At 32.7% G+C, this 72,089-nt stretch overlaps 3 protein-coding genes and 1 long non-coding RNA gene across 5 annotated transcripts in view; 3 read left to right on the forward strand and 1 right to left on the reverse strand.

The window, feature by feature from the left end:
* Positions 1 to 4,400: 4,400 nt before the first annotated feature.
* On the reverse strand, positions 4,401 to 4,839 carry LOC129804390 (uncharacterized). Its single transcript, XR_008751980.1, has 2 exons — positions 4,692 to 4,839; positions 4,401 to 4,630 (listed from the first exon to the last, which is right to left on the reverse strand). It is a non-coding gene; the product is annotated as an uncharacterized LOC129804390 (long non-coding RNA).
* Positions 4,840 to 11,800: 6,961 nt separating this feature from the next.
* LOC129804316 (monocarboxylate transporter 14) lies at positions 11,801 to 37,238 on the forward strand. Of its 2 annotated transcripts, none has more exons than XM_055851502.1 (7): positions 11,801 to 12,362; positions 24,583 to 25,819; positions 29,897 to 31,077; positions 31,134 to 31,243; positions 31,300 to 31,481; positions 31,548 to 31,788; positions 36,642 to 37,238. In XM_055851502.1, exons 2-7 carry the CDS (start codon positions 25,273 to 25,275, stop codon positions 36,757 to 36,759), a joined length of 2,379 nt encoding a protein of 792 aa, XP_055707477.1. In that variant the 5' UTR covers positions 11,801 to 12,362; positions 24,583 to 25,272; the 3' UTR covers positions 36,760 to 37,238. The 2 variants fall into 2 exon arrangements, with proteins under 2 accessions (XP_055707477.1, XP_055707478.1); XM_055851503.1 differs by lacking the exon at positions 11,801 to 12,362 and adding an exon at positions 24,362 to 24,424.
* Positions 37,239 to 40,837: 3,599 nt separating this feature from the next.
* On the forward strand, positions 40,838 to 42,256 carry LOC129804349 (ras-related GTP-binding protein C). The gene is made up of 2 exons (XM_055851592.1): positions 40,838 to 40,996; positions 41,071 to 42,256. Exons 1-2 carry the CDS (start codon positions 40,994 to 40,996, stop codon positions 42,178 to 42,180), a joined length of 1,113 nt encoding a protein of 370 aa, XP_055707567.1. The 5' UTR covers positions 40,838 to 40,993; the 3' UTR covers positions 42,181 to 42,256.
* A 20,796-nt stretch (positions 42,257 to 63,052) lies between these two features.
* LOC129801036 (phosphatidate phosphatase LPIN1) overlaps positions 63,053 to 72,089 on the forward strand; it is a 22,027-nt gene continuing 12,990 nt past the window's right edge. Inside the window, exons 1-4 of the mRNA XM_055845794.1 lie at positions 63,053 to 63,565; positions 67,087 to 67,439; positions 71,352 to 71,530; positions 71,624 to 72,089. The exon at positions 71,624 to 72,089 is cut by the window's right edge and continues 746 nt beyond it. Of these exons, the coding sequence (XP_055701769.1) occupies positions 67,260 to 67,439; positions 71,352 to 71,530; positions 71,624 to 72,089 (825 nt within the window). The 5' untranslated portion in view covers positions 63,053 to 63,565; positions 67,087 to 67,259. The remainder of the gene's footprint in view (positions 63,566 to 67,086; positions 67,440 to 71,351; positions 71,531 to 71,623) is intronic.

Genomic DNA, 72,089 nt, shown 5'->3' on the forward strand with positions numbered 1-72,089 from the left:
AAGTGGTAAAATATATCACACTTTGAGCGCTGAAGCATAAGAATATCAAATAAATAGCACCCTTTATTAACATTTCTATCCACCACCAAAACTTTATCCATCCAAAGCTTACAACTTCGTTTAAATTCTTCTGCATCAAATCATCCAAATCACTAATCAATAGAATTGGCTCAATGTACCGAGACGGTTTCAGGATAAAAGCCAAAGATATAAGGTTGTAGGAAAAGATTACACAAAAAACTACAGTTACAAGTGTAACATAATTCACCGACCATTGTATGTTAATTTTCGGATAATTTTCCGTTGGAAATTGTGTTAAAATAAAAATAACATTTACAATAATAATGCGGATAGCAATTGATGCAATTGTGAAACGGTTGAAGCAAATTTTTCCACTATTTACTACAAATGGACAGATTCCCATAAAAGCAAATATATTTAGGATGTCACCATGAGCTTTCAAGAAGCCCATTTTTGATAAACTGAGCGCATAGTCACAAACTTTCGTTAAATTATCTACGGGTAGCTTACATAATTAATTCATCGTTTGATGACGTATCTCATTAAAATTTCGAAACATTTGGGCAAACATCAATAAACCGTCCGAAAGGGAATGTAATAATTAGGGGAGAATCACATTGGTCGTCATACTTTTCACCGTCAAAGCCACACATTCTGATAACCTAGATTAAAAGTTCCCTAATGAGCGTATCATAATAATAAAGAGTAATAGTGTTGATAATAACGTACAGAAACTAGGTTTTCCCGTATGCGGAATTTCAAGAAATGCATTATTACACAGGAATAAGGCTGTCAGTCCTATTTTCATGACTCCTGAAATAAAGTGCAATAAATCTCACTGAATGCAATTCGAACACCTTTTACGCCAGAAAAATTCCAGGTGACCTAAATTTGATTCGATCCCGAAACAATTACATCATAGAGCGAGTACCCAAATTGACCCATTGAGTGCCAATATGAGTGTTAAGTTTATTGAGTTTATTGTAAGTAATTAGGTGTGATTCTTTCTAATCACACCTATTGTAATCCTCAGATTTTCTCAAAGTGCTCAGATCGAGCAGAAGTTCACAGGGTATAAGTTTTGAACATCCATGATGCCGAAAATCAAAAGCCGGCAATTTCGGGTCCGACCGTCCGTAGTATGCAATATCTCTGTTTTGGAAACAGATATCTTCATAATTTTTTTTAAATATATCTACTCCCGCGTACGACGATTTCTGTGCTTGAAAATTTTATGTTTATGTTGTAGCCCAGAAAATTTAAACCAATTAAAAAAAATAAGACATTCGTTGAACAGTTCTCCAGATATTTCACTTTAAAAATTTCAATTTTAAGAAAATTTGCGCGTATTTTTTCGCTTACTTTCGCGGGGCGCGAATTTTATCGCGGATTTTCTCGGGGCGCGAATTTTTTCGTGGTTTTTCTCATAGGTCGCTGAGAAAGTTCAAAACGGATGTGAAGTTGAGGCCTCCATCTCTCATAGTTTCCGAGATAATCGATTTTAAAAATTTTTAGACTATGCATTTCTCATCCAATTTTTTTCATTTTAAAGTGAGATTTCGCATATATCAAGCCTGAAAGAGGTTCTAAATGGATGTAAAGTTTGAGGCTACTATCTCTCATAGTTTCTGAGATAATCTACTTTAAAGATTTTCAGACACTTTTACGCATTTCTCATTTAATTTTCCTCATTAATAACAATAATATCGACGGCTCCATTCCATACTATTCGTCGACTTAGAATTGTATTACTCCGAGAGATATGTTATTCCTGGGACCGAGATCTACAACTGGTGAAAATTTGGTGGTCATCTGGCATTCGGGTAACGAGATATTGAATTTTTCGAAAAAAAATTACACAGGGAGCATAGGAAATCGCCAACTTCAAATGGCTCTCCTGAAATGTTGTCATTCTGAGATAGAATAGTATGGAATGGAACCATCGATATGTTTCATACACTTTACGAGCTGTAAGAATTATTAAACAAAATTTGCATTATTTATGTATGAACATCGTTCGGGTTTGTCACAATCCAAATTTGCAATGAAGGAATCGCACCTTTATAAGCTGATCTAGGCTTATCACTGGCTTTCTTATGTTTATAATTGTAAAGTAGAAGGTTGAAGGAATCTAGGATATTTTTTGTAAGTCACCAGTTATTTGCTGTATAGTAAATTTGAAAATTGATTTTAATTATTTTTTATACTTCCAGTCTTTTTTTAAACAAAACCGCTTTAGAAAAAGAAACTACAATAACTCAAACATAATATTTTTCATTAGAATGAAAATTATAAGTTATTGGTATTGTCAGAAAAATTACTTAAAATTTTTTGCTAAGGTCGAAAATTTGTGTCCATATTCCACTATTCCATGTGATTCTAATGTGATTCTATTGTGATTCCAGTGATTCTAATTGTGTGATTCTCTTAATGATTCAATTCGGTATTCCGTGATTCTCAATTATTCCAATTTGTGATTCAGTTTATTCCGATGTTCAAATTTCTCGTATTTGAGAATAATTTTTAATATTGCTATGTAAGATTAATTTTGTTTGTTATTTTTGGCTATTGAAGTCCCATTGGGTTCTGTAGACGGAACCGAAAAGTCAAAAAATATTGCAAGTTGCGTTTCGACAAGTGACTTTCACTCTGAAAAAGTCTAATCAAGTAATTTCGTCATGTATCTTTTAGATTTCTGTAGAGAATATCTACAACTCTGCCGAAAATCTGCCGATAAATCTATAGATATTCCTGCGAATTTCATTTAGACCTGGAACAAAAGTCAGAAAGTTTCTGCAGATTCTCTGACGAATCCCAGTGCATACTCTGACGAATTCTTGCCAATAATTTGCCGATTATTTATGGATTTTTTTTTAAATTTTATATATGACCATTATAGTAGCCGTACTCACTATGGCGCTGTTATCTTGTAATATCGTTATTTCGTTATCTCGTTATGTTCTCGTAATGTATTTTATAAATGAAAAATTATAACAAGATAACAGATTACGGAGATTACGAGATAACAACGCCATAGTGAGTACGGCTAGTTTCTTTTCCCAAAAACGGGTTTTCTTAAAAAAACTAGAAGTGTAAAAATAATTAAAATCAATTATTAACATGAGAATTTAAAAATTTGTCATTTTTAGTTTAAATATTTATTATATAACAAATATCTGAAGACTAGCATAAAATATCCTAAATTCCTTCAATCTTCTACTTCTATTACATACAAACATCAGAAAAACTATAGCTTTAGGTAGTCAGGAAAAATTATTTTCTTTATGGGACACCGGTGTTCCAATCGTCCTTAAAAAGTTATGGACGAGATGCTTTTCAGTGACCGAAAATCAACAATAATAATGAAATAAGAGCAATGAAATGTCTTACATATGGCCTTTGAAAATCCAACAGATAAGGACAAAAAAGTTATTATAAAAATATTATTCATATTCCCAAAAAAAGGATCTTGATTGAAAAAGGCAAGCAATAATCAGAAGAACTTGGATTTGTGATTTATCGAGGTAAAGGGAATCCCTTGCAGCGTTATAGCTTAATTTTGATGTAGGAATCTAAGATATATTTTTTAAAAGTTCCTAGATATTTGTTGTACAATAAAGATTTCAGATCAAAAGTAAAAATAAATTCAATTTTTCACAATAATGATCGAATTTTTATATTTCTATTTTTACTGCTCGAACTCAAAAAGAGAGCACTGATATATCTTTTTATGCAAAAACTTTTTGGAACAAAAAGCTACATAATTTCAAGAAAGTAAAAGTTATCATTAATCGATATTTTCAGGAAGACTTCTTAAATTTCATGGATCATATTGTCAAAATTGACTGCAATCGTAAATGAAGGATTCTGTGATTCCATTTGATTCCAGTGATTCCAATTGATTCTAGTGATTCTGTATGGATTCTACTTGAGATTCTATGTATCAGAATCTTATGAGTGATTCCATGGATTCTAGCAAAAAAATGTGTCGGTATTCCATATTTGAGTAACCCCTTATTTTTGTCCTTATATCGTTCATAGAATAAAAGAATACACCAAATTAGACTCTGTTGGCTTTTCGAAGGTTAGATGCAAGACGTTGGAGAAGTTTTCTTAATCGGTTTCATTTTTATTGGTGATTTTCGGTCAGCGAAAACTGTCTCGTCGTTAAAGGGTTAAAGGAAGAAATAACTAAATTGCAAATTATGTTTTAGTTTATTATTTTATTAGATTATTTAATAATTGTAACATGTTCATTAAGATTGCAATAAATATAAAACCCTAATTCAATTTCTCATTGTTTACAACGTTTTATCTCTAGATTTGATCTTTTATACAAGTATTTTATACAGAAGATATTAAAAAATACACTAATATTATCGGAGAAAATAGTATTTTCTTATAATATGAATTTTCAACCAATCTTTTTTTTATAATATATTAAATTTCTATTTGTTTTTTATTAAACATGGTATTGATTCAATATTAGTTGAATGAATTTTTAAATTTCGTAATGTGAATACTCGTTACCGCTTAAAAATATCAGTTGAATTTCCTGAATGCTAAATTGCAGCATGATAAGAACATACGAAACAACTGCAGCACAAATCTATATGTAAAAGAAGTAGTTATATATAAATTTTTGTTGTTGTACCAGATTCAGATCTTACATGAAATAGTAGCTTTCTATCCAAATTTATCAATTGAAGAGCCTCAAATTTGATGTTTATATGCAAAAATGCTAATAAGAAGACATCACTGCATGTTTCTATTGACTTTGTTTTAAAGTAATTTCTTCGGCAATAATTTCTCATGATGATCACCTTAAAAAGTAAATTAGAATTAGATAGAATTTCATTTTGAAAATTTATAAGTTTTACATTTTTAAGTGGTCTATTTGAAGAATTAAGTAGTAAGATAAGATCGATGAGATAAATGAATATAGGAACGGTAAGACTAAAGACAATCACGGAGCCGTTATTATATTTTATCATAAATGCGGCAAAAAACATAAAGTAACCTATCAAAAATAAATAGACAAAGTTAAATTGTAATATCATTAAAAAGATTATCCCCAATTTTTTTCCAAATGATTCGAGAATTTTAAAAAATTGAATAAAAATTTTAACTTGTCGAAAAACTTCTTGTTCATTAGTTAAAGAATTAGTTTTCATGATTTGTAAAAAATACTTTATGTAAAAATTCAAAGAATTGCAAAGAAATCTCAAATAAAACGAATGTAAGAATATATTAAGAGTACCCAAATGGACGTAAGACATAACACAAATAACGAAAACTTCCATTTGCAAAATATTTTTGAATGATAAATAAAAGACAAAGAAGTAAGTAATGCATTTTATGACAAACTCAATCCACCAAAAAATTACACTTCGACCAAATACACCTTTAATATTTAGTTTACTCAAGATTAAGTGATCAAGTTTACTGATTAACTCTACACATTCGACATATCGAGAAGGTCTGAGTAAGAAAATAATTGATACTAAATTGTAAACTACTAATAAATTAATCATTCCAAGTGCAAAAGTTAGAAAATTAAGAGTCACAGGTAGTTCTTCATCAGAATCCTGTGCAATGTAAACAAATAAGGCAGCAAAAATGAAGCTATTTGTAATGACAATACGACAAACTATTGACGCAATTGTAAAACGATTGTAACAAATTTTGCCACAATTTACAACAAATGGACAAAGTCCTAAGAATGCGAACATATTGAAAATTTTTTCGTGAACTTCCAAGAAGCTCATTTTGGGTAAAACTGGAATTTGGAAATACTCAAAAAAGCTCCGAAGCATTGCTGAAAAAGAACTCATATTATCAATTCATTTAGTTGATAAACCTGTCCATCAAATTTGTTTATCCAAAACAGTGAATGGGTAATTTTGTCCAGCGGACTGTTTGATTTGCTCTTTAGGAGAAGACTTTCAGTCTTCACACATCCCTGGCTTCGAACACTTCATATTTTTCCCCATATATTACTTCAATTTACTTATTGAAATATATTTAAATATAGTTGATTAAAGTACACTAACGTTCAAAACATTAAATACACCCTTCGTAAGCTTAAATACACCTGGTTTGGACCGGGAAAACGCTGTAATATGCAGTGTTCTATTGACTGAAATAGTTTCATATATAAACCTAAGAACAGTTTTAAACAAAATTTGAGAAAATACATGGGATAAAAAATTTATAATTTGAGGATCAGTCAAAAATTAGCATTTTGGACAAAAATGCAAAAGTAGCCCCACATTCTAAAACTGATCTAATCTTTTAATAATCATTTAATAAAGCTAAATACTATTAGTAAATATTATTAAGAGTCAGAAAAACTGAAAGTTATGCCGAGGGAATATTTATGGTACGGATTGTGCTCGGTTTGCGGTGTGATCTGTTCTGAAAGGGGTTTCTTCTTTGAATATCAAAATTTCCAGTCCAAATTCTACTTTTTCAAATATTTTTTTATTATTTTTCAAATTGCTTCTTATTATTGTTGCAATTTCATTTCTTTTACTTCATTATTTTATTTAAATAAACATAAATAAAATCATCAAATTCAGTTCTTCTCGAAGAATCCTTCTTTAGTTTTGATAAGCGCCTCACAGATTCGGGGCATCCTGTTGATCGATTTCTTCAAAATTTCAGAAGGAACTCTGCTCACTAATCCTGTAGTGTTTCCACCAAGATTGGAACTGATGTCGCGCCTAATCTCGAACCTTGTGGTCGAGAAAATCCAAGAGAATTGCAATGAGACTACAATCGGGTGACTGGCGTGGTTCTGTGGTATATTACAAATCACTGCATTCATCGCGATTTAAGGATGGATACAGTGAGGGAGTCTATCTCTGAAGCATCTGTGAGATACAACGCACGTATCCGGGTTTATCCGAATCCCATTGCAACAAAAGTGTATCATAATTGTGACTTTAGAAGTCTGAACAAAGTGGATCCTGGCCAGCTGATGTGTAGGTGGCAACCTAAGTGATTTTTTTTCTATTTTTCTAAAGAAGTGATTTTTTTCCTCTAAGTAGGAGCATTGGCCCCGTCTTAAGCTGTCTACACATATGAGCATTTTTTAAAAAAATTCTTTAAAAAATTTTTGAAAAAATAAGAATGAGTCGGTTTTTTTTACAAAATTGCTTACATACTAGGCAAATTTCTGTAAAAAATCCATTTTTTTACAAAAATTTTCACTAGTGTAGAGCCGATTCTTTTTAAAAACCTTTTTAGGGTTATTTTTTAAAGAATTTTTTTAAAAAATGCTCATAGTGTGTAGACAGCCTTAGACTCCTGAAGTTATTTCCGTTGCCATTTATTTACATAACCTGAGATAATATGTAAACTGAAATTATGTACTTATTGTCTTTCATTCCTTAAAAAGACAGATTGTACAATAAATCAACACGAAATAAAAAGAGGGAAGTTGGAAGCTTTCACGAATTCGAGTATTTCATTTAGTTTTTTTTTCAGTGAGCTATTTTGCAACGTTTATCAGTTTATTATCGATTTCAGACTAATCAGTATATGTAGATCAACTCAAAATTTTCCAAAAATAACTTAGAAGTAAGGGGAAGCAGGGCTACTTTGAGTAGTAGGAAAACGCGCAATCCGTACGTGAAAGTGCACTATTTTTTTTAATCTAATTCCTAAAGAAAAGAAAAAATCGAAAAATCCTCAAAATGCCACTAAAATCGCGGAAGTTCGATATGAAAACTCAAATTTAATCCTGAACTACTATTGAATCAATCCTATTTTAATTCTTAGAAAATGAGTTTAAAATAAATCATAGCACTATGACACAAAATCAACCGCAGTAATTTTTAAAATTTTAAAAGGATAAGATAAAGTGGGGAACTTTTGAATCGGGACTTCTTTGAAATTCGGCTCTTTTCTTCTATTTGTAAATAAAATTGAGCCTTATAATGATGTACTTTAGCTTCACAGATGGTTTATGGAGCTAAATTATATTGTGGCCAAACCAAGTTTCATTTAAAAAATAAGAGAAAAAAGTTCTATTTTAAAGCTGGCCTAATTGAAATGTGCCCTACTTTATCTTATCCTTTACATTTAGGAAATTTTAGGATAGGGAAATATGAGCTAAAATGTAATAACGTGATGAGTCAAAACTTTTTAAATTTGATATTTTCAAGATAAAAGCGATAATAAAAGAGAACGACTGACTTTATAATTTTCACTCAGAAAAGGGCAGTTCTAACTAAAAAAAAATTGTAAACATGTCGGGCATCTCGCTCATCGATAGTCGGATGGAAAAAAATCTTCCTAATGTGAGTCTTGATTTAGACAAAAAGTGATGAATTTTGCTTAGATTTTAATAAAAAAAATAGGGAATAGGAAAACAATAGATTAAAAATGTATACAGTGATACTTCAATAAAAAAAACGTCAAATTCAATTGCGTTTATTATTTGTGAGTGTACGTCAATATTGTTGTGATACAGCAGAGAAAATCTGATACTGGAATCAAAGCTCGTTATGCTTTGCTTCAAGACCTGCTCGGTGCTTAAAATTCGTTCAGAGACATTTTTTTATCTTTGAAAATTCAAACACTGTCTTCTTGAGCCAAAGCATGTTTTAAAATAAATGCTTTTGTTCAAGTAAATTAGTCTCTAACCCAAGACAGAAATGTCCGTTCTTATTTCAAGAGCTAAATTAAGAGCTGTTTCTACAGAGCTCTTTTCTGAGGTAGATAATTATATCTTTTATCCTTCCTAAATTATTCAAAGTTTTAAGGAATTAGCCCTCTAACGGGTAAGACCGCCTCCAGGCGGTCTTCACAAAAGTCACATTTACAGCGACAATAAAGGTTTTATTTATTTAAAAGTGCTATAGTGTCCTCGGTAATAGTCTTATAAACAGCTCTTGAAAGTTTAAACTCATTTTGACTCTTCATTTTGTTGCTATTCCCAGTTTTGTGTGACAAGTCAGAGAAAAAGCAACAAAAAATATTTGTGCAAAAAAACTCATTTCCAATTTCCATAAAAATACCGATTTAAAGTTATCTGACTAAAATAAATTTATTTTTTACTGAAAGATTTGTCATTCTACTTTGTATATTTTATTTAAAAAATTTGAAAAAACTAAAAATGTGAATTTTAGAAGCAAAAAGAGTTTCAAAAATTTTTATATTTTCTCACCTAGCGTCTAAACTAAAAGAGATAATTAAAAATGGATGGTTTTTTCGACTTTATTGGATCATAATTATCCTAGAAAACATTGTTTTAGAACTTTTTTCGCATATTAAAGAAAACACCGTTGGAGGGTTAGAAAACTTTTTTAAAAATATATTCCTAATAGGGGGAAGTGGGGCACCTTCAAAATTGGGTTTCTTCTCCTATTTTTAAGTGTAGCTGAATCTTACCATGATTAGCTGCAGAAACCAATCCTGAAGCCAAATTATGATGGCTCAGTTCCATTTAACACTAAACCTACCGACCGTTTTTGGTAATTTTTCGGTCAAATTACAAACCGCGGTAGAGTAGAATACTCAACGAATTTGTCTTGCAAAAGAGCAAAAAATTAAAATTTAAACACTGAAAAATATATTACATGCATATTTTAAGAAATTCATAAAGTTTGACAGTGACATTGTACCGTTTAAATATGTGTTAATTTTAAACCGGTCAATTTGACCGGGTCTTGGTTTGGTAGGTTTAGTGTTAAAAACGGGAGAAAAAAGTGCTAGTGCGCAAAGTGCCCTAATTCAAAGTTGTCCTACTTCCCCTTCGCATGAATTTTGAGAGTTTAAGATTATTAGGGGAGACTGGGGCACATGTAACCATTTTCGATACATGCGAATTTGAGGTGATTTTCCAAGGACACCGTGATTTTTTGGAAAATATTTCTTAGCTCATGTTTTACCCTTGGGTATAGGCAATTCGTCGAGGGTAATGCGGATGCTGGAAAACAATTGAGTTTTCCATAAAAATAAAATTTGTGTCCCTGTGCATTTTTCTCTTTTCACAAAATACCTGGGGTAGAAGTAACCACTTTCTGGGGAGGATGTAAACACCTTTTTTCCCACCCTTGAAATTAACTTTGCACCACTCTCGATTATTTTAATTACTTAAGAGATATATAAAGACTGTATATTTTTCAAAAAATCACGACACTTTTTACAAAGAATAATTAAAATAGCAAAAAAACTAAAAGCATGCATATCAAAGACATTTTTCAATAGATTTTCCCCATATTTTGACATCATGTGACTTTTTATTGAACACAGCGCCACCAATTTTTTTCGTAATCTATGAATTATAGATATTTCGCATGAAGGTCAATTTCCCGATCTTTTACCTACTCATTTTGTGAAATTGAAATTGCCTGGTTACATCTACCCCAAATGCTGTTTTCTGAACAATTATTAATTCTTTTAAAGTAATGAGTATCTCAATTTCTCTAGTAAATGCATTAATATAATCCTAAGAGATGTAGGAAAGAACTGGTATTGCTGCATTTCGATTATTTTACACAATTTTTAATTTCCAGGTGGAAATCCAAATGATCAAAATAATCGAAATATCAACATTTTCAGGAAAATGATTTTTATTTTTAAAGTATATTAGGATTTTATTGACCAATTTATCTGTGGACATACATCCCCATGGTATCTATGAATGCTTATGGGTTTTATCCTCCGGAGTCTTAAAATTAATGAAAAAAATCACAGTGTTTACATCTACCCCAGATTACTACTGCCCCAGTTCCCCCTATTATTAAATTGTTTCAAGATGTCCAAAAGACATGGTCAATAGCAAATTTGTAGGTATAGAGGATAAGATTTCTTGTAAACTAAACTGTGTCTGTCTTTTCAAACTTTATCCTAATAAAGTGAATCAAAATGTTACAATTATCCCACGACATTTTCCCCAGAATTTTTGAGAACTTCCGTAAAATTAACTTTTAAAAAGTAACTATACACTGAGAAAAAACGGGGGTGCGATTAACTTTTTTCCTCGTAACTTTAAACTCGTATATTTAGGTGTAAAAATATATCAACATTTTTAATGCTAATTTTACACCTTTTTAAAAGTAAAATTAACATGAAAAAGGGTAACTTTAACCCCTAATACACCTAAAAAGCATAATATTTACACCGATTTCGGATCAATACTTCAGGCTAAAATAAACGTTTCCGGAAAGTTATTTCAACTTTTTCGGATTTCTCTCACTCAGTGTAAAAACACATTTCCATCCGAGATAAAAGAAAATAATTTTCAACAATGTTGTAAGGCGATTAATTTCCTATATAAGAATGAATCGATTAATAATCTTTTAGGCTTCTCGGAGGCTGTAATACCCATTTTGTCACACCCCAGGTTCCCCTTTCGGGAATAAAATGGAATAATTGAATTTAATCCCCAATCATTGATTGTGGATAAATAAATTTGAAATGACTTAGTAAATAATTTAAATATTCATAGTTTTACAACGTAGAATACAAAGAATCTTTTCTAGTCCGCATATGGAGGTTTGCACACCTCTGAGCTTTTTCATCAATGAACAACCAATTAATCGATTTTACGCGGTGAGTAAAGTGTAAACTTCCCAAGCCAATGCAGCACATGTTTTTCCTACTGCTCTTGGACACCCTGTAATTCTCATATGGACTATCTGCCTCGCTCTCCATCAGCATTGTGAACACTCACTATTGATCTCAGTCCCTCCAATGGGGAAAATCCATTTCTGACATCGCAGCACGAGCTCCACATCTCACTTCCGAGCCCCATTCAAGAGGCCAACTCCTCAGTCGCTATCGAACCTGCCTTTAGATAGTTTGTCAATTAAGCTTTCTTCATTTCATCGTGGCTCACATTTTTCAGGAGATTTTCCTCTAAATCGGCTTTCTGATAACACATGATTATTTTCACTGCAGTGTCTTGTGTTGTGTCTTAAGAAATCAGTGATTGCTGATAGGGCTCTTATCACAAATTTGTACTTGACGCTCTTCTGTCTCTAATCTATCGGATTGTGGACTATATTGAGAAGTTCTTAACAAAAAAAAAATACGAAATAGCTAAACCACGTTTCTTACATAAGGCATTTTCCGGAGTATAATCTCTATTTCTGAAAGAAACGTGTGATTGAAAGTGAAATTTTGTGGTTTTTCTCGTGGTATTGAATGTGCCTTCAAGTGGAAAGTTTCACATACTTTTCAATCGATTTATTCTCTCATAGTCAATTCTCACTTCCCTTGCGGAAAAAGCCACGAAAAATCCAGTGAAAAAGTTTTATTGACAAGTGCCAAAATATCCATGGTTCACCGACAAAATTAACACCTTGATATCAGCTACCAATCATCAGGTAATCCACTAGCTTAAACCTTATAATCTTTACATATTTTATCAAAGAAATCTTAGGTAAATCCCCCCAAAATTGTCTCTATGCTTCGAACACATTATTCAGAGTCAAAAAGCCGGTTGAAGCTACAGAACGTACAGAACTTTTTAAGGTGCAAATGAACTAAATAGAACTTACAAACATGTCTTACTCAATAACCTTCTTCGGTTTTAAAACATTTCAACAATTTTTCTGTTAATCCTGCAAATACCAGCACAATTGCAGATATCATTAACGCAGTACTTGAGAAGCTTAAAAGAACGTCTTTTGAGATCGAATACGAACATCTCTCGCATACAAATTACCCCAAGAAAGTTGTCTTGCGCGATCATTTACCTTGAAATTTTATTCAGCAAAATCTTCTGTTCTATTTATATCGAGCACAAAAAGTAAATCTTTTTTTTGCATTAAAATTTGCATATGGTGGCGGTTTTATCTCAGATACTTCTCCCTTTCAAACTAGTTCAAAGTTATCATGCGATCCGAAATAATTTCTTTTATTTTAAATAATTGTTTTTTTTTATAGCTTTTCAATTTTATCATGCGTTTTATGCATAATTTGTAGCTTAGTAACAAAAATAACTATGTAAAATTTCGTGACGAATGAAAAGTAAAACAGTGCCATGTCACCATTAAAACTTTACTGTATCAAATAAAAAACCGCAATTTTGGGTGAAAAACATGTCTTTTTCCTTGAAGCTAAAAAACAGCATAGAAATGTTATATTCAGACACATAAAATTAAACATTTTTTTTTTATTAGTTCTACTAATATTTGAATTGGAGAACTCTATAAGGGTTCATTATTATTGTGTTTTTTATCCCTTGCTTATCTTCTTTGCGGAAAATTAATTAATATTCAAGGTTGAAATTAATGACAAATTTACAGGAATACATTAAACTGAAATATAAGGGTTCTTTTCTATTTTTATACAATGTCCTTACGTCAGGATTTTAATCAGCTGTCCATAACAGCTGCGACATTATCAAAAACACTCATAGAGATAAAATGATTTAATACGGAAAAACTTCCGAACCATCTTATCTGTGTATAGATGGTAAAAAATTAAACATTCTAAGAATAGTAACTAGATACTAAAAATTACTAAAGATTAAAAATTAGTCATCTAATATTGACCAATTATTAATTGTTGAATTTCTTTTGTCCAATATTGAACTTTAGTTACTTTTTCGCGTATTTGCTGATGCAATGTATTTTATACTTTATCAAATTTGTGAAAGTCAATTTCATATATTCACAAATTTAATTCAATTTACTTGTACTATCATTTTTTTGAGATTTGCATTATTATTCTCTTTGACCAACATTTTAACCATAGTAAAAGAAATATCATTTTGATCAGTAAAACATTTCAAAATGGCCTTAGAAATTTCATCATAGTTAGTGAAATATTTTATGGTTGGTATAAATGACTTAAAATAATTCATAAAAAATTCACAAGAACTGTCGTGAATGTATCTGTACATTATTCTGTATCTACTTTTTTTCCTGGCAAAAGTACATTTAATTTCCAAAAAAAAACTTAATTCGAAAAATAAAAAACGATTGTCCGAGAAATCACTTTTATTGCTCAAAAACTTAAAGAAAGAGCAGGAGGCAATCGAAAGCATCCAGACAAAATTTTCACTGGTTACTGTCTGTTTTCTGTGAGGCGAATTTCGCCATCCCGAAAAAATGTGCGACTGCTCGCTAAAAATGTAAGGTGTACAAGGTTTTGGGTCTTGTACCTACTGGAATTTCAGGATGTATCCAGACAATTTTACCCTCCAGTTCGAGACCGGAGGTACGTTTTTTTTTTAACCAAAATCTTGTGAAAAAATTATTTATTTGCATTATTTTATTTAAATAAAGATACCCAGGCATAAAAATTATAAGAAATTAGTGGGTTTTAAAATTTTATAAACGGTTAAATACTCCCTGCGTTCTGAAAAATAGCTTTTGGGAAAGTTCAGGGATAAAAAGAATTATTATTAAGAATTATAAGTTTCAGATTATTTTTATTACTAAATTTACATTCAATTTATTTCGGACCTAAATTTTCGCCAAGCTTCTACAATGTCCCAAAAGTCCCAAAAGTCTTCTACAATGATCCAAAGAAAATTATTTTTAATACCAATTTAAAAATTTATTAAATAATAATAAATTAAATATTATTATAATAATAAATTAAAAATTAATATAAATTAACCCTCTAAAGACCACCACGTGTCAATCAATACACGCAACAAAAATATCATATTTTCAGCGTTTTAAGTAATGTTTACCACATTTATGTATAAAATGAATAAAAACTTTATTGTCAGAATAAATGCAATTTTTCCAATGCTACTCTTGAGAGGTAATTAGTCTTTACAGACTTCCAAAATTTATCATAATTCTCAGAAAATACATGTGATGACAACTTCAGCAATACCCAAATAATTTTATAACCTTCTAATATACATAGAATTTGTATTTAGAATTAAAAGGAAGTCAAAGTGATTTTGGGAAAAAATGGTTCAAAATACAAACATTTATATTTGTACTAGACCATTATTGCAACATTTAGTTTCTCTTATGTGAAGCAAAATAATTGTGACATTTAATGTTCAACAAAGTTCACCAAAACATAAAAAAATATATTGGTATTTGGTGGTATTTGGAAATTTTCCAATTTTTCTATCTTAGAATACTTTAAATTCCTAATTTAATCTAACGATTCCTATATATTCCAATTTTAAATACACGCCATAAATAACCTGCCAATTGCGTTTTGCCTATTTTTCGGCGATTAAAAATGAACTGACTTTTCGCCACACCAAATATGTCCCCGCCATATTCGCCGTCCCGTCAATTTTGTCTGGATATTTCGTGAATTGCCCCTCAGTATTTTTCATTCGAAGGATATTAACTCGATTTTTGGTTAGTTTGAAATTTTAAACATAGAAATGAACAAAAAAAATAAAAAATATAAATTTAATAATGGTTTTATTTGAAGTATTTTTTCTTATTTTACTCTATTTTTTTCTTTCTTGAACAATTCATAATAAGGGGAATAACAATGATTTACTTGTACTATTCGAATGGGTAGGAAAATGTGATACATCGGGGTGAACTAGAATATATTATATTTTCTTCACATGCATGGCCTTATATTACAGTATCTATCATTAAACTAGATCCCATTATTCTATTCCGTAGATCTTCAATGTTTATCAAGTATGCAATTACTATATATTTTTATCACAGATAATCTGATAATCTGATATTATGTGCAGTAAAAACGAATAAATTTTAATGTTTAGCACCACTTAAATACCGTTTTTGTGCAGATATACGAAACTGTGTCAAATTTCGGACAGCTTGCAATATCGGACACTTCTTTTGTATCTCAAAATATCAACAAAATTTTTTTTGAACTTCTAGAAGTTGTACATTACCAAAGAAACAAAAAGAGCGTCACATTTACGATCGAGATGCTGAAAAAAAAATCATTTGAAAAATTCCAAGAATGCGATGGACTTCGATAAATTTGGTGTCCGACTTACCATGCAAAGCAATATCAAGTTTTATTCAATTTTAAATGTATGAAAAATAATTTTAAAGAAAACAGAAAACAAATAAAATAAACTCGTTTTCTACAATTACATTTCAAAATTATAACTTTGAGTGTGTAACATATTTGAAATTTAGCATAGTTCCTTAAAACGCGGAAATAATTATTGGAAACTAATTGAACCACTTATGATGTTTCATAAAAAATGTTTAAGAATGAGTTAGGAATGTTTTTGAAATTAGAATAATCGATATAAAATTGACAATTTTAGAAAACATATACTGCTCGTTGTCCAAGAATTCACTTTTAATGCTCAAACTTAAACTCCTTCTCATTTTACAAATGTTCATTCTGAAGTTTTACAAATTTAAGACTTATAGTGCTGAATATAAATTACGATTCCTTACGTTTAAAAACTCATATTCCTCAACAATTTAGGATTTTAAAGTTTAGAGTTAAACAACATCAAGGCGCTTGTCCGGCTTTTTAATTTTGTCGTTTGCATTTTAAGTTTTAAGACCTTAGAGGCCAAACGGTTATAGATACTGAATTTTGACTTTGGACATTCTTTTGAAACATTAGTGTTTTAACTCTCAGCCTTGTATCCAAAACCCTTCTTGTGGTTAATGATATTTGAAAAAGGTTATAGGGGGAAGTGGGGCACCTTTGAAATTGAGGTGTTTCACCTATTTTTAAATAATTTTGAGCCTCATCGTGATATGATTTAACTCCACAAACAAATTGAGAAGGTAAATTACATTATGATATGGCTCAGTTCCACTTAAACATAGGAGAAAATTCCAATTTCAAAGGTGCCCCAAGTCCCCCTAACGATTTCTCAATTTTTTGTGTGCTTTTTTGTAATTTGTAATCTTTGAAAATTATTAAGAATATGGGATCTTTTAAGGTAAATATTTAAAGTTCTATAAATGCTGCATATATGAACATATTTAAGACTTTTCCGATAATAAAGGAACTTGCAGAAATCATTTGTCAATCCCAAAATTTTTCCTAAACTTGCGAGTTTAACCCTTTAAGGACGACAGGGACACCAATATCCCAAAAACATTTTTTTTTGCTATAGAAAGTTACTTTCATTTAAATAGTTAGAAAATATTGGATTGGTTTCCGAGACACCGGTGTCCACTCGTCCTTAGAGAATTAACTAATGTGAATTTAATTTTAATCTTACAAAACATTTCATACCATTACTTTATGTTATTGCCTAAAGATTTTATTGTTTTAAGCTCTTTGCGCTCTAGCTAATCAGAAATACAATGACAATGAAATATTTTATGGCCATTAAATATTGTATCATGCATGGATCATACTTTATACAGCAAACTTGTATGGTTTACCATTTAAAAGAGAAACAAATAATGCTAGAAATTTCAATGTTCAAACATACAAATTATAAATTTTATAAAGGTTAATTCACTCATTTTTAAATAGAACTTCAGTGATGGTAATAAGTGGCAATAATTACGTTGTTAATTCTATTATTTTGTATTTTAGTTGGGGTTAGAGCAATCACGTGAATTCTCTATTTCCTCTAATTGTATCATTTTAACTTTGTAATTCAATTTTGTATTTGTTTTTTATACTCTTACATTTTTATAGTTAGTAAAGTATGATTCTGATCAACAGGCATCGAAAACCATTTTCATATTTCTCCGTGAAGACCGTCTTCACAAAGTTTATGTTTCCTAGCCGCAAAGTTATAGGAGTTATCTGGCAAAATTGTTTGTGGAACAAGTGAATATATTTCTTCAAATATTAATATCCTCGTCATATCTGATATCTTGTTTTTTTCTATGCCTATTAATAAAAAAGTTCTCTATCAGTGTGAATCTTTAGGATGGCCGAAAATCAATAATTTTATGTACTTTTCCTTTCACTTGTGCACACAAATACACTGAATTCTTCTCGGATATCCAATAATGATTTCGCCTGGCAACAAAATTCATTCTGAACCCAACGAGATTAATTGAATAGTTTTTTCCAACACTTTCATTCAAGAAGCCATAAACATACACTATTCAATTAAGAGAATCATAAATTTGCCTTTTCGATTAACTCCACGACTCTTCTCACTCTTTAAGAAAATCTTGACGATAAGATTTTGTTTATTCATTCAGAATAGAGATAAGTTCAATAATAAAAAAAAAAAATATTCAGGTCTACGATTTTTTAAAATAAAGTTTTTATATCACTAAATCATTATCTCGATCAAGGACCATTTCTTTATTATTTATGTTAGTTACTTACATTTTATCTTCAAAGTGTAACATAAATCTTGCGGCAAATGATGAAATATCGCATTTCAACTCCTGTATACTTTATTAACTTTGCAGAACACTCAATAATTTATTTGAACAGTCCATAAATAGAATAAGTGATTAGGAAAAGTTCAACAGAAATTTTATATTTGCGTAGAAAGTATTCATAAACAACAATTTTACATCTGGAATTGAGGACTAATTAATTCTTGTGTCCTGCTTTTTTTTTAATTAAAATTACAGAAAAGTAGCATTTTTCACACGCGAAAATTGATTTTTTTTTATAGAGGCGTGATAAAACACCAGAGCCTATGAAAAGAGCATAATTTCTACGTTTGAAATGAGAGCATAAAAGCAACAGGTTTAACCTATAATCGTTCTTGTGTCAAGAACAATTCTGATGTTTTTTTAAACAGAAAAAAAAATGAAATTTTGTTAGAAAAATAACTGAAAGTATGGAATACAAGAAGAAAATTTGATCAGCAAAGCACTATTCACAAGCAATTAAATTTTTAGCTCATAAAACATTTTATTTGCATCATGTTGTTTGATTAGTCGAAGCTTGGAAATCTTCAAGGTTTTAGCCCTAAATATTTTAGGGAAAAGATTTTTTATGAGTTTTAACATTATTATTGACATGTGTAACACGATTTATTGCTTTCAGCAAGAACAACAGAATTCGAAAACTTTTATTATAGAATTTAGAACAGCGAATACAAAATTCTAACATTTTGTATTTCTCATTCTTTATAAACTTGTTAAAAACTTAAAGGAAAGCTTCCTGCTAAATTATGCTCAAACGAATCAAACGTTTCACTGGCATTTTATTATTTTAAATATGGATTTGAGATTATTAATTATCTAAAGGTAAATGGAAATCGTTGTGATTTATCTTTAATATTTTAATTCTTAATTTTTTAAATTTTAAATTTAAATAAAAAATTTAATAGCGCTTGAAATTGAACCTCTTACTCTTTGAAACTGAAATCAGATACAGTGGGTGTCAATAGTTTGTTGCCTAATGCATGTTTGAGAAATCAAGTTAAAAAAATTATAGAAAAAATTACTTTTACAAATTTTGCTTTTTGTAGATGAGTTCCCTGTAATCCGTAGATATTATTTATATTTTTCAAAAAAAATAATTAATTTTATTTAATATCAAAAATAATTGTTTTCCAAAAGTTGGTCATTTTTGGAAAATCAAAAGTTTGTTGCCTCATTAAAAAAACTAATTCAAAATGGTGAAAACGTGCAACCAACTTTATGTAAACCGGTTACATTTTGAGCTTATGTCATTTGATAGGCAAATGGTGGATTTGTACATTTTTAAGGCTGTCAATGTTAAATATATAGGTGTAAAAGTGATGATAAATAACAAGAAATAATCAGTTTTTTGATAATTCATAATTTAGGTTATAATGGCAAATTACAAAAAGTTGAAAGGTGGGATATTGTCCAGAGATACTGCTGGAAGGAATCGGCGTCGCTTAATTGCCAAATTTTATGGAAATTCATGAAAAGTTATACATAAAATGGTCAAATATTATAGTTATGAGGCACGAGTACATCTGAAAAACGCTACTGGTAGACCCAGGGTTTCGACTCAGAAAGTCGATAACCGCATTCTAGGTATCTCTGATAGTAACCCCATGATGTTTGCTTCAAAAATTCAGAGTCGGCTGGTTACAGAAGGCATACAGGCTTCAAAACCAACCGCAATTTAATGAAAGTGGTAAGAATAATTACTTGGTTTGCAGGTTTCCATTGGTAAACATAACCAATCTGGTTAAAAGGTTGTAAATTCACTTGGAGCATGCTAAAAACGTAAAAATACAACCTCTTACGCAGTTTGGTTTTGCTTACCAATGGAATCTTGCGAGCCAAGTACCTATTCTTATATTTTCTTTCATTTTGAGTTTGATTTTCGAAGCATTTGAAGCCTGTATGCCTTCTGTAATCAGCCGACTTTGAATTTTTGAAGCAAACATCATGGGGTTACTATCAGAGATACCTAGAATGCGGTTATCGACTTTCTGAGTCGAAACCCTGGGTCTACCAGTAGCGTTTTTCAGATGTACTCGTGCCTCATAACTATAATATTTGACCATTTTATGTATAACTTTTCATGAATTTCCATAAAATTTGGCAATTAAGCGACGCCGATTCCTTCCAGCAGTATCTCTGGACAATATCCCACCTTTCAACTTTTTGTAATTTGCCATTATAACCTAAATTATGAATTATCAAAAAACTGATTATTTCTTGTTATTTATCATCACTTTTACACCTATATATTTAACATTGACAGCCTTAAAAATGTACAAATCCACCATTTGCCTATCAAATGACATAAGCTCAAAATGTAACCGGTTTACATAAAGTTGGTTGCACGTTTTCACCATTTTGAATTAGTTTTTTTAATGAGGCAACAAACTTTTGATTTTTCAAAAATGACCAACTTTTGGAAAACAATTATTTTTGATATGAAATAAAATTAATTATTTTTTTTGAAAACTATAAATAATATCTACGGATTACAAGGAACTCATCTGCAAAAAGAAAAATTTGGAAAAGTATTTTTTTCTATCATTTTTTTCACTTGATTTCTCAAACATCCATTAGGCAACAAACTATTGACACTCACTGTATATGTGGCTATTTTACGTTCCCGGCCGGCCGGCCGGCCGCTCTTTGGAGCTTAATAGCTCCTAAACTAAAAAAGATATCGACTTGCGGTTTTCGGCAAAGGTTATATATCGGGTGAAAATTGCAACTTGGTGCATTGACCCCCCACCCCCCACCCCTCCTTCCGTCATTTTGAAGACCCCCCTTTTTTTGTTTTCTCAATAGCTCCGCCCCTATGGCATCGAGCGGGCTCAAATTTTAGTATGTTATAGCTGGGCCTTAGAGCTTTCCATCAATACCAAACTTAAGGTCCCCCGACCCCCCTGATCCGAGCTATAAGGGTCCAAAAAAAAATTTCTTAAAATGGCCATAACTCCTGTTCTAATTGTCATAATTTAAAAAGTGAGGGCTTTTTGGAAAGCTCTCGTGAAATGCCACTTCCTCTTCTAACATCGGAAGTTCATAAAACCACCGCTAGAGGCGCTATTATTAAAAAGAAAATTTTTAAATCTTATAAGTTAAATAACTCAAAAATTCCATTGTGCATCGGGCTGAAATTTTAGTATGTTGTAGCCGTTGATTATACCTATCAAACAAAAAAAAACTTAAGTCGATCTAAAACCCCTGACCCGAGCTATAAGGGGTCAAAGTTCGAACATTGACCGGCCTCTATCTCCGGTTCTAACTAACATAGCGGCCTAAATTTTACCTTTTTGGTTTCGTCTCGATGAGCACTTTCAGATGGAAGTTCAAAAAGTCACCACAGGTGGCGCTGTGATAGCGTCAAAATTCATCGAAATTCAAAGTCACTCTTCTAAAAAACGGCATTGTGCAAGTTAATGAAATTTTAGTATGTTGTAGTCTAGTCTAGGACGTTTCCAAAATGGTGCGTATGCGCGCTGTGGTTTCAATAGAACCGGAGATATGAGGGGTCAAAGTTCACGAAATTCAAAAAATCATATCTCCGGTTCTATGTGACCGATTTTGATGAATGAGGGCTTAAACGAAAGATCTCACCAAATACTACAACATTCTAGAATATTTGAACTTCGTGGGACCAACACCAGGGGCGCCACAGTCGAAAAACCATTTTCAATATCACATAACCTCAATTATCTCGACTGTCGCTGAACCGATTTTGATGATTACTTCGACATAATTGTAGAGCACATTTGTCTCTACATTTCGTCCATACATCATTTTCCGCTCAGACTACGCTATCACTCCGATTTTGCCGTTTAAGTGTGAAAAAATTGATTTTTCCCATAATAACGCTTTGAAATCACTCACATGCCAATTTGATTGCCTCTACTCTACCAAGACACTTAAAATATGGTTTTAAATGGAAAGTCCCACAAAATACAACAATTCTTTGATATAGTTGAAGTTCATCAAATGAACACTTGGGGCGCTCTGGTCGAAAAAACGAGTTCAGAAACAAACAACCTCGATTATCTCGGCTTCTAATTAATCGATGAGATCAAGTTCTACGGCAAAATTATAGAGTACATTCTGGTCTACATTTCACCCATATATCACTTTTGTGCCAGTTCATCCAAATCCTTGATATTTTGGTTTAAATACAAAATTTGTATAATTTCACGAATTTGATTCAAGATAACTGAATGGCGACTCACAATTTCAGCTCTAAATCGAATTTGCATGCACTCCGAGTTAGCTCACGTTAAGAATCTCACCTACATAAGCCGGTTAGGATTATCTGTCCCTTTTAAAATAAGTACTAGTAATTTTTGTCTTCACCTATTAAATTGTTATTCTTATATTTAATTTGTTTTTTTTTTAATCTTTTGTTCAGCAAAATCTCAACCATTTAAAGACAAAATATTCACAATCTAATTTGCAGATAAATGTTTTTATCCTAATATTTGATAAAAACCACATTTTGTTAGAACAATCTCTTGTTATTCATAAAATTTGAGTAAACCTTGAGCTATTTTTTTTTCTTTTTTTTCTCCTTCTGATAAAAACTCTTCTGAACTTTACGTTCAACCGCAAATGAGACGATTTTTGAATTATTTCTGCGCCATTGATATTCAAATTGCTGCGAGTAAAGAATTTTTAGTTACTTCAACTCTTCAATTAGTATGAAGACAATATCTATTGACAAAGCTTTAGTTATTAGTGAAAAATCATTGGTAGTTTCAGCCTGCCATAGAAGAGTGGCTACTCCGAGGGCTGCTTCAGTGTTTATCATTTTACATAAAAAAGTAGATAATTATTATCCAAGGAAAAATACTTCTTAATTAACTTCATTAAACCAGAAAGAAGGTAAAACAATGATATATCTTGACTAGCAACTCAGAAAATCCAATACTAGGCTAAAAACTATAATAACAAAATTACAATTTTATACTTATTTTATAAAAATGATTCTAAATTATAGGATCAGACTTATAAATATTTCAAGGATTATAATGCCCAACGCACAATAACTTTTGTTTAGCAAACATGTTTTTGACATTCCCATGAGAGTGAGTGAGATCTAGATCTAGTCATCTCGCTCATTCTCATGGGAAATTTTGAAAGCATGTTTACAAACAAAAGTTATTGTGCTCTAGTCATAAGGATGTGTTCCCACTTTCATTAAAAAATATTTTGGTCAATGTTCATTTTAAAGGTAACAAGAAAAATCCACTGACTAATTCTACCCCTGGCTAATTGTACCCGGTCTTCCCTATAGTTAGTAATAATGAAAAATATGTTTATAAAACAATCGTTTTTGTGCGTTAGTTATCACATTCGCTCTTTTGGTCCATGGAATGCTTAATAATGATATCCGCAACATTGCTGCTTGTGTGTCTAATTCATATAGGGGAAAGTACTCTCCCTTCGAACGTTAATGCCTTCGAATAATGTAATTTTCTTTTATCTTCCCTAAGAGACTTATATATAAATATCACGTTATTATCAAAAATAGACGATAAACTAACTAATATTTAATAGAAATGTGTAAGTCTCTTGAGAAAAATAGAAGAAAATTCACATTATTCGAAGGCATGAACGTTCGAAAGTAGAGTACTTTCCCCTACCCTCAGAAAATGCCACCCATATTGAAAATATTCGTTACCGATTGATTAAGATTTATTTTATTGCAAGTGTCCACTATAATTATGTTCAATGTGAATAGGTTTGGACAATTAATTAAATTAAAATAAAATGCATTTTTTTGCAAAACTATTTATAAATTACCATTTTAATTGCAGTAGAATAATAAATGAATTAAAATGAATAGTAAATTGGGGTCAAAGACCAAGGTTTTGTACTTCAACTTTTACATATTCCAACTAATAATATTTCATCTCAATTGCCACAACAAAATTGCAGACTATTGATAAAGAGACAAAACCAGTGAAAACAGAATGTCGCTTAATAGCTAGATTGTGCGATAAAAATAAATGTTCGTCACTTTTGCTGATCGTATGTTATTTGAGAATGCTTTGTCTCAAATGATTGTTGAATCAGTCAAAGAACACCAGTCTCTCATTCTTCCTGCAGAAAGAACGTCGCTATTCGGTTAAGAATGAAAATCAGTTGTTTGAGCAATCGTAAAATTATCTAAATGATATTGTTCTGTTTGATTAAAAATTATTACCTGCACCCTTATCTATGCTCTCAAAAAGCTCTTGAGAAACGAATTGTCAGGAGTGGTGTTTGCACTAAAAGTGAAAATTCTGAGATATTTTTCGTCATATCTTTCTTCTAGATATCACAAGATTGTCCGAGACAGTGCATGGAGTTTTGGCGCCAACAAAAAGTGGGACAAATGCCATGAGTTGCGGCTGATGAAAGTGAATTGCATTTGGGCGGAATATAGGTGTTGAGATGTGAAGAGGTGCATCATCGGGAGGAGTGCAAGAGTTTGGGTAACACAGTTACAACAAAAAGAATATTCCTTGGATTGGAAGCCGGTAGCCGGTCATTAATGTATAAGAGGACTGCATGGTATGAATCAGTTAAACTCTACTGCTTTCGCTACTCAGCCAGAGACCCACGCCTCAGAAATAGCCACAATCAATGTGGTGAATTAAGGGGAGGCATCTTGGCGAACGACAAGTAAAGATTCGTTTTCGCGAACCGCGACATTGTCAGTTTTTCTTCCTCATTGCGTCTACCAGTGTTTTGATTTTGCTCACCCCAGCAACGCACAAAAATCTCCTTGTGATTCCTGCCAGTGATTGGAGCAAGAGGATTCGTGGAGAGTATCAAGTGTCCAGGAAAAGCTCCCTTATCATCATTCAAATTTTCCGGTTTTAGCACAAAGGCCAAGGAGGACACATCACCTGGGGATCTTTAATCAAGTCAAGTGCGCAATTGGTGCTTTTTACCCTCAATCTGCGACTGCCTGGACAAGTGCCAAGATTGAGCCCGTGTGTTAGAAATCTTGCGCGCTTCAATGGAATCCCCGAAGCATCTCACAACAAATTCCCACCGGATTGATGTTCAAGTGCCGCAGAAAAATGGCATTGCCAAGGACCAAATTGCACTCATCCGGTCGAGCCTCCTAAGTCCCAATGAGGTGACCTTCTGCAATGTCTCAGACGTTAGCAGTGGTAGTTCCGGGAAACGTCGTCGGAGACTCACATCCACAGACACCGATGTGGACTCTATCGTTTCCTCCGGAGATCACAAGCAAAAGCCCCAGATACCCGATGGAGGATTCGGATGGGTTGTGGTATTTTCCAGTTTGATGGTCTCACTGATTTCTGATGGAGTCTCATTTTCCTTCGGACTTATCTACACCGAACTCCTAACGTACTTCCAGGATTCCTCCCCGTCTAAAACAGCCTGGGTAGGATCGTTATTTTTGGCTGTGCCTCTTCTTTGCGGGCCTATTATGTCCAATCTTGTGGACAAGTATGGATGCAGGAAGATGACAGTGGTTGGCGGATTACTGTCAGGGATTGGTTTCGTACTAGCTTCACTTTGTGATTCCATTGAAGGTGAGTTTTCAAGGTTTTGTCCTCGAATCCATTCCCGAACATTTAGTCGAAAATATCTAATTTTTTTAAAGTTAAGTGCAGCGAATTTCTAAAGTTTATTTATTTAATTATATTTTCTATTTAAAAAATATTACTATTACTTTAGGTTTTTTTTACTAAAGAAAATTGGCTATGTAACATACTTATGCGCAAATAAAACTGGATAATCGAGAAAAATAAATCAGTTCCGATTTATTTGACCAATTAGAAAAAATTAATAAAAATTCGAATTGATAAGAAAAGTCCAGATCTTTCCTTTAACCAAATCGGTTAAAATATGAGCCCTTCAAAGTGATTGACCGTTGACCTTCTATATTCCAAAATAGCAAATTTTCCGGTCAGAAGTTTAGATTAGATGTTTTTTGGGCTACCTTTACATATCCGAAAATCATTGAAACATTACATAGTTTTGAAGGGAATGAAGGAAGGTAGGAGAAAAAAAGAAAAAAAAAACGTCTGAAGATATTGTTTTTTTTTATTGGGGGTGATCAAAGACCGGAAGCCGATATCTCTGACCGTTTAAGCTCCAGAACGGTGACAAGAGTGACAAATGACAAAAAGGACTCGAACAATTTTTATCAATTTCAGATTTGATCGAAAGATTCGCCATTTTAAATTTTTCTAGATCAAAGTTAAACCATTCCAGATTCTAGTGAGTTTATTTCACAGCCGATATGGTGACGAACAACACTGAGAAAAATATTTTGTAAAATTGTTCGTAAATGTTTATGAAATCCGTTGGAGGACTTACGAAATGCTCGTGAATCATATAACCCACAAACAAGTTCGTAAAATTTTGTAGTTTTTCACAAACATTGTTCATAAAATGATCATTTGACGAACATTTTTTGTACTTTTACAAACATTTGTTCGTAAATGTTCGTAAAACACACAAAAAAATGTTCGTAAAATTTTGTCATTTGTTCGTATTTGTTTGTAAATTTTTGACAGACAAACAAAAATTTACGAACAAATACGAACAAATGACAAAATTTTACGAACATTTTTTGTGTGTTTACGAACATTTACGAACAAATGTTTGTAAAAGTACAAAAAATGTTCGTCAAATGATCATGTTATGAACTATGTTTGTGAAAAAAGTACAACATTTTACGAACTTGTTTGTGAGTTATACGATTCACGAGCATTTCGTAAGTCTGCTATAGGATTTCACAAACATTTACGAACAATTTTATAAAATATTTTTTTTTGTGTAGTAAAAAATCAGTAAAAAACCAACAACTTAACTTTTACAGATAATTTAATTTTCCTTTACTATCTCTACTTGATTTTAGATCAGTTGTTAAGTGATTTATAAACCAAATTAAATCTAGGAGAAAGTGCTACCTTAACGGCGTTATCACACTTGCACATTAAAATTTTAATGTGATTCACATTAATTGTCGCTTGTGAGCATCCAAATATGATATTTCTCTCTTTGAGTCACTTAATATTTGGGGTTTTTCTATTTATTGATAAAGAAGTGGCCTGGGCCTGCAAAAATAAGTTTAAATTTACCTAAAGCATAAATATTTTTCACATTAAAAAATTAAAGAGAAAATCGCATTAATTTTTCGCATTAATGCTATAAATCAATTTATATCAAATTTTGTGGGCCAAGTCTACCTTTTTATCAACAAATAGATCAAATTTTGAATATAAAATGATTCAAACACACAAATTACACATTTGGACTCTCACCAGCGACAATTAATGTGAATCATATTAAAATTTTAATGTGCAAGTGTGATAACACAGTAAGCCACGGAAAACTTCGAATAACTCGGGTTTTCATGTTTTTTAAGGGGTAACATCTACCAGAACGCCCAAATTTGCGGTTTATTTGTAAATATTTTGTGACTTTGCTATTAAACCTTCTGCCAATTTTGCAAAAATTAATATTTTTTAGAAAATTTTATGTGTTTCTGTAGAGAATCTATCTAAACAGCTATTCTGAAAATTTCAATTCAATTTGATGAAAATTACTCGAGTTCTACTACCATCCGCGAAACGAAATCGACCCTCAGATCAGTCAACGCACTGCTCACTGGTAAAAATGAAAGGGTCACCGATGATCCTTTCAAAGGGTCACTGTTTTGACACCTATTTATCTCCGAAATAAACAAATAAAAACAATTAAAAAATCATCTTTGGTGTTCGCTCAGATGAGAGAAATACGATAAGAGTAATAAAGTTACGATAAAATATAAACTATCGTGATAAATATGCATACAAAATTTCAAAAGTGAATCTCCTTCTGAATTCAAGTGAATCTTTCAAAGGATCAAATATGATCCATTTTTGTTAAAAAGGGTCAATTTGACCCTTTTATTTTTACCAGTGATGCACCGCCAATTTCATATTCAAAATTTAAATAAAAAGTATTTTTGTTTCCTCAAGAACTCTGAAAATTTCATATTGATCGATTCATTAATAAAGTTGCAAAAAACTCACAAGAAAAAAGCTCGTTAATTTTGGACGCTTTGCTAGATGTTACCCCTTAATAATAATGAAGCAAGACAAGGTAGATTTTGAGGGAGCAACATTTTTGGTCAGTAAATTAGCAAATTCGGAAATGAAAAATTCATATTGATCAGCAAATAATTTGAAACGGCCAGTAAAAAAATTGGTAAATGATAAAATCGATTTCGGTTAGTTAAAAACTGAAATGGTTCATATATAAATTCTTAATTTTCTCTTTGACCATAATATTTTAGTGCCCAATTTGCTACAGTCTGTATATAATATTAATGGCTAATTCCAGGAGCAAGATATCTCATATTATATTTTCCATGTTTTTCACCGTTTTAAAAAACAATAAGTTTTTGAGTTCATTAGCTGATTTTGTTTGTTGTAAGATGAATTATCAAAAAATACAAATTTGATATTAAATATTAAGTTAATTTTGAGCAATTAACCAAAACACTAAACTGTTAATCTACTTAGTTCTGGAGACATTACGTGAAGTGCATACGAAGACAAAAAATTACACTAAAAATGATTACATTTTTTAAAACTAATGTCACACTCCTGGCTAATCATATGTCTCACGTTTTCTGAAAAGAACCATAGTTCAAATTCATTAAAAGTCCAAAAGTACCGCACTTTCTTCGGTAGTAAATCGGTATAATATGCTGGACAGACATACAGCTTAAGCTGAGAGATGGCTTAACTCTTTCCGGATCACAGTATATGCTGCAAGCCAATATCACCAGTTTTTAATCAAAAATATTAAAGCTCAGGAATTAATTGCAGTCCTACAAAAAATATTTTATATTTGGACATCCTTAGTTTGTAATCATCCACAAGAATAGGATTTTTGTCAGTTCTGAATAATTAAAATTCGTTGTTTTTCACAGAACATTCATATGCTGCTTTGGGTACTCAGAGTCCTAAAAGAGACGAAAGAGTTAACGTTATTACAATTAAAACAATAATTAGACTATATTTCTATCAGTTTCCCACTAAGCCGTCTCTCGACTTAAGCCATAAGTCTGTCTAAGTAACAAGAGAAAATTTAAAAGCCTCTGATGACGGAAGTAACATACTTATTCGACTTAACATAGGAGGAACATATAGGGCAAATTTGGATGATACGATTGAACGTAATCCAAGAGTTCAAATCATCCTCAGTCTCTTTGCCCTAAAAACCGAAAAGCAGACACAGAAGGATAGTTCACGGATCACTTAAACGTAAATTCAAGCACACGGAAAAGCTTGGTCAACCTTTTTTCTAATTTAATTTCTGTAAGAAGCGCATATCCTTAAAAAGAATTAGGTAGCAACCTTCATAAATATTATTTTCTTGAAAGGTCTCATTTAATTTTCCGTCTGTTTATTCGATTGTCCAGGGATAACAGCGTTTCATTTCTTGATTAGTCACTTTTAACACTTCCGCCCTTCAGAAAATGTTTTTTTTACGACAGGCATTACTTGTTTCTTTTGGCTAATTCTACTACTAAGTAATCAATTTCAAGAAAATTTCACAATTTCGTGGTAAAGTATCGATTAGCATAATTTTTTTTTCTTTTTCGCCAGGTCTCTATGTAACATTCGGGATAATTGCTGGACTAGGATTGGGAATTGGATATGTTACAGCTGTTGTGTCCATTGCTTTCTGGTTTGATAAAAAGAGAACTTTTGCCACGGGAATTGGGGCTTCAGGGACGGGGCTGGGTACTTTTATTTATGCCCCCTTTACGCAATGGCTCATTGAGATGTTCGGCTGGAGAGGAGCTACGTTGATTTTGGCGGGAACACTATTCAACATCTGCGTCTGTGGATGCCTGATGCGAGATCCTGATTGGCTGATTGAGGAGAATAGACTGGAGAGTTTGAGTGAAACAGCCTCCAATAATAACTCCAGCGTCGCTCTGGATGAGATTAAGAAGCTCCTGGAGACAGGAACTCCCAAGGAAGATGTCCTAGACACTCTTATGACAAACTACAATACAGAAGCTAATCAACAGATCCCTCTAGCAGAGGACATAGCCATTGCTAAGAAATATCTCAGTGAAATTGTCCTGCCCACTTATTTAGAATCCAAGGATTCTGACGTTGAGGGAAGTATCAAATTCGGAAGTCGTCGGTCTCTGAGGAAGACCGAACGAGATCCTTCAATTGCCAGTGATCTACTGACAGTGAAGGCAGAGAAGAAGGACAATCATATTGCCAGCATGGAAACACTCAATGAATCTGAAAAAATTTCATCTACAGAGGAACTTGCTCACAGTTATTCCCAGGACGATCTCAATTCAATGAAGATTCCCTGGGCTATTCAGAAGATGAATTCCAGTCGATTGTCATTGGATGAATCTCTCATGACGACGCATCCTGTCTCCGAAATCGGAAGTATTCGCAGAAGCTTTCGTGGGAATTCCCTGGATGCTGTCTTCGAGATGGAGCCAAATTCTGCAATTCCCTCGAAACCTGAAGTATCAACAGTCAGTGCAGAGATTCCTCTTATGGTGCCCAGCGTAACTGTGACCAAGCCAAGAGGGATTCGAAGTCATAGTGTGAAGAAGAGACATGCAAATGTTGACATCCGGGGATTCCCTTCTATGAGAACTTCGAATTTCTACTGGAACATGAGAGTTCATCGGAATTCCATCCACTATAGAGGAGCCCTTCTAAACACACACAGATACCGACTCAGAGCCTCTTCTTGTCCCAACATCTACAGGAATTCAATGACAACGTTGGCTAAGGAGGAGGATGAGGTAACACCTTACCAAATTTCAAAGAAACTCCTTACTAAGCTATTCTATCTTTACAGACTTGGTACGATAGTTTCATTGATATTATGAAGGCAATCTTCGACTTCTCACTCTTCAAGGATCCCAAATTCTTCATCTTTAATCTTTCCACATTCTTTCTATTCATCTGGTGAGTCTCTCTAACGAAGTCTCTTCCACCAAAATCATTTAACCTTTTCCCTCCAGGTTTATCATCCCTTACTTTTACATAACGGAGCACCTGAAGAAATACAACTTCCCAGAAGAGGATGCTGCCAATTTAATAGCCGTTATTGGAATTTTCAACACAATCGGAATGGTTTTTTTGGGATGGGTGGGAGACCAACCATGGCTCAATGTTAATAAAACATATGCCTTCTGTTTAGTGGGTGAGTATATCTCAAATATTCCAACTGTCCAAGCAAATTCTAAAGAATTTCTTTGAATATATCTAGCATGTGGATCATCTGTTTGTCTTATGCCTGTCGTTGAGGATAATTACGTGGCCCTAATGGCTCTAGCGGTGCTCTTTGGCATCACTTTCGCCAGTTGTTTCTCCTTCACGCCCATCATTCTGGTGCGTTTAGTGGATTTGGATGAGTTCACATGTGCCTATGGACTTGTTTTGCTAGTGCAGGGCGTTGGGAGCTTAGTAGGACCTCCTCTGGCTGGTGCCATTTACGACTGGACACTGAGGTAATTTGATATAAGAGGATAATCGAAAAAATACGGCATACTGTGTTCATCTGTTCATTTGCCCTTGACTAGCAGTATAACCCAAACGGTTAGAGATAGCGACTTTAGACTTACAAGGAACCCACTCATAAGATGATTCAAGGATGAACCAAAATGATGACTCAAAATTTGGACTTAACTCTTTCCGAACCGCAGCATATGCTGCAAGCCAATTTCACAATTTTTTAATCAAAAATATCTAATCTCAGGAATTGATTGAGGTCTTACAAAAAATATCTTACATCAGGACATCCTTATAGTTTGTAATCATCCAAAAGAATCGGATTTTTATCAGTTCTGAATAATTAAAAAACACTGTTTTTCATAGAATATTCATATGCTTCTTTGGGTACTCAGAGTCCCAAAAGAGACGAAAGAGTTAACTCTTTCCGGACCGCAGCATATGCTGCAAGCCAATATCACCATTTTTAATCAAAAATACCTAATCTCAGGAATTGATTGAAGTCTTACAAAAAATATCTTACATTAGGACATCCCTATAGTTTGTAATCATCCAAAAGAATCGGATTTTTATCAGTTCTGAATAATTAAAAAACACTGTTTTTCATAGAATATTCATATGCTTCTTTGGGTACTCAGAGTCCCAAAAGAGACGAAAGAGTCAATATTTTAGGACTCAAAAATTTGGTGCTCCGCGACTTTGAGATTAAAATAATTGGTGTTCCTGAACAGAGCCAATAGTTCTATAGGAAAAAAATCTAAGATCGGTTTTGGAATCCCTAAACTTGACCCATATGACCCCCTGTTTGAATTCTTCGGTATGGCAGATTTCATTTTATAGAGTAAAAATTAAATATATAAATATTTGGTCGTCAAGTATTTGGTAATCAATCAATAAATGAAACTGTTGAGTCCCAAAATTTTTACTCAAAATTTTAATTTGATTCCCAAAATTTTTACTCAAAATTTTGGGAATTAAAAGTTTCACAACTTAAGTTTTAATTCAAAATTTCGATTCGAGTCAACATTTCAAATTAAAACTTTGGAACTCATAATTTTGAATTCAAATTTTGACTCAAAATTTGAGACTCGAAAATTTTATATTTTAATATTTGTTTATCAAAATTTTTGGCTCAAAAATTTGTTAACAAAATTTGGACTCAAGGTTTCGAGACCCAAATATTTGGTCATCGAAATTTTGACTCAAACATTGGGACTCAAAAATTTGGTAGTCAAATATTCAGTAAAAATTGAATATAAATATTTGGTCGCCAAGTATTTGGTAATCAATCAATAAATAAAACTGTTGAGTCTCAAAATTTTGACTCAAAATTAAAATTTTGAGTAAAAATTTTGGGAATTAAAAATTTTACAATTTAAGTTTTAATTCAAAACTTCGATTCGAGTCAACATTTCAAATCAAAACTATTGAATTCATAATTTTGAATTCAAATTTTAACTCGAAATTTTGAGACTCGCAAATTTTATGGTTAAATATTTGTTTATCAAAATTTTGGCTCAAAAATTTGGTAACAAAATTTGGACTCAAGGTTTTGGGACTCAAATATTTGGTCATCGAAATTTTGACTAAAACATTGGGACCCAAAAATTTGGTAGTCAAATATTTAGTAATAAAAAGTTTAGTTAAAATTTGTGGGACTCAAATACTTGATGATCAAAAATTTGACCCTCAAATATTTGGTTTTTAAAATTTTAACACAATAATTTTATAATAAAATATTTGGGGATCAAAAATTTTGAGACTCAAAAATGTTTATGGTTTTGAGAAGAACTTAATCCTCTGACGAACACCGAAAGAAAGTGAAGATAATACGAAAATTTTAAATTCAAAAATTTGATGGTCAAATATTTGATAACACTGTGCAACAGTGATTTTGTCTCTGGGTTCTCATGCTATTTTTTCTATTGCTAGAGTCAAATGATTTACAAAAATACTTATCATTTTGATTTCATTTCGTTTTTGCGCCTGGAATCTAGTCAAAATCATTTTTGCCGTTTTTTGATACTTGGATGCCTATATCTCCGATTCTGCTGAACCGATTTATTCCTTAATATGGGAACATTTGTTCTCCTTTACATGCCCGATAATCCTTTGGACAGATGGAGTTCGTGAAACTGACACCAGGGGCGCTGTAGTCTCATATACATCCCCATTTAGTACTTAAAATTTGTACAGGGACATGAACTTATAAAATAAAATAAATAAATAAATAAAAATATTTGTCAGAGAACATGGAAAAATCCGAAAAATCGAACTTTTTACCAACTTTAATCAAAAATATCTCGAAAACTAGCACTGCCCCTAACAATCTGTTTTGTGGGTTTGATAGAGAATTTTATACCTCGAAATTGAGGTTCACACGAAAATCGAGCACTTAGCCAACTAAAGAAAACTTTCACAATTTCGTGTGTTAATATTTTAACTCAAAGTTTTAGGACTCTACATGGTGATCAATTATTTAGCGATCTAAATTTTGACAAAAAATTTTTGGGCTCAAAATATTTGGGATTCAAATATTTGGTAATCGAAAGTTTGACTAAAAATTTTGGAATACAAATATTTGATCATGAAAAATTTGGTTTTGGAAATATTGACTTAAATTTCGTGTATAAATAATTTAGTAGTCTAATATTTGATAAAAAATTTGAGGTTAAAAAATTTTAATTTAAAAAATTTGATGGTCAAATATTTGGTAAAGAAAATTTTGCCTCAAAATTTTGGAACCCAAAATATTTAGTCATCAAAATTTTGACTCAAAATGTTTGGACTTTGATTTTTTGTCATCAAAAAATTTGGGAGAGAAATATTTGGTCATCAAAAATTTGATACTTAAATATTAGCTAATCAACATGCACAGATTTGTGGCGAAATTACACAGTTTTTGGGATTAAGTTTTCAAATATTTGAACTAATGATCACACTGTAAAACTTTAGGAGATCTTCATAACCTAAGTCAAATGCAGGGCCCTATCCTTTATATACTTTTTCTATGAATTATTTAAGAGTACATTTTTCTAATTTATATAGTTTATAGGTTTGAATGGTTTCTAAAAGAATATAATACGATATTAAAATTTTATAATTCATATATCAAACAATTTAGGTGTCTGTTAAATAAAGAAAATTGCTTATAAACGAACATAATTGAAATTTGTCGTATTCAAAGTCGAAAAGAACTTTGAGGTTATGTTTAGCATATCCTTACATCTCGACATTCCTTTTTTCCTAAAAATAATTAGATTTTCTATTCAAATTCTGCTTTTTTGGGGAATTATATCAATGGTACGCTTATGAAAGTTTGCTTATTTAATTGTTTAATTTTCTTTAGGGTAAGTGTGCCAAATTTCGGCCAGCTTCTAATTTCGGCCACTTTGAGTATAATTTCGGCCATGCAAATAAATTAATTAAAATTATGTATGTAATCTTCGAATAGTCAATGAATTCATTTTGCTTTCAAATATTTATTCATTTTAGGATGTATTAACACAAAGACAGTTAAATTATAGGTATAATTTGAATTTAAATTGTGTTGTAAAAACTCAGTGTGGAAAGAGTCTTACAAAAAATGTGACAGATCGATTGTGTCTCTAGCAGTCTTGTGATTTGTGGTGAAGTGCAGAAGGTTTTCCTTCGGTGTTTTTCATGAAAATTGATTAGTTTTCATTAAAGATTGTTTCTGTTTATGTTAATAGTGAATCAATCTTTAAATTTCGGGTGAAATTTCCCAGCTAGATCCTGTATTTCGCGTAAAAAAGTATATACTTTGTGAGCGTCTCTACAGTGAGGTAGTGTTGCCTATTTCGGCCACATCTTTTGCTTTCCTAAATTTCTTATTCATTTTATGTTTCCTTTTTCAATTTCTGAATTCTACAATGACCAGAAAAAAACCATCGCTTCTATGAAAAAGATGATGTGGAAAAGGCCTTGGAAGAGTTCAGGAAGTGCAAATTGCTACGGGAATCTGCGCGTAAATTTGAGATGCTACTCTTCAGGTCTTCAGGACAAATTACACGGAAGATCTCAAGGCTTGTGAGTCATACAAACGTATTAAATTAAATATTAAACTCGTTCCGTTTGACGTTTTGAAGTTTTCTATCCGTTGCGTCACAAAATGTGGTCAGAAAAAAGGTGGCCGAAATTTCACACAATTTAAAGAAAAGTCTTTAAAGACTAGTCTTGAAGGTTCCACACAACCCTCCCGAAAAGGAAGTAACAAAAAATATCAATATGAATTAAAAATATTGCATTTCAAACTTAGGACTTCGGTGCTTACATGCAACTATGCCGAAATTTGGCACACTTACCCTATTTGAAAAAGATAAAACTTTTTTTGAGGACTTTCCGTGAGATTTTTACTAAGGGAAAGTGCTCTCCCTTCGAACGTTCATGCCTTCGAATAATGTGAATTTTGCTTTAGTTCTCCTAAGAGACTTACACATTTCTATTAAATATTAGTTGGCTTATCGTCAATTGTTGATAATTCCGTGATAATTTAGAGTAAATCTCTTACGAAAAGCAAGAAAAAATCACATTATTCGAAGGCATGAACGTTCGAAGGGAGAGCACTTTCCCCTACTTTTAAAAATGCTCCAACGTAACAATTGCAAATGTTATTATAAGAAAATCTTCAGAAGTGTTTGTGCTTTTTATGTAAACATATATACAATGTTTAGCAAATAATTGTTTGCTAAACAAGTTTATACACTTGTAAATTATAGTCTGTTTAATATCTGATTATATATTTTGAGAAAAATTTGTGGAAACTCCATTTTTAAAATCAAAAAAGTTGTCAAAATATTATTCAATTCATAAATTCGTCTAAAATTTTCAGGTGGGACGACTCTTTCTATGCTGCAGGATTCTTTATAGCTGTATCTGGAGCTTTGGCCTACGTGACAGGAATTCTCGTGGATCGAGAAGATGACGAGGAGAACTACAGCAATCAGTGATCCCAGTCACAAATTACAATTTATCACACACGAATTTCACAATCAAACACATATTAAAAGGTCATCTACTTTTCCACTGCCGGTTCTCACGAGAGAAAAGTCAAGAGTTATTTTCCGAGGAGCACAAAATCACCTTTTGCCACTTACAATTTTTTCTATATAGCTGGGAAACATTTAGGACACAAAACAACAAATTTGTAGTAAAAACGAAAATTTAGTGATTTTTGGGGAATTCGTACAAAAACGTGATAAACTTTTTTCTACGAGAGACTGAACTATCATTGAAAGTGGTTATGTTATTTAGCTTATGAAAGAAAAAAGTCTTTTAAAAAAAAACTTTTAGAAATCAATCAATTAAAAAAAAAACAAAGTTTAAAGTGAACAAAGTACATCGATTGCTAGAGTATTAGACAAAAATTAGTGTTGAAGAAATGTATTTAATCTTGAGAGTCTATTAAAAAAGTATTTTTTCTCTAAAATTTTTGTTTTCTTTTCCTTGGTGACAGAAATTATAGGTCTTATAGATATTAAGTGCAAGGTAATAACCTTTAAAAACCACATTTGAAAACAAAGAAGAAAGAAATGCCTTCTAGAAGAATTGAAAGATATTTAGAATTTTTTATCACCAACATTTTAAATTTTATAAAATTCAAACTTTAAAAATTTCACGTTTAATTCTATAATATGACCAAACCGTTATCTAAATGACCAGTGATAAGCCCAGATAAGCTTATGGTAGCTGAGATTCTTTACAGGTGACCTCGAAGTGCGTGCAACTCGGGGTGCTTGCAACTCGGAATGCGTGAAAATTCGATTGTGAGTTGAATTTTGGGGGTAAAGAATCGCGTCGAGTAAACTGTTCTCGGCGGCTGAAACGGATAAAATTGGCTCGACGCGATTCTTTACCCCCAAAATTCAACTTTTGAACATCCCTGATGCCGAAAATCATAAGCCGGCAATTTCGGGTCCGAACGGCCGTCCGTAGTACGCAATATCTCTGGTTTGGAAAGAGATATATTCATAATTTTTTTTTAAATATATCTACGCGCGCGTACGACGATTTCTGAACCATTAGTTTTCTGCAAAACCGGTTCTAAACCGGTTAAAAATCACGTTTTGTAGTTTATCTCCAAATCTAAGCATGGGATTTTGAAAATACAGTAGAGTCTTCTAAATTCGAACGCTCGGGGGGTATTTTTGACATTTCTCACCTCCCAAATTCGAACGATTTTTTCAAAACTAACGAAATTTGTGTGAGATTAAATTGTACTTTCAATCAAATTCCCGCACTTTCTCACAAGTCTTAGTGGTAACATACTTCCTTTTCATTTTACACGACCATAATGTATGTAAACATTCAGGAAGAAGCACATAAATATGATTTTCATTCACCAAGAATACGAACTTTCTAACATAACCTCACAATTGACATTTTGAATCCAAACGGCGTTCGAATTTGAGAGATTCAGATTTGAGAGACTCTACTGTATTATGTTTATGTTGTAGCTCAGAAAATTTAGACCAATTTGATAAAAAATTAAGACATTCGTCGAACAGTTCTCGAGATATTTCACTTTTTTAAAGATTCCAATTTTAAGAAAATTTGCTAATAGCGTCAGGCGGGAAAAAATGCGGGAGAAGTAGCGCCGGACAAGCTTTTCCATATACAGTTCGTAATCCGAATGATTGGGAGACAGTATGACAGATGTCCGTTTCGTAATCCGGATGAAGTTTTTGAATTTGTTCAACGTCTCGAAAATATAATACAAGGTTTTTTTTGTAGAATTAGATTAAAAGTTAAAAAAAAAAAGTTTAAAAAGACACAACTAGAGAATTCTATGCTTATACTTCACTTATTAAACAAAAACATCACAGGATAATTTATTTTCATTGCAGAATACTCGTGCATACATAACCTCAAAATGATTTTAAATGTAACCTTAGATAAGTCGTTCGGATTACGGCGATCCGGATTAAAGAGCAGGCAGTGTAATATAGCATTCTCTCTCTTTCTACATAGTGAGTCTATATTAGAAGATTTGTAAGGTGACATATACCATTCGCGACCCTGTAGCCGATCGGCCGCAAAGTTTCACAGTAACGAAAAAATCCATGGAATTTACAGTGCCCGCTTTTTAATCTGGATGATTGGGGGACAATATGACAGATGTCCGCTTTGTTATCCGGATGGATTTTTTGAATTTGTTCGACGTCTCGAAAATAGAAGGTCTTTTTTTTTGTAGAATTAGAATAAAAGTTTTAAAGAAGCTTAAAAAGACATAATTAGAGAATTCTATGCTATTATACTTCATTTATTAAACAAAAACATCAAAACATAATTCATTTTCATTGCTGAACATACATGCATACATGACCACAAAATTATTTTAAATGTAACCGTCGATAACTCGTCCGGATTACGCCGATCCGGATTAGAGAGCGGGCACTGTATCTCCTATTTTTCCGCGTGAGCTTCCAGGGAAATAAACGCTAAAATTTCGCTTGGATTTCTGCGGAGTTATCAGCTTTTTTTAAGCATGGATTTCGCAGAGGATTTTTCAGAATTTTTAAAGGCCTGACTGTAGATTATACGCTAATAATCTATAGGACAAACCGTGGAAATATTCGTCAGAGAAAAGTCCATGAAAACTCGCGGTCATTTCTTATTATGCGGTCTTACATAGAGTTCCGCAAACGCCCATGGAACGCTAGGAAGAAAATTAGCGTCAAATTTTATCACGGAAGCTTACGCGGATTTTGAGCGGTAAAATCCAGAGAACTCCACGCGGATTTTTAGCGGTAAAATCCGCGGACATGGAAGAAAAGACTGCTGGAAATCCAATAGAATCGCCTCGGCCGTTGGCTATAGGGGATCCGCGATTCTTTTCACGGATTTTCATGCGGAGCGCGAATTTTTCGCGGATTTTTGCTGGGCGGGAATTTTTTCGCGGATTTTCGCGGGACGCGATTTTTTCACGGATTTTCGCGGGGCGCGTATTTTCTCGCGGATTTTCGCGGAGCGCGAATTTCTCACGGATTTTCGCGGGTCGCGAATTTTTTCACGGATTTTCATGGGGCGTATATTTTTTCGCGGATTTTCGAGGGGCGCGAATTTTACGCGGATTTTTGCTGGGCGCGAATTTTTTCACGAATTTTCGCGGGATGCGAAGTTTTTCCCAGATTTTCGCGGGGCGCATATTTTCTCGCGAATTTCCGCAGAGCGCGAATTTTTTCGTGGGTTTTCGCGGGTCACGTATTTTTCGCGGATTTTCCCTGGGCGCGTATTTTTCGTGGGTAATGAATAACTTCGCGGATTCTCATGGGTGGCTGACAAAGGTTCTAAACAGATGTAAAGTTTAGGCATCTACCTCTCATAGTTTCCGAGATAATCGATTTTAAAGATTTTCAGACACTTTTATGCATTTCTCATCCATTTTTTTTTCATTTTCAGGTGAAATTTTGCACATATAAAGCCTGAAAGAGGCTCTAAAATGGATGTAAAGTTTGAAGCTTCTATTTCTCATAGTTCCCGAGATAATCGATTTTAAAGATTTTTATACACTTTTATGCATTTCTCATCCAATTTTCCTCATTAATAACGTTAATATTTATGTTTCATACACTTTAAGAGCTGTAAGAATTATTAAACGAAATTTGCATTATTTATGTACAAATATCGTTCGGGTTTGCCACAATCCAAATTTGCAATGAAGAAATTGCACCTCTATAAGCTAATCAAGGCTTATCACTGGCTTTATAAGTGAAATAATCTTTTAAAAACAATTTAAAACTTTAAAAATGCGATATTTTAATTTATTTGCCTATTTTGTATGTTAATTAATCAAACTCTCACCGGGAAAACCACTCGAAAATTCTCCCCGGTTTTTTTTATGAGTAAATTTTCAATCGAAAATTTCGTGGATACCGAATAGGCGAGTTCCACACGGAGAGTTTGCTTTTCCCATGAAATCAAACTCTCCCATCTGGAGGATACAGCGATAGCGGTTGAGTTTTCAAATTTTGGGACACATTACTACCCATCTGAAGTTGCGTGAAATTTTTTACTAAAGGTTTTGTAATATTATGACAGATTTCAATTTGTAAAAACTATACGGTGGTGTTAAAATGTGAAAATAAAAATTTTGATAAGAAAAACATTGCAAAAATAGTTGATAACTCACCATTCATCCACAATCTTGTACGAAAATATCCATTGAGAGAAAGAGTCTGCAAAATGGTGAGTGAATCTTCTGCGATAGGGCTGAAATTCGGAGTCGACCTTGAAAGGGGGTATTTTCTTTTGTTCCGTAGGAGTTCTATGGTGAAGATTTCGAGGGTGAGAGTAGTGTGGGGACCCGGGAGCAAAAACCTCGGATCCTCCTCATGGGACTCAGGCGATCTGGGAAGAGTTCCATCCAGAAAGTCGTCTTTCACAAGATGTCTCCGAATGAAACTCTGTTCTTGGAATCTACCAATAAAATTGTCAAGGATGACATCAACAATAGTAGCTTTGTGCAATTCCAAATCTGGGATTTTCCCGGTCAGATTGATTTTTTTGAGCCTACCTTTGATTCTGATATGATCTTCGGTGGCTGTGGAGCTTTGGTGTTTGTCATTGATGCCCAGGATGAGTTCTCTGAGGCTCTCACGAAGCTCAATCAGACTGTCACGAAGGCGTACAAGGTGAACCCTCGGATTAAATTTGAGGTGTTCATACACAAAGTGGACGGCGTTAGTGATGACTTCAAGATGGAATCACAGAGGGATATTCATCAGCGAGCTACGGATGATTTGGCAGACGCTGGATTGGATCAGATCCATCTCAGCTTTCATCTCACTTCTATTTATGACCATTCGATCTTTGAGGCATTCAGTAAAGTGGTGCAGAAGCTCATTCCACAGCTGCCGACCCTTGAGAATCTCCTGAATATCCTCATTTCCAATTCGGGCATCGAGAAAGCCTTTCTGTTTGATGTTGTTTCGAAGATTTACATCGCTACTGATGCCTCTCCTGTGGACATGCAGAGCTATGAACTCTGCTGCGATATGATCGATGTAGTGATAGATCTTTCCTGTATCTACGGACTCCAAGGAAGCAACGAAATTGCCGCATTTGACAATCAAAGTTCTAGCCTCATTAAACTCAATAATAGCACGATCCTGTATCTCCGGGAGGTGAATAAATTCCTAGCTTTGGTCTGCATCCTGCGAGAGGACAACTTCAGTCGTCAAGGTGTAATAGATTACAATTTTTTGTGCTTCCGGGAGGCAATAGAGAGGGTGTTTGAGCTGAGGCTGAAGCATCAAAAAAGCCTGCATCTGACGCATGATGATGATTTTCTCGATCCCGCCATCGTTACCAACGGCCGGACTCAGATGAATGCTTCCGATGGGGAGTCAGTTGATGTTATTGTCACATAATTTGCGCCATCAGTTTTTCCTGAACTGCTCTTTTGTTAAATCCACAAGAAATAAAAAAAAGTTAATAGAACGGAAATTCCCCATTAGGCTTTTTCTGCAGTTAAAATTGAATATTTGCCGTATAAAAGGGTAAAATCTTGCCATTTGCTCCTCAAATTGACTGGAAGTAGGGTGAAATGAGGTTTCTCCTGAAGATTCTAGGACTTTTCTTCCTTTTTCTGCAAATCCTCGCTCAAGAACCGTAAGAAATTTGTTTTTGTCGCCAATTGTTTTTTTCTGGATAATTTATCTTTGCAGTTTTGTTTTTCACGATGACGGTCCTACCCAGCCGCAAGATTTTGCAGCAATTCAAGCTTTTTCTGAGCAACCAGCAATCCTAAACAATCCAGATTCTTATATTCCTCCTGATCTTTTCCTTTAGTAAAAATGTGTATAACAGTATAACGGTTTTATTATTCTGAAATACAATTTCCCCTCCATAAATTTTTTACTTGTCACAGTTGGCTGCCCTGTTGTTTGACATCGAGTGTCTGCGTTTTGGGTGATTCGTGAATTTCATTATCGTGAGAAATCCCCAAAAAAATAGTGTAAAATCAAAAGTGGTGTGATTATTTTCTATCTTGGTAAGTACCTTAAGACACCCTCTATCAATATCAATCGATAAAAGTGAAAATTTACCCTTGTACTTGTCGATATTCCACCTGGAAAATTTCCGGTCTTTGTTGAAAGAGCCCATAGATTTTAGCTCGAGTTCTTTGTCTACAGGTCGCAGATATTGCGTGGTTCTGCGCCCTTGAGCCCCACAAAACCCACTTCAAACCCCCACGCGAAACTTTCCACACTAATCTCCTTATTCTCTTAATGGAAACCCAAAAAAATAAAATAAAAATAAAATTCCCATGCCTATTTTACTATTTTCAATTTTTTTTTGGGGAGAAGAAATAAAAGGATTCCCGTAGGATGTCCCCTGAAAAATTGCAAAAGAACACGACAAAATCCTTAGTAAGAGTTTTCCCCAATTCTACAGAGTCAATTTCACTTATTCTCTAGAAATATTCAAAGCCACTCATAAGCAAATTAGGCCTATCGAGTTACTCCGGCTCCAATTGGGAGTTTGGGTGATTGGGATTGGGAGAGTCGGAAGGAAAAAGGACGTTCAATTTGTCATTGAAATTCTCAGAAAGGAGAAAACGCCCTTCATTCTCGGCATCTTGCAGAAAATGTGCTCAAAAACTCCTGATGGCGTCAGAAATCGTTTTTATTGATGTTTGTAGAAGAGATTTATTTGGACTTTGGCCTGTAAACGTAAGATTTTATCACCAACCAACACGAACTCGCGATTTTATTGAACGCGAAAGTACAAGCTGCAAATCGCACTGATTACAGTTTGTCTCTCTCTCTTCTGTCGTTTGTGATATACAAGAAAAAAATCATATTTTATTTCAAGAGAAAATTAAATAAATAAAAATGTGTCCGGGAGACTTAATTATAATTGTCTGGCAGGGAATATGCAAAAAGCAAATATTGATTAGGAATAAGTTATGTTTTTTACTTGGTTGCGACTGAAGTGCAATCACGAGGTTCTCACTTAAGCTTGAAGATTTAGATTAATATTTTTTAAACCTAAATAAGGTAAAGTAGCCTCACTCGACCGGGTTCCTCGTTTCGATTAATTTTTGAATGTTTGATGGTCAATTTCGTCAATTTCTATGAATTTGTCACTGGTTCGTATTATATTCATGGAATAATTGACCTATTAATGTTAGATCATACGCAAAATATCGCAAATATAAATAAATTGAATAAACATAGTCAAGTGTGCTAATCCGGGCCCTTCGCTATCTGGATCGTTTATGACTAATCCACTTAAAATAATATTTTTATTTTTATTTCCGTAATATAGTCACTACAGTAACATAATATAACTATTCAAGTTTGAGAAAAAGCAAAAATAATATTTTCATCCATTAAATAAGTGAGTGTAATCGACTCATTTCAATCTTGTGCCAGCTGGGTTTTTCACTAAAAATTGTCTATCAGTGATATTTTCGCTAATGGCAGCTGGTTGATCGAAAACATTTATTGTTTTTTCCTTGTGAAAAAAGTATTTTAAATCCAAAGGTTTAATTAAAAGCGAATTAGCGAAAAGGTGACCCAGTTAGAGCATACTGACTTATTTCAGTATTATCATTATTTTATAAATTTTCTCTAATATTTTTAACAATATTTTTTAATATTATGTTTCTGAATGAAACAGTGAATAACTCTATGGATTTAAAAGAAGTAAAAAAAGAACTTCATCAGTCCAAAAACAAGCATTTAAGTAGCACTCTTCGGAAAACGATCCAGTTACCCTACCTTACTATAAATCTACCGGTTGAGACGAGGAACCGGTCGAGTGAGAACACTTTACCTTATTTCCAATCACATATTGTTTTAGTACATTATTTTAAAGTTTAAAAGGTCATCACAATCAACATTATATGCAAGAAATCACGATAAATCCCAAATCAAACAACGTTGGTCCCTCTTATCCTCGGCAAAAAAGAAAGTTTTCTATATATATATTTTTTTAATTTCACTGACATTCTAGGACAAATTCTAAGACTCATAAATTAATTTTCTATAATGAATTTCCCATTTTCTTGTGATTTTCGTGTAGTTTTTCTTGTGAAAATTCCAAAGTTAATTTTTTATATCTTATTACCAAAACAAAAATCCATGATATTTTCCCTTTTCTAGCACTTTTCCAAGGGCAGTTAGGTGAGATTCTTAACAATCTCACCTACTATAATCCTAACAAAATTTCATGTCGTCCGATCGCGCTCAAACTTGGCCAAAATGTGTTTCGCCACTTCCTGATCACGAATATATGGGGGGCTAAGTTACGTTCCCGGCCGGCCGGCCGGCCGGCCGGCCGCTCTTTGGAGCTTAATAGCTCCTAAACTAAAAAAGATATCGACTTGCGGTTTTCGGCAAAGGTTAAATATCGTATGAAAATTGCAACTTGGTGCATTGACCCCCCACCCCCCACCCCTCCTTCCGCCATTTTGAAGACCACCCTTTTTTTGTTTTCTCAATAGCTCCGCCCCTATGGCATCGAGCGGGCTCAAATTTTAGTATGTTATAGCTGGGCCTTAGAGCTTTCCATCAGTACCAAACTTAAGGTCCCCCGACCCCCCTGACCCGAGCTATAAGGGTCCAAAAAAATTTTCTTAAAATGGCCATAACTCCGGTTCTAATTGTCAGAATTTAAAAAATGAGGGCTTTTTGGAAAGCTCTCGTGAAATGCCACTTCCCCTTCTAACATCGCAAGTTCATAAAACCACCGCTAGGGGCGCTTTTTTTAAAAAGAAAATTTTTAAATCTTAAAAGTTAAATAACTCAAAAATTCCTTATGCAATCGGGCTGAAATTTTAGTATGTTGTAGCCGTTGATTATACCTATCAAACAAAAAAAACCTTAAGTCGATCCATAACCCCTGACCCGAGCTATAAGGGGTCAAAGTTCGAACATTGACCGGCCTCTATCTCCGGTTCTAATTAACATAGCGACCTAAATTTTACCTTTTTGGTTTCGTCTCGATGAGCACTTTCAGATGGAAGTTCAAAAAGTCACCACAGGTGGCGCTGTGATAGCGTCAAAATTCATCGAAATTCAAAGTCACTTTTCTCAAAAACGGCATTGTGCAAGTTAATGAAATTTTAGTATGTTGTAGTCCAGTCTAGGACGTTTCCAAAATGGTGCGTATGTGCGCTGTGGTTTCAATAGAACCGGAGATATGAGGGGTCAAAGTTCACAACATTCAAAAAATCATATCTCCGGTTCTATGTGACCGATTTTGATGAATGAGGGCTTAAACGAAAGATCTCACCAAATGCTACAACTTTCTAGAATATTTGAACTTCGTGGGACCAACACCAGGGGCGCCACAGTCGAAAAACCAATTTCAATATCACATAACCTCAATTATCTCGACTGTCGCTGAACCGATTTTGATGATTACTTCGACATAATTGTAGAGCACATTTGTCTCTACATTTCGTCCATACATCATTTTCCACTCAGACTACGCTATCACTCCGATTTTGCCGTTTAAGTGTGAAAAAATTGATTTTTCCCATAATAACGCTTTGAAATCACTCAGATGCCAATTTGACTGCCTCTACTCCACCAAGACACATAAAATAGGGGTTTAAATGGAAAGTCCCGCAAAATACAACAATTCTTTGATATAGTTGAAGTTCAACAAATGACTACTTGGGGAACTCTGGATGAAAAAACGAGTTAAGAAACAAAAAACCTCGCTTATCTTGGCTTCTGAGTAATCGATGAGATCATGTTCTATGAGAAAATTATAGAGAACATTCTGGTCTACATTTCACCCATATATCACTTTTCTGTCAGTTCATCCAAATCCTTGATATTTTGGTTTAAATACAAAATTTGTATAATTTCACGAATTTTATTCAAGATAACTGAATGGCGTCTCCCAACTTCAGCTCTAAATCGAATTTGCATGCACTCCGAGTTAGCTCACGTTAAGAATCTCACCTACATAAGCCGGTTAGGATTATCTGTCCCTTTTCCTATAAAATTTTCATATTTTTAAATTTACTTTGTCCTTATATTTTTTTTAAGAAAAATTTGTATTCAACATGAGTGCATAAACTGGAAGTTGATTTCGCGGATTTCTCAATTAATTTAAATTCTCCAAAGATATGTTTTATATTTTAATAAGTAAACCTTTTACAATTATTGATAAAATGGAAAAATATAATTAAACTTTGATAAAGAAATAAAGGTGTAGCAAAGCGTACTATACTGTACTATACTACTAGATACACTAGATACCATACGTATGTATCTTAAAAGAACTTTCGCATGATTTACCATTTACCGGTTTACAACCGATATGATCCAATTTATAAATCGTACAAAAGATCTTCCAAAACAGCTTAGGTGTAATACAATTAGATTTCGAATAAAAATTACTTACCGTTTCGTAATAGGTTCATTACCGGCTCATAACCAATTGGAACTGGTTAAGAATTGGTCTTGTCAGAAGTTTGAAGACCTTTCCAACTAGACCAAATGACGTTTTGACTTTTGACTTTTTCGGGAAAGGTTAACTTTCGGACGGACGACATAAGATGATGATATCAGAACCATCATCCCACTTCTTTTCCGCCGTTTTGAAACCCCCAAAATTTTGTTTTTTCAATAACACGTATGAAGCTGAGGCCTTTCCAACCTTTCCAACGATAGGTCGCATCCTTCTCAGTCGATTTCACTGTATCCCCCCGACTCGACCCTTACTAAAAAAATTGAACGGACTCTATCTCGTAGATTTAATTACCAATTTCAATGATTTTTTTTCTTTTATTGGCCTTCTGTACTTCAACTATTTAAATAAGAAAATCAGTAGTAACAATCCCAAATAAGCTTATGGTAGCTGATATGCTTTATAGGCAACAGCAACAAATTGCGTCGAGTTAATTTTATCCGTTTTTGCCGGCGAAAATAATTTGTTCCACTCAATAATTTTCCCTCAAAATTTAACTCACAATCGAATTTGGACGCATTCCAACGTTGCCTGTAAAGATTCTTAATCATAAGTTTACCTGTAGGGAAATTCTGTAACACTCTGGCAATACCATATGACAAATTGCGTTGGAATCTCAGGAGAGCTTTTGTGATTCTGTAGCCATGACATTGCCATTTCAGCTCACGTGACATTCTCAGAAGCCACTTATTTGAGATTAATGACAACTCAAATGATAACAGATTTTATACAACAAATCAACAAAGACGGACTGTATTTGCAAAATATCACAAAGTACAGTAATTTCTTTAAAAAATCAATAAATCGCATTTTTATCGCTCGTGTGATATAAAAAAGCTCGATTGGCACTGTCAGATTTTGAACTCACATGTGACAATGCCAGAAAAATTACAGAATTCCCCTACTGGGATTATGATGCTATTTTAATGAAAAGTGGAAAGGAAAATCTTTTTCCTGAACAATTTTCTTAGTTTGGCTGTTCAGAGACGCTTCTGTGTAATCGATTTTTTTTATATTGGTTCCTGTCACGACTGTTTGGTGATTGGCCGAGTTTTCGAACATGATGAAGACTGGAGAAAACAGTCGTGACAGGAACCATCACAAAGAAAGGTCGATAACTCAGAAGCTCATGAGAACAGCCATGAATTAAAAACAAAAGTTCAGATTATTTTTTGATCTAGGTTAATTCTTTACAATTATTTTTAATCAAACTTTTCCAAAGTATAGGGAAATTTTTATTTTAGAGCCATTGTGCGAATAGTAATATTATCTTATAACCCTTCTTATAGGTTTCTTATAATTAAATCCAATCATTCCAATTGTTCTAGTTGATATTTGAGGATATTATCACTTATTTTACTATCTCGTAAGTCTTTAAAAGAATTAATAGTCAAATGAATGACTCAGAGACAACATAAAACTGAGTGATTCTGACTATTTTGATGACTCCTAACATTTTTTATTGATTTTCTCTAACAATCCAACTGTTCAACTTTGAGAGTGTTTGAAAAGGTTTGAAATGCAACTTGAAAAATATATTACAAATTGCCAATAGGCAAAAAGCAACGCAGTTATTTTCTAAAGTTCTCAAGTCACGTTTTCTAAAAGCACTGAAAATATGCCTATTCAACCAAAAGTAGAATCTGAGAGATAATATAATCAATTGGATTTCTAGAATTCAATGGTTGTAAAGTTCTCTTAAATTCTTGAAAATAAATTTATTTGGTGTAATATCCAGTTTCCTGATAATTTTATGGAAAGTTGAGAATATAATTTTAATTAGGTTTAGCTGTTAAAAACAGAAGGAGAAACCATTTGCCGACAGAGCATTGACTGATGATGTATATCACTTTTCCATGTGCTTCATGGTTCATTATTGTAATTATTTGCGTCTCAGTTCCAATAACCGTAGGGTAATTTGGTACAAAATTTAACACAATTGAAATAAATATAATTTCTTGTTCCTATTGTCAAAGCTTTAGACTAGACAAATTGAATTACTATTTTTTTTTACTATAAATTAAATACATGTGTACCACTTACAAAAAAAACCAAGGCCAAACACCAAATTGTCAACAAAAATATTTTTTTCCTTCCAATGCCTGGGTTGTTTTCTAAAATCTATGAAAGTTAAACCTCGATGGAGACACTTCTTCCCAATTAAATAGCATAAAAAGCTGAGGTTACACTTGAGTCACATTTCAAACACGTTATCAATTTTGTGAAACCACTGAGCACAGAAAATGGAGCGTTAAAAAATAATTATGATTTTGTTTTGTTGCACAAGGTTAAAGAAAGAAGTCATGGTGTATCCAAGGTAGAATTATCTGAAATTGTGTATAAAAATATCAATTTGATTCATTTTTGCTTCCAATTATCTTCTTTGGCAAAATGGTCCAAAGTTCATTTGACTATGGACTTTTTTAAATTAATGCAAAAAAAGTTGAGCAAAAATAGAAACATTTACACATTCTTTGGCAATTTTGAGTAGCGGCCAAGTGGGAAAGTTTTCAGGAAGCACAAAAAATGCGAGCGAAAAAACATATTAAAGAAAAGTGTGTTCAACATGAGAGAATATCTGCGTGAGAATTTGCTTGTTAATGTTTCTCTTTCAATATATAGTGATTAATTGACTGAATATTTGCTTGAGCATAAAAGTAAACAATAGAAAACAGCAGACTAAAAAAAAAGACGCTCTCTTTCAATCAAAATTCCATTGAACTACATTCTGACTTTCGCTGAAGAATTTCTCTTATCTCCCCGCCTTGTATTATTATGAAATCTACTGATCTTTCTGATGATCACGATCGTACCACTGTATTTACGGTTAAATTGCATGGGCGTAAAATATGGCAAACAGAGGTCAGTACAGGGATGTGATAGTGAGCGTGATCGAAGAGTGAGTTTTCAATTCGAGAAGAAAACAAAGGCATGTTTTTCAAGTGGTGATGGGAAGTATTTAAGGCGCCACAATATACAAGACGTGGCGCGATCGATGAAAACAACTTGCAATTGGTTGATTTCGAAGGCTTGTCTGTATCTGGACTTATTAAGCAATGACGATTAACTATTGCAACAAAATTTGCAAAGTCGTTTCAAAATAGCTATGGTGACTATTCAGAGTTAGATGTTTTACCATGAAAGTGTAATATATTACTTAATCAAGACTCAAGACTTGCTTCTAGTTAAGCCTGTTCTATGTTACTGTTCTGTAATTGCGTAGCCTGAGTCAGCTGGAATACTGGTCTATGTCGTTGTTTCATCATAGGCTGTGTTAGCCTAGTCTCCTTTGAAATGTAATAGGCTGTCCTGAAAGCTTTTTACCTTTCCTTAACACAGTCTTGTTTTGTCAGACAGTCAAGCCTCTCCACTAGTTCAGACTGATAAAATGACATCGATGCTTGTTTTGTATGGATACCGGTAAACATGGATGTTCTGAGTACCGAAACTCACTTTTTATTGAACCAGAACCAGAACTGTATAGTGTTTCAGATTCAGATGCCACATTTAAATGAGAATCCCAAATATGGACTTAGGACAGAAAAATAAAGCACTGGTCTAACAGTACAGGATTTAGACAAGCGAAAAATTGTTTCTAATATAACGCTCCTGAGTTTTAAACTCGGAAAGTTCTAAGGCTAAAGTAAAGAGCTTGAAAAATTAAAGAAAAATTTTACCTTATTAAAAAAATTCTTAAACAATTAAAAAATTTAACCTGACATTTGAAATTCCTTAAGACTTCGCAATTCTGTTTGCTGAAGACCTACGTTTTAGACGAACACGTGAGGACTAGCAGGATCATAGACATATACAGTAGTAGCTTAGTCTTTATGCTTAAAGTTCTGGACCGAAAAACTCTTGATAGACTATTATTAATCGTATCGAGATATATTCATTACAAAGGCAATCATTTTTACAATGTTCATATCCCGTGTTGGAAGAATCTGCTAGTCCGTTTGTAGACTCGCCCAGGAGCGCCTTCCCCGCATTGTGGATGCTTCTTTCATGCTCCCGGAGTTGTTGGGCGTAGGCGGTGCATTATATTACGTTATTAACATATGAAAATTGTCTAAATTAGACATTCAGATCTTTGCACCGGGCGGGACTCGAACTCACAACAGTAAGTCGAGCCAGGGAATTAATCCGCCCAAGAGTTAACGGTCTTGCCTATTGCGCCACTGATAGACTGAAGTAGGTCCTGTTGACTTTCAGCAGCCGTGCGTAGAGCTGTAATTGTTGACTCAAGGTCCGCAAAGGAGTTAACAACTTCAATGTAGTCCCCATCGGGAGCCTTTGTTTTGACCAATGCTCTGTGTAGATGTTACCGGAGTTGTTGCTGACGAGGCCACCATGTACTTTGTTTTGCCTCCATTTATCTGTAGCTCTAGACTTTGTGCCTATTGTTTATTCTGAATGAAGGACTCTTGTACAAGTTTGGGATTGCGTCCCATGATATCTATACCGTCAGCATAGACTAAGAGGTGCATGGACTGGACATATTGATAATAACCCCCCTCATGTTCTCGGAGTCACAGATCGCTTTCTCTAGTACCACGTTGGAGAACGCACGGTAGTCCGTTCCTATGTCTGAGCCCGTTGTTCACAGGGAACTCCGGTGACAACGATTTGTCCGCCTTAACTTTGTTCCTCACATCGGTCATGATCATCCTAATCCAGGGGGTGGATTATGTAAAAATCGTGAACGTTCACAAGTGAACGATTCACCGCTCGCGTTCACAACTGCTAGAAAAGTGATTATGAATGAGTGAGTGAATCAGTTGCGGTGAAAAACTGCTAGAGTGAATTCGAAGGCGTCAAAAGCTATGTTTTTGTTCAGGGTCATGTAGTTTTTCATAAATTTTCTAAGTTTTCCGCGATATTTTAGCAAAAATAGAGTGAAATTGGTGTTAAAATAATACAAAGTGTGTACAAACCAGTGTTAACAGTGTCTGTTAACGTGAGTGAGAATTTTTGTCAATCTTTTCGAATTGTCCGGAAGTGAATACTCTATACGTGTCACGAAAACAGTGTTTCGATAAATTATATTTTGGCATTTATTTTGCGTTAAATGCTCTATAAACTCAATGATTTTGAGTCACATTAAATACTAGTTATGTGAAAAGCCTTACTTTCGCTTCTGCAATGTATTTTTCATCCTAAAATTTGCATTCACTTCCAGTTTCACCGCATCAAATGATGGTGAAAAACCTAACCTCAAAAAACTGAGTGATGTGAATCGTTCACCGCCTTCATAATCGAATTTTAGCGGTTCACTAGTGAAATGTTCACTTAGATCTGTCAAGTCGATCATTCACCGGGTTTACTTACTTACATAATCCACCCTCAGGGACCCATCAAGCCTAGTAAAAAGTAAAGCTATTTTTCACTTTTCCTTGTAAAAATTTTGCAAATATTGCACCGTGACTAACAAATTTGCTCATAATACTTGTATTATTTCCGCGAACATTATGAAATATGTATTTTTAGATAGCTTTTAATGCACCAAGGGCGTACCCAGGATTTCAGTTAGGGGGGGGCTGAGTCTCAAATTTTGTTGGCGGGGGGGGGGGGGGTACATAATTTTTATATTGAAAAAAAAAACAAAAAAAATAAAATGAGATAAAAAGTATCTATATATACAAACTGGTCCTACTTTTCACGAGAGATTAGCCTATGCCCAATTTGTAGGTATTGATTAAGGAACGATCATCAGTGTTCTTCGGACCAGTAGTGCATTGTCTCCTATATTATTGACCAAAAATAAAATTAAGTTTTAGAAATTATTCTCAACTTTTTACTAAATAACTACAGCAAGGATGCATTCCATTAGTTCATATTTAATCTATAGAATCAACTACCCGTGAAACATCTGATAAAGCCCCTTCCGATCTGTAGAACACAGTGCATTTTTACTATTACACCTATCTTTATTCATTTCTGATAATAATAAACATAGGGTAAGTGTGCCAAATTGCGCCCAGCTTGCAATTTCGGCCATATTTTTTGTTCCTCGAATTTCCATGAATTTTTAGTTTTTACATACTCTTGAGATTGTACAATCCAAAAAATGTCGCTTCGACGAGCAAGATGATCTGATAAAGATATTGTAAGAATTCCCGAAGGGCAACGAACTATGAGAATGAAGGTGGCCGAAATAGGCCTCCAATTCTATGTCTACATTTTTATTCATTTCAATATGTATTTAGAATGATTTTAGAGAAAATAAAGATGATAAACTGTGTGTAAGGTTCCAAGCATCACTCCTTATAAAAGAGTAACAAAAATATTCTATTTTTATTAAATATATTACATTTCAAACTTGAGACTTTGTCGCTTGCATGCAACTATGCCGAAATTTGGCACACTTACCCTATACAAAAACATTAAATAGTGTTTTGGAGCTTATATTTTTTTAAACTTAATGTGGAACATTGGTCTTAACATTTCGCTTTGTGAAGCCCTTCAAGGCAAAAAGAACTATCAGTCTTTAAAGAATTAATGATATGCTTCTGAAATTTGACATTTCTATTTAACGAAAATTTACTTAAAACAGATTTTTTTTAACTTCTTTTCCAGCATAATAAAAAAATTAATTCAAGTTCTTAGGCATAAAAAGAACAAGATTTAAACTATATTTTCTGCATTTAATTAAAAAAAAAATCAAAATTCAGCCATTGAGCTATGTTTTCTAATATTAAAAACGTTAATTTTTCCTATTAGGATTTTATGTTTACTTGATCATAACTTATTCTATAAAACGAAACATGATGTAAAATGTTATGATTTTATATGCCTAGGAGCTTGAATTTAATAAAATTTTTATTATGTTGAGAAAAAAAGTTAGAAAATATGCTATTTTCAGCCTTTTTGACCCGCATAGACCCTCAACAGATCAAAGTTCAAAGTCAATATACGACCACAGCTTTAATTATATTATTCTTAAATTTCACGTCTGACTGCTCCATTTGACGGCTTCAAATAAACTTTCGGAATCCTTGATGTTTTTTTTTTAAACATATCGCCCGAGGAAACTAGAGGTCCATCACAAGTTTTTAAGATGTCTTAAGGCCTCTACACATTGGGAGTAATTTTCAAAAAAAAAAAAAAAAACAAATGCTATTTAGAAGGAAATTTTCTGCACTTCTCTAGGTGGAAACGTCACAATTCTGTCAAAAATGCAATTTTTGGCGGAAACAGTTCCCAATGTGTATATGTTATTAAGAAGAAGATTATTAAAAATATTCTGTAGAATCATTTTAAGAAACTTGCTTTCTTCTCATATGGTAAACCGTTAGTGCCAAAAAATACGATTTTTAGAAAACTCAAGGACGACTTTTCTAAAACATATTCTAACGCTATATTTTTACTTTCTCTGTGGATTTTTAGGCTTTCGTTATAAATTCTTAAATATCCCTTAAATATGTGAAAAAGATTAGGTGACAACTTCCTTTTTTTCAAAAAATATATTACTGAATAAATTTATTACTGAAATTACGTTAGAAAAATAAATCAAAAAAAGTTACGAAATATTTGTTCATTTTTACACTTTTTTTTAATTCTTGAATCTAGTACAGTACAGACAAGCGCCTTGTCCTGCCCCCCCCCCCAATTGGATCTTTAATAGTTTTTGAGCTTTTATAAGTTAATTTTTGCAGTGACCTTCTACAAATGAGCAGTAAAACATTAAATTTGAGAAGTGACTAAATTTACAACTTTAAAGAGCAATACAATTTTCATGAAAGTTTCGATCTTTATGAATTAAAAAAATTAGGCCCATTTTTGGAAAGATTTGGATTTTTTTACTGGCCAAATTAATTTTTTTTGCTGAATAAGTATATTTTTTTTACTTTTCGCTTGTTTTTGAATTTTTTTGACGCTTCTAGGGGGAGCAGCTGCCCCCCCCCTGCCCTTAGCTGGGTACGCCCATGTAATGCACAGTTTCGAAATATATCAGACTGATAAATCAATTCTCTTTAGGAAAAAACTTGCCATTAGTCTTCAGTGCCTCTATGCATAATCGTATATGGGAAAATGAATGTCGAGAGGAACTTGTCCTAATCGGTCTTATCAATTCTTTCTGGATACCGAATTTTCTCATATTTTTGTATACTTTTACACCCTGACTATGCTATTGTAGGCTACTTTTAAGCCGATGAAGAAATGATAAAGTGCTTGGGCATACTCTCTCACCTTCTTCATAAACTGCCGAGAATTAAAATCGGTTGAATTAAAAGATAGTTTTCGGAAAACGCGAAAACGATCATTCAAACCGTTTAGCTTCTACAGACGATTGATATAATTTAATTCCATGTAAAATGCTCTTGCTTTTGGATTCGTGCACTAAAAAATGTATTTATATCTCACTGATGAATCAAGAAAAAAAAATGAAAATTCCTACCTTGGAATTTCAATTTATAATGCCAAACAACATTTTCCTGCTTTTTCCTTAGAAATATCACAAAATTTGTCATCTGACCGAAATTTTCTATCTCTCTTGATTTTTATAATTTTCTATTTCTTTCTTCAAATGATTTATCCTACCATCACCTTTTAACTCACTTCTAAAGACATAATGGAATTTTTTATTTTGATAAAGTAAATAATTTATAAGCCATTTGATTATGTTATTTTCTCTGTGTTTGTGTTGACAAAAAAAAGTGGCTTTCGGTGTGTTTTCGTGAAATGAGCTAAAACAAGGTCAATGCGATGTGAATTATTAGAGAACACGCCAAATTCTCACATAATTCGAGAATTATCACAGAATGGGCTATTTGAAAAATTTCCGTCTAGAAATTGCTCCCTATTTCTCTCAACTCATGCGTAGATTATAATTGTCTGGTGACTGTGAGAAGAGATTGGGTTTAGTGCGAGAAATAAGAACAGTTGTTTTGATTTTCAAAAGCATATTTTTGTCCTTCACTTTGTGTCGCCTTACCCTTGAGTGAGTTTTTTGGCTTCTTTTTTTTGCAAATAATTGTGAATTCGCAGGCAGGCTGTTTGCAAATTTTAAAAGCTTGTTTGATTTTATATTACAAGGAAGTTTATTTAAATCATTTTGTAAATTTGTGTTCTCAGCATTTTCTATTAATCCTTGTCAATTTTTATTTTGTTAACACAGTGAGAAATATGATAACTATATGCTTCATTGGTAATGGTACCCCTTATGACCAATAAAATAATCCGAACACTAAATTTATATCAGATTAATTATATATATTGGTAAATAATTATTATAAAAACAGTTTGCAAAGAAATGTAGAAAATTTTTTAGGAATGGGGCACGTGATGTTTCTTTCATTTCTGGGTAGGGTGCAGTAACCACTTATCGCCATGTTTAGGAAAAAAAGGAATTAATTTTACTATAACTTTTAAACTCTTATAACAAGATAACTCAAATTTGACACAAAGTTACTTAGATGTATTGGTTCTAGATTCGTGAAAACAAAAGTCCTACAATTTAACGCTGGACTACTTAAAAAACTGAGTTTTATTAACAATGCAAAAATAACCACTTAGTCGCCACTTTTCACCACTTTTCGCCAATTTTGTAACCACTTCTCGTCACCTACTTGAAAAAGTCCAAACTCGATTATTTTAGGCAATGATATGAAAAGAATATATTCAACATTTCTTTATCACCTTATTATTACTCACTTTAAATAAATTTTCTTCACTTTTATTTGAGAAATCAAATTGTAGGACTATTGCAGAAAGTAAACAATTCAGATTTGACAACTGCGAATCCACGAAGTGAAGTTAGCGTCGAATATCGAAAAGACATGGCGACAGGTGGTAAAATCAATTCCAGAATATTACCACTTTTCGCCATGCCTCATTTTTATATAAAAATAATATAAAATGCAATATTAATTAAGTAAATATAAATTTTATGTATTTCACAAGTGTAATCAAATATTCAATAGCCAAACTATTTATGCAAAAAGGTATATTTTCCTTGATGAAAATTTGATGACACTTAGTATATTTCAGGCCTGAGCTAAAAGAAAAGCAGAAGTGAATTTGGTGGTGCCTGTTGGCATTCTTCGAAATGCCGCGAAAATTCACGTAGAGAAAATGAGAGGTTTTTAATGTGAAAATTGTTTAATTCCTTAGAGTTAAGTCATTTTCACAAGAAAATCCTTTTAATAATTTAGTTGAATACAGTTATTTGGGTTAATTGTGAATAATTGTCGACATTACAACAAAAACATTGGGATGAAATTTTGAGCTGGAAGACTCATATTCTTTTGAGCTGTCCCAAAATTCAGGATTGGTTTGAGAAAAACCCTTTTGTACAACACTATTTTGGTTAATAAGGAATGCAAAAGTACATATTACAAGAAGGGACACAACCTGCTAATAAGCATAAATTAGAGAAGAAAATATTTTGTCGCATTTCAGAGATTTTTGCAACCGTAGCGCTGCCAGACGTTTGTCAAGTGAGTTATTTGTGTCTCTATCTCCCTCGCACAGTTGAATTGTGCGCGATTTAAGAACTTTCCATTTAAAGTATGATATTTGCATTTAATTTCTTTGTATTTCTGCAAGATTCAAGTAAAAGGGTGTGTAGTGAACAGCTATCCGTCTTCCAATAAAGATATCAAGAAGATAATTTCTTTCTATATGAGTTTTTATGTCTTTTTGGCGCAAAAATATTTATCATGGCACCGTGAATGAGCGGGATTAGTGTTACCAGTATGGATATCTGTAATTTATCCATTAAAATTATCAACACAAAATTTCCAATATTACACGACTTTTAACGAGCACAGGTCTGGTATATTTGGTAAGACATGTTGGATTCAATGCACTTAATTAAAATATTACTCTAAAAAATGCTCAAAATCGTGAATCCAAAATGTATAATTATTTAAATATTACTTTTCGACTCTATACGTAGCAGCAGTAAAAATACAAATAACTTTGCGGCTCATTTATTTCACAAATCGCGAAAAATAGCGGTTTCAATATAAGTGGCGAAAAGTGGGACATTGACGAGAAGTGGTGATTCCACCCTATGTTTCAAATGTTATACCCAGACGATCATTACACGTACAGGATAAGATTTGGTATTCCGAACCACTGCACTGTCTTAAAATTTTATAAAGAACAAATTAAATAATTCTGAATGTTATATAAAAATGTGAAATTCTTACTAAATTGTTTCTAAGTTATCAAAGTCCGAACTTCAAAATGCGGTTATCCGGTTAATATTCGATTTTTTGAGTTATTCAAGGTAGTTTTCAACCGTTTTGGATAATGTTAGATTTGATTATCTTTTGCCGGAATATTAGAATACTTTCAGCTTCAGTCGAAGCCTACACCTACATCAAAGAATGCAACACCGATTTTTCTTTCACTTTAAAGTTCCCTTTCTGGATGGAAGGCCTGGGTTCCGATTTTTGTTTATAGCAGTTTTATTCGTGTTTGGGTCTAGCTAATTTCACCTGAGCCATAACTTTTCATATTTTATTCGTGTATTATCACTGAGAGAAATCCGAAAAAGTTAAAATAACATTCCGGAAATGTTAATTTTACCCTGCAGTATTGATCCAAAATCGGTGTAAATATTACCCTTTTTAGGTGTATTGGGGGTTAAAGTTACCCTATTTCATGTTAATTTTACCTTTAAAAAGGTGTAAAATTAACATTAAAAAATGTTGATATATTTTTACACCTAAAAAGTGTTAAAGTTATGAGAAAAAAAGTTAATCGCACCCTCTTTTTTTTCTCAGTGATTCCGAGCTATATCTCGACCTATTCTATAAAGGCCTCAAGGTAATTATTTAGACTCTGAGTGAGGAATATCTTTAACCTATTTGGATATATAGTAAATATTTCTTTCCTATTTAATCGTCTTATTTACTCACAATTTGGAGACAAACATTAGTATATGGTTAGCAAAGAGAGAAATCCCTGACTTTTCCAAAGCTTTGTTGAGAAATATTGACCCCTTCCGTCTCTTATTGCAGTATATTGTTAAAATATTTACTTTTAGCTGTTTAATTTCTTTGCCTTTCATAGTTTGAATTTATTTATTAATACTTTTATTATTACTGATATATATATATATTGAATTATCTTTTTCTTGAAAATTATGATGAATCTATTTTGTAGATGAAGATGTTTTGATTAACAATTACAAAAGTGTTTTAGTACACCTATATCTACTTGTGGAACTATAAATTGAAATTAATCATTAGTTTGGTTTTGATATACGAATACTTTTGCAAATTGATGTTTAAGATGTTCAAATATTTTTAATGTCTGGTGTTTTCAATATTACAAAGTAAGGTCTATTGGTGAATCAAACACTTATGAAGTGCAACCAGGAAATTCGTAAATGAACGTATGATGATGTATTAGGTGTAGAGAGAGAGAGAGAGAGCATTTTCAAACCACTTAAATAAATATAGTAAACAAGTTGTTATTGCTGCAGAATGTTCAATTCCTCATCGTTGTTGTTATCCATCTTACAATGTGAGAGTACGATAGAAAATTATTACGAAACGATTGCGTCGCAAATAAACAAAGCGAATTACTCGATGTTTTTCACTCAAAGGCTCTTGAGGGGACAAAATACTAAACCTTGTGTTTATGTTTGACTTTTGTGAAATTTTATGGAAGATTAGTATCTTATCACACGTATGATTATGTCACTTTGAGGAATTCATTCAATCTTGAAATGAGAAATATTTAATCTACATGTACATTTGGTTGTAAATTAAATTCTGGGGAAAATTGAAGCATAAATTTTTGGTATTAGAAAATTACTCTGTATTGATTTATTCATTTCTCTTGAATTTCTATTTTAAGGGCCGGAAATTCTTTTTCCGGCAAAATTCTATATTGATGATGGCAAATGTGCTCAATCTCAAAATCTATATTTGTTCATAATCTCATATGTTTATGCAGACATAATGCTTCCATTTTCACATAAATTCTCAGTTCGTTTGTGGTCTTTTGAAAGTTTTTTTTTTCTTAAGACTCCTATAAATAGAATATGGCTCGTTAGAAAAGAAAGATGGAGAGCAAGAACACTGAAAAAGGTCGTCTCTTTTCACTTCAGCATGAAAGTGTTTTAAAAGAAAAGCTATGAGAGAATATCAAACAAAATGACGTCATAATCATGCGATCCATTCAGACATGAGTTGAGCGTCTTACGATACTTTTTTTTTCTCTTTCTCCACAAAGTATTACACACCGTTCCGTGTCCAGAGCCAGTTGATATCCCCACTCAATGGAAGTCACCTCATATCGAGAGAAAAACGTGGTGCTACAAATACTTTGAATATACTCGAGGTTGAACTGTGTCTGACCACCAACACTAATACTGTAAACCCTACATATTGGCCAATTTTTTAAATGTTACAATCAATAGTCAGGAAAACATGAGCAAAAAAAAAACTTTTAAGCTTTTTCTAAGTGTAAGTTGGTAGAAAGAAATACTCCTGAAAAATTCATTTTTACAAAAAGAAATGATCAACCAATAGTAAATGAGTATTTTTAATATGGCGGAATTTTCACTGCGTGTTACTGGTTAAAACATTTCTTGATTATTTTTTCTGAAAATGATTCAACTGAAACTTCTTTCATGACTTGAAGAATGACTTTTTAGGTCATGATAACGTAATTTTAACGTATTTTATGCTATATCGACAGAGTGACTCAAATTTTATTAGTTTGACAGCAATGAAAATGATGACAGTTCGGTGTCGAAGTGACACTGTGACAATTGATTATGACAGAACCGACAGAACCATCAAAAAGTGAAAGAAGAAGAATCATAATGAAACAGTGGCCCCCTTGGGCTATATGGACCCGAGTGAGTCCGACAGCCTTACATAAAATAGAAGAAGAAGAAGAAACAATGGCCAGTGCGGCCAGTGTATATTGTGATGACAGCTTAAACTTTTTTTCTCACATTTTAATAACATTCATCAGCAATAATTTTGCTTATGAAATGTGTTTTTTTGTATTTCTTAAGCAGTGGCACGTTCTTATGGTCGAAGGAACACCTATTCGACGGAGAACACTTGCAGGCACTTTCGTCAAAATATTGAAATTTATTTAATTATATCAAAACGCTAGCAATATGAGACTTTTTTACTAATCTATTTCATAAGTACAGGCTTTCAAGTCTCATATTTTAAATTGTACTGAATAGGATGCCAATAGGTCATGACACAAGAACGTAAAGTGCCAATAGGTATTCCTTCAACCCTATGACATTCAAAATCAATTTATTTGAAATACAGAATTGTTATCACAGATTCAACTTGACGTAATCTTTTGACATGATTGACAAAAAAGATCATCAAATCTATTGCTAAAATAGTCTGCATGTTTATTGAAAATTGTCTCAATTGTGGCCCTCACGCTAGAGAAATTTATGTCCATATTGAAGAATTTTTCCTACACGAGCGTAGGGAATTTGCCTCAGTGTTGACATAAATTTGTCTAGTGTGTAGAGGCCATTTCACAGTGAGATGTTCTATTCTTTTTGATCTTGATGATATCTCATATTCCATTCATGGGACATTCAAAGGTTTCAGATATGACTATTAGAAATATGTGAGACTTAGTAAAATTAACGTCGTAATGACTGGAATAAATTACTTGGATTTTAGAATGATTCCATTAAAGACAAATGTTAGAGCTTCTCAATAAAGAAGGATAATCAAAGGAATGGTATTGAAATTTAAAGCCATTTTGAAAATATTTTATTATGTAATACTTCAAGATTTATTTTCCAAAAGATTTTGGAATTTACTATAAAACTGAACCGGTTCCAATCGGTTTTGAATCGGTAATGAACCGGTTTATAACCGATAAATAATTTTTATACGAAATTTAATTAAATTACTCCTGAGGTGTATTTTGGGAAATATTTTCAGAAATTTATAAGTCGGTTCAAATCGGTTATTTACCGAGAAGTAATTTTTGTTCGAATATAATTGTTATTACTCTTTAAACTATTTTGTGGAATCTATTAAGTGATTTATGAATCGATTTAAATCGGTTGTGTACCGGTAAACGGTAAATGGTGCTGAAGTACTTTTGAAGTATAGCATCTAAGTCACGCGTACGAGTATTTCGCAAAGCCTGGGACGTTTTGCCACTTCTTTAAAGAAAATTTCCCCTATCCTTGTAGGCAGAAACGTCAAATTAAAAATAAAAGATTTTTTACGAAAATTGCTTCTAATGTGTAGGCACCATAAGTCCCGCCTATACATAAATAAATTTTATGTCATGCATCGTTTAGGTGCTTAGGCAATTAAAGTTCATATTTTTGAATTTTCAAAGATTTTTGTCACAATAACATAGTGAAAGGAGTCTCCTTTTTAAAAAGTTATAGCATCCCTATTAAAAAGAAAAAAAAAGAGAAATGTTTTAGTTGGTCAAGGATTTGGGGAGGCGTGGCCTAAAATAGTTTATCAGCAGAACATACAGAGGAGATAAAAATTAGGCAATGGTTTTACTTCAGTTTAAGTAAGGAAAATTAAGAATAGTTCAACCAAAAGTATATCTAAAAGTTGAAAATATTATAAAAATTATTGATTTTATTTAATTGAAACAATTTTTTAAAAACATTCAAAAGTTTTTTTTTCAATTTGCAACATTTTTGCAAAGATTTGCAAAATAAACTTTTTGTGTGTCTCTGCATAACAATTGTAATTATATACATATTGCGACTACATAAAAAGTCCCCTACTGTTAAACATATGATTCAATTCGCGAAATGAGCGTTATTGTTTTCAATGTGTTAGTTGAGAAGTATATAACGCAATTCTCCCACAATGTGTTAGTGTATTTGTCAGTTGAGGCCCAAGCCAACAAAGCTTCGCTAGAAATGATTTTGAGACATTCGTTTCAGTTCCACTTTGAAAGTCGTAACGATTGAAAGCGTTTCATCGTCAAAGTTTCTTAGTCTTTTTTTTTAATTTTTTGAATTCTCTGAATTCCCTTTTAATTTATTTTGTTACCTCACAAACACTTCTTTAGAATTTAGAAAGGAATAAAATCCAATTTTCTAATTTAGTGTAATTGTGATGTGGGCAGAAAAAAAATCTAGCGAATTTATGAAGTGATTTCCAAATGGATTGACTTGAGGAAAAGTTTTTCTTTACCTTTGAAATTAACGGTGTTCTTCCTGAATGGACATTTTTGTGCAAGGAAGTCATATAAATTAAGTGCTAAATACTGAATAGTGATTAAAAGAATGTGAAATAGCAAAAGATAATGCAATATTCTATGAGATAGTATAAAAAAAAGTGTATACATACAGACATTATTGACTTTTTGCTTGATTTTATGAAGGTGATTATAGTTTTCTGATAGAGAAGTCGCTCTTTAGGAAAAAAAATTGCAAAAGTTACAAAGAATACTCTCTTCATATTCTTTGTCACCTGCCACTTTTTTTCTGTGCAACATCTGCAGTTCGTTTGGGCACTTGTTTGTTTGGTGTATGCCAAAATTTTTCTCATTCTTTTGCAACATGTCCGAGATAGTCACAAAAGTAACTATTGATGCCAAAAAATGAATCATGTTTTCTCTCATTCGTCAAAATAAGATCATATTATTACTTATGATTGTTGTACTCAATACATTACAATTTACAATTAATTGAAAATCTCCGGACGAAAGTGAGGCTAAAAGAAAGAGAAAAAGTGGGTCTTGTGCTTAAAAAAAAAACAATATTTTAAGTGAATTTAAAATGATTAAAGAATAACTTTACTTTGTTGAGGTCGCAGGAAATCACTCATTTCTCAACTGTACAAGTTGATTGTGTTTTCATTTCCTATTTAGCATTCAAATTAAATCGATCATATGGTCAACATTTGAAAGAAATTTATACCATTGTGATATGGGGGTCTTTCTTATCACTGGTGCGGTATTAGAAAAAAAGAGAATAAAGAAAAACTGATTGTGACTGTGGATTAACAAAAAATAAGAAAATGGAATTTTTACGTTTCATTGGGACAAAGAGCATAATGTCTTTAGATAATTTTGCCATTTAGCTTTCACGTTTTTCTTCTGTGTGACTTTCGATTTCAAAGATTGATACCGTGCCTCAATAAATCATTTTTGCCATATACGCATATTTCGTTTTAACTGTGTTTCTTTTAGGATCACAGCTACTGTGATTCTACGGTTTATTCGACGATCGTAGTAATATTCATGAGGTATTTTGAGCATTTTTAGTATTCTTGATTCCGAAAGCGGTCAGCAATTAAAATCATACCGGCTGCCAGTTGTGTGTTGTACGCGTATAATTTACACAACTTTGTATATAAAAATTATAAAATCGGTTCTTCGAAAATCAATTTACAAATCGGTTCACTTTATCTATAAATTTTTGAAAATTTTTAGGAGTTATATAAATTTTCACAGGCCTCATCCTCGATTAACTGTTATCTCTGACATTGCCTATTTATAATTTTACCCGGTTTTAGTCAATAATGCTTAGCTTTTTTTTTGAGAGGTATGAATCCTGTTTTTTGTTTTATATTTTGTCCTCAAGTGTCAAAATCGTCATTGCTAAAGTATTCAAACCAATTTTTACCGGTAGTTATCGATGGTGTCGATGATTGATTTTTTTTTAAATCGATATCTTTCTTAAACTAAAGAAGAAGAAAAAACTTCGTAAATCAATTATTTGAAGTCTAATGATGACGCTGCACAATAAAGTTTGAAGTATAGTATTACCCTTTACAAATATAATGAGATAATGTCACAAGACGGTTAACTCGAAATACTTTTGCATACCCCAATATTCTATTAGGTGTGATTCCTTCTAATCACACCTATTGTAATCCTAGGATTTTCTCAAAGTGCTCAGAACGGGCTGAAATTCACAGGGTATATGTTTTGAACATCCCTGATGCCGAAATTCATAAGCCAGCAATTTCGGGTCCGGCCGGCCGTCCGGCCGTCCGTAGTACGCAATATCTCTGGTTTTGTAATGTGTAGGAGTTTCACTTTTTCCTCGATCGAGTTTTTATTTCACTTCCAAATCTGCGTCAAAAGCCAAACTACTAGTAGGGGAAAGTGCCCAGCCCATGCTTTACACGGTCCCAAGTTTTACAATGACTAAATTTTTCGTATGTTTTTCAATAAATGTGATCCATCTCATCCATATTTTAAAAACTAGGGGAAAATGTCTTGTTTTTAAAACATATTGCGGAGTCGCATTTATTCAGAAACTTAGGAAAACTTTAGTCATTATATAATGCTTGGGACCGTTCAAAGCATGGGCAGGGCACTTTCCCCTACTAGAGTTTTTAGTAAAATACTCAATACATTCTCGTTCAGTAATAACTTTCCCGGTTTCAGAGTTCTTTCCGGTTCAGGTTTTTTTTTTCTGTATCGATTCGAAGGTAACATCAGAAAGAACTTGCCTAAAAACCCATTAGAAGTTCGAAAGTTTAAACCGACGAGTTACGCAAAAGTGCGTAAGTTCAAATGACATTTATTTTAATGAATTGGAAATTCAAACGTTCTTCCATTCTGATATTCCACAAAACTATACAAAAATTCACTTTACTGCAGCAAACGTTTACACGCTATTGTTGAAATTGTTTAAGATTGAAGTGTCAAGAATACCGGAATTCGAAACGGTAGAACAATCCGCGCTAAAGCGGCGAATACGTGAACTTGCGCTTTAGGCTTCCGGTAGATTTTCGAATAGGTTTGGCTTGGCTTTGTCTCTTCGAGAGGTTATTACTGAATGGAATCAATATGAATTGGCTTTTTTTTTGCTAATCGTATTTTTGTTTTTTTTTTGTTTTTTTTTTATTAATTCTCTCTACAATGAAAAATGCCAGCTAATGAACTCAAAAGTTGTTTGACACAATGAGAAACGGATGGAAAACATAGGATAGCACTGAAATTTTTAGTTTTTTTTTTTAATTTGGACATCTGGGAGTGTAATTCTCTGTAAATTAGTTTGAAAAAGAGTTACATCGATTTAAAAAAATGATAGCCCTTTTAATTTTTTTTTTCTATCTAAAACTAAATTACACTTTTTTGAGCATTTTTTTAAATTTCGTTGTAGGCTTATTTAAAATCGTAGGGGAAACTGGGGCACCACCAAACACGGGGTACCACTAAACACTAATTTTTATTTATAAAATACTTGGACTATCTCGACCATTCCTTCAGTAGACAAGCATCCCTATAGTGCCTATAAATTCCAATAGGTCTTATTCTCTGAAGTCGAATATCCGATTAAAAAATCGCCGTGTTTGGTGGTACCCCGTGTTTGGTGGTGCCCCAGTTTCCCCTAAGCGCCATTTTCGAAATATAAAATGTTGAATTTTATTTTATTTATTTATTGAATTATTTTATATCTTTATATTATATCTTAATGAATATTTTCATTATACATTATGGACTTCGAAATGACTAATTGCCAGTTTTTAAAGATACTTTTTTAAAACTGTTTATCAGTTTAACTATATTATTTTCTTAATTATTTTGGATGTTGTACACTTCTTTGAGGCCCTTGGAAAGATTTTATGACCCTTCGAATAGTTTTTGTTAAGATAAAACTGCAATATTTTTCGATTTAGCTCACAAATTGGACTTCTTATAAAAAAATCATAATTACCATAAACCAAAACGAGTTTATCTCTATTTTCTTACTGCATGCCCTCTAAACATTGTGCAAAATTTTCGTCAAATTGAAGCATTTTGCTGAATGTTCATGCGTTTTACCAGCACGTGTGTACAAGGATTTTTTTATTAAAATTGCTCCACTTTGACGAAAATTTCTCAAAATGTGTAAGCTATTAAGAAAAATTTTCATACAATAGCCATTTTTAATTTTTCTTTTACAGAATCGGCGCTAAACATAAAAAAAGTGTGACATAAAATTGTGAATTTATTCTGTTAATTTTTAACTTAGTTATTAGAACCAAGACAGTTTTAAATAATTTTTTTTTATTTATCTACTTAAAAATATTTTCTTAAATTAATTTGAGTGAATAACAGGAGTATTTAAACATACAAAATGAATAGCCTTGTTAAAGTGTTTAGTAATTTTAAAGAATTCTACAGTGAAATTAATGGGGCCACGTTGACGGGTGCCATTGATGTGGTGGTTGTGGAACAACCCGATGGAACCTTTCTGTCATCCCCCTTTCACGTGCGCTTTGGTAAACTCGGAGTGCTCAGGAGCAGAGAAAAAATTGTAAGTTTAACATTATTTCATTATTTTCTTCCTGTCTTGCACATATACAACATTGTCCGTGCGGTCAATATCCCTTAAGCGAGTATATTGTCTAAAAACAGACAGAGGAAAAAAGCTTCAGAATAGTTTTAAAACGATAAACGAGGCTGATGACCTTTTACTCTCTGTAGCAGCATAGAAAACTTGTTACTACATAAAGTTGCGTCATGTTGTCTGATAAATTAGAGAAATTTTGAAATTCAGAAAGTAAAGAAACTTTGATGCATCAATATGTTTAATGTCTTCGTTTATAATCGAGAATCTGGCGAGATTTAATTGGTAAACATGTTGAGAATGTAATAATTAATTGTAAGAATAAAAACCAAATGCCTTTTTAGTCAAGTTTTCAACTTAGTCTTCAGGCAAGTTCGATGTGACATAAGTTTTTTCTTTAAAGTAAATTAATGTATTTGTGCTTCTTATGTGAACAACTTTTCAAAAAGATACTTGTTTTAGGTGCCCCAGAGATCTCTTTGCATTTTTACTTTCCATTATTCACAATCACAGCGTTCAATGGTTAAAGTTGATAAGCAATTTCATAAATTGGTATTTTATAAGGGTCACCTTGAAAGAGTCTAATTAGCCTACACTACAAATCTTTCAAATTATGAAAATTATAGTAATATCTGTGAAATTTCTAGGGCAATTTTAATGTTTTCAAATGTATGGTTGCCCGAGTTCTAATCCTTGATTAATTAATTAACTGTTATCACTGTAAAAGTTGATTATAAAAATTTGGAAAATATTTTGAAAGTTTTTGAATTCTAAAATATCATTGTGCGATTTTTTAAGATGATGATGATGAGTAATTTTTATTTTTCCTTCTGCAAACTAGTGCTTAGGTATTTTGTACTAGAGATTTAGTCTAATCTAATCCGAGTGTGTCTATAATTTCTTAAACTAGAAGCAAATAAAGTAATTTTAAGGTATCTTTTTTTTTTAACTCTTTTGTTTATTTCACAATCTATTTTACAACTAAACAAATAATCAGTGAAAACTTCCCACTTTAACGAATTATTGCTTACACAGAAAAAAATATTTTGTAAAAATGTTCGTAAATGTTTGTGATTTCCTATGGGGGAGTTACGAAATGCTCGTGAATCGTATAACCCACAAATATTTTCGTAAAAGTTTGTACTTTTTTCACAAACATTATTCGTAACATGATCATTTGACAAGCATTTTTCCTACTTTTACAAACATTTATTCGTAAATTTTCGTAAACACACAAAAAAATGTTCGTAAAATTTTGTCTTTTGTTCGTAAATTTGTTTTCCTGTCGAACATTTTACGAACATTTACGAACAAATGACAAAATTTTACGAACATTTGTGTGTGTTTACGAACATTTACGAACAAGTGTTTGTAAAAGTACAAAAATTCTCGTCAAATGATCATGTTACGAACAATGTTTGTGAAAAAAGTACAAACTTTTACAAACTTGTTTGTGGGTTATACGATTCACGAGCATATTTCATAACTCCCCCATAGGAATTCACAAATATTTACGAATATTTTTACAAAATATTATTTTCTGTGTAGTAATAATCGACAATATTGTGATTTTTTTTATAAATTAAAAAAGCAATGACACTTACTGTACTAACTTACGTCAAAAGCTTAAAATTTATAATATGTTTTTCCAATACTGAAACTTTAATAGTAAACTTTTATAAATAATTTTTATAATATTCGACATCAAGTTTACATTAAAAAAATATTAAAATAAAAATTTTCAGCTAAAATTTAATCTTTGAAATTAAATTTTGAAGAGTTTCACATTGCGTCAATATGGATTTGATATAGTTGGAGTAATTGTTTAATGCCCTCTATTATAATAAAATTTTCGTCAATATATTGAATATTGAAGTAAATTGGTTACACATAATCTGAAAAAAAAATTGTCAATTTAACAAGAAAAGTTTGTCACGTATGTCAAAATGAATACAGATTTTTTGCCAAATCGGCAACTAACAGAATGTTGGTAAAGTTTGTATAAACGGTCACACGGAACACATGGAAAAACTATGTTTTTCCATGTGAAATGCGAGAAAATGTTTTGTCAAATTGTTATACATCTATTTATTAAAATTTTAACAATATCCATTTATTCGCTTAGCGAATAATTAAATTTTATCCTGTTAATATATGAAACTTGTGGAAAAGAGTTTTTTTAAGTGCTGGGGTCTCGGTATTAATAACATTGCTGAGATCGAACAAAACCGTTCGAAATTGCAATTATCAACATAAGTCCAGCTGGCAAATTCTATAACAGTCTGACAATGTCATAACAAATTATTATGGTAAATTTTGGAGTAGGACAATATTAAAGCAATTAAAGTCCATTGAGTAGGGGAGACTGGGGCACATGTAACCATTTTCGATAGATGCGAATTTGAGGTGATTTTCCAAGGACACCGTGATTTTTTGGAAAATATTTCTTAGCTCATGTTTTACCCTTGGGTATAGGCAATTCGTCGAGGGTAATGCGGATGCTGGAAAACAATTGAGTTTTCCATAAAAATAAAATTTGTGTCCCTGTGCATTTTTCTCTTTTCACAAAATACCTGGGGTAGAAGTAACCACTTTCTGGGGAGGATGTAAACACATTTTTTCCCACTCTTGAAATTAACTTTGCACCACTCTCGATTATTTTAATTACTTAAGAGATATATAAAGACTGTATATTTTTCAAAAAATCATGACACTTTTTACAAAGAATAATTAAAATAGCAAAAAAACTAAAAGCATGCATATCAAAGACCTTTTTAAATGGATTTTCCCCATATTTTGACATCATGTGACTTTTTATTTAACACAGCGCCACCAATTTTTTTCGTAATCTATGAATTATAGATATTTCGCATGAAGGTTAATTTCCCGCTGTTTTACCTACTCATTTTGTGAAATTGAAATTGCCTGGTTACATCTACCCCAAATGCTGTTTTCTGACCAATTATTAATTCTTTTGAAATAATGAGAATCTCAATTTGTCTAGTAAATCCATAAATATAATCCTAAAAGATGTAGGAAAGAACTGGTATTGCTACATTTCGATTATTTTACACAGTTTTTAATTTCCAGGTGGAAATCCAAATGACCAAAATAATTGAAATATCAACATTTTCGGGAAAAATGATTTTTATTTTTAAAGTATTAGGATTTTATTGACCAATTCTTCTGTGGACATACATCCCCATGGTATCTATGAATGCTTATGGGTTTTATCCTCTGGAGTCTTAAAATTAATGAAAAAAATCACAGTGTTTACAACTACCCCAGATTACTACTGCCCCAGTTTCCCCTATTTAAAAATTAATTTTTCTCAAAAACCCCATTTTGAAAAATTTTCATTTTTTTACTGTTGATCAGTAACATTGAGTACTAGATACCCTGAAAAGGCGAGGTTCCACTTTTGCACTTATTTTTTTTTAATATTCAAAAATTTTATAATCAAAATTTTTTGATCTCCCGTTTTTGAAAAAGATTTTTTTTTATGTGCGATTTTTAGAAGGAACACTACGCTTAGCCCAAATGGCTGTTAGCGACTTCTAAAGATCTTGAATATCTCAATGTTATACAATATTCGTGTTAAATAAGGTTTCTTTAGTAATGTGTACTTGTACGGAGGAGTGTTTTGACATAAACTCAGAGAGATACTTCATAAAAGAGATATTTGCCTCTGTAACTTTCAAATTGACTGGTCACTTGAAAATGCTTGAAATCTAAAATTGATCTGTGGCAGCACGAAAAAGTTCGTAAACACAGAAGTGGTTTCGATTGCACAATATCATCTCCCATAAAATATGCTTTTGTATAGAATTATGTTGGATTTTACAATATGGTTTTTGTTTGTTATTTTTTGCCTCTGAGGTGGATATTGAGGTGAATGGCGAGCCAATTGATATTCACATGAAATTGGGTGAATCTGGTGAGGCATTTTTCGTGGAGGAGTGTCCAGAAGATGATCTGGAAGAATTACCCTCGAATATGGCAACATCACCAATTCCGTCCAGTGAATTTTCCAAATTGGGCCAAAATTCAGATTTCACGTGAGTTTTTTGTTGTCGTTGCATTAATTTTTTTGTGACATTGGAAGGTGATGAGAGATGACATGTATTTATAAAAAAAATTCATGTGATCAGGTCAAATTCGATGAAGGAGGAAGAGATGCAAATGCCAAAACCTCGTAGAAATTCCATTGACCTCCTGATTGGTGATAGTGGGGAGAAGGCAGATGAGTGTCATCAAGGTAAGAGATTTGAGAATCAAGTGTCAGACTACACACATCGACGATACACGGATAATACGTTGGAGAGGCGCGATGTGAAGGAATTTACAACACAGAAGATTCGTCAGCAATGGGCTGAACAGCAACAGGATGAGGATTCACTGTTGGCGGGAATTCAGGAGAGTAGTGGTGGTGATTGGAGGAATAGTACAGCTGTTGAGGACACCAAAGAGCAGACTCCCAAGAAAGGGGTGGAAGAGGTGAAAGAAAGTCCTGTTTTGGAGCCTGTTGAGGAGGCTGAAGTGATGCCAAAGGAAGAGAGTAAATCCAAGAAGAAACGACGCAAGAAGTCAATAATGAAAAAGAAAAATGCTCAGAGA

The sequence above is a fragment of the Phlebotomus papatasi genome, chromosome 2 (assembly GCF_024763615.1).
Source record: "Phlebotomus papatasi isolate M1 chromosome 2, Ppap_2.1, whole genome shotgun sequence".
In the NCBI taxonomy this organism is placed as follows: domain Eukaryota; kingdom Metazoa; phylum Arthropoda; class Insecta; order Diptera; family Psychodidae; genus Phlebotomus; species Phlebotomus papatasi.

Excerpts from the sequence above, each read along its gene's own strand:
- LOC129804316 (XM_055851502.1), top strand. The coding sequence starts at position 25,273 with ATGGAATCCCCGAAGCATCTCACAACAAATTCCCACCGGATTGATGTT. Across the intron at positions 25,820-29,896 it reads ACTTTGTGATTCCATTGAAG|GTCTCTATGTAACATTCGGG; the intron begins GTGAGTTTTCAA and ends CTTTTTCGCCAG. Across the intron at positions 31,482-31,547 it reads ATATGCCTTCTGTTTAGTGG|CATGTGGATCATCTGTTTGT; the intron begins GTGAGTATATCT and ends GAATATATCTAG.